This window comes from Talpa europaea (genome assembly GCF_964194135.1).
Source record: "Talpa europaea genome assembly, chromosome: 4".
NCBI classification, from domain to species: domain Eukaryota; kingdom Metazoa; phylum Chordata; class Mammalia; order Eulipotyphla; family Talpidae; genus Talpa; species Talpa europaea.
In genome coordinates, this window is record NC_140070.1 from 85,943,369 (window position 1) to 86,015,457 (window position 72,089).

Genomic DNA, 72,089 nt, shown 5'->3' on the forward strand with positions numbered 1-72,089 from the left:
AACTATTATGTCCATGTTTAGTAAATAAATTTATAAATAATACAGAAACCCAGATATGGGCCTCCCTCAGAATCATGGAGGTTTCCAAAAGATATCTTGAAAGATACTTGCCCTTAAAGGAAACAGATGGGATGCAGCCACCATGAGAGGTTATTCAGAAAGTCCAAAAATAAGTGATTCCAGTTCTTGAGTAGATTTTGGCATTAGGTAAAGCCTATTGTTCATTCATGTAGTCAGTTAGAATTCTCAGTGTGCAATACCAAGAGAGTGTTCTTGGGTCCTTTTTATTTCTAAGTCATTTTAAAACATATCTGCTCAAATACTCTTGAATCCCAACTGATTCACCAGGCAAGAAGACTCAATTTACATGCCAACATGCAGATGACTCTCTGATTCCCAACAAAAAAACATAAAGGAAATCATTGTATTTCCATTCCCTCTCCCTCACAACAACACAAAGAATGGTCAAGCATTCTTTTTTGTTTCTTTATGCCACACTCTGACCTCATATTCTGAGTGGCCATCTCCAGGCACCCCTTATTGAGTAAACCCATTCGAAGGCCACTTAAGTGTCCCATACTTACTTTTCCCACAGAATTTACCATGTTAAATGGAAATTATCAATCTATCTCTGTCTCCTCCGTAAGACTGTTTGAATCTTTCAAAAATAGAAACCAATTCATATTGGTTTTTTGGAAACCTAATTTCTATGATCCTACCAGAAACATATCAGACAACTTGAAATGATTTTTTGCATCAAATGGGGTAAAAGGAGATAGGATTGATGATTCATTTTCTAAATAGATCTCTGCAATCCACAAGTATAGATTAACCCCCTACTCTATCCTAGGTCTCACGTCAGGAAAAGGCTTAGGCCTTTTAAGAAGAGCGGTGAAGGGCCTCCTGGTGAGGTGGCACAAAGGTTGAGCACTGGGTTGCCAAGCCTCCCACAGCCTCTGCAGCACCGGTTGGATCCCTGACTGCCGGGCGAGGGTCCCACATGGAGCGCAGACCTCTCCTGCCGCCAGCTGCTCACCTCAGCAGTGTACTTCGTCAGTCTGCCTGTTCTGCTCCCCGCTCTAGCTCTGGTGAATTCTCTCACCCTCCTGTGCTTCTGACTCTACCCAGTGCTTGTATAAATAAATAAATCTTTAAAAAAAAAAAAGAGTGAATAGAAAATGAGGACAGAAAAATAAAAAAAAAAACATTTAAAATAAAAAAAAAGAAGAGCAGTGAAGTTGAGAAGAAAAGAGGTGAACAAAAAAAAGTATCAATTTTCTTGAATGTTCAGAGAAAAGGTCAGAAAACATTTCCTGAAGGTGGGATTGAATTAATAAAGGGTTTGAGGGCCTCCCCGGTGGCACAGCGGTTGAGCGCTGGGTTGCGAAGCTGCCCTCAGCCTCTACAGCGCCGGTTCGATCCCCGGCTGCTCCCCGGCCACCAGAGGAGGGTCCCACATGGCACGCAGACCTCTCCTGCCGCCCGATGCTCCCCTCAGCAGTGTACTTCGGTCCTTCTGCCTGCTCTGCTCCCCGCTCTGGCTCTGGTGAATTCTCTCATCCTCCCGCACTTCTCACTGTACCCAGTGCTTGTATAAATAAATAAATAAATAAATCTTTAAAAATAAATAAATAAATAAATAAAGGGTTTGAATACAAGTTAATGTGGACCTTGCAACAGGACCTCCGCCCACCACCACATGGAAGATGAAAGTTGAGGGACATTGTGAAAAGCAAAAGTTTTCCCCAAGGCTGAAGCACAAAGTCTTAAATAAGATTAATTCTTGGAAAGGGGCCTTGAATGCCCCAAATTGAATTATTTTATCAATAAAGTGGGGTCATTGAAAGTGTCTGAACAGGGCGAAGAGACGCTGCGAGTAAGATCTCCCATTAAAAAAAAGTTAATAGGGAGGAAAAGCGGCAGGTCCCAGTGAGAACTGGGACACGGAAGATAAACGGACGACTCCAGCAAACTGCCCAAAGAAGAAAGTTGCCATAAAAGAGGACCAGAAGGGAGGGAAGCGCAGAACCCTGCTCCCCTCCCCCGCCCACAAAGTCGGCACTCTCCGACCGGCAGAGAGGAGGGAAACAACAAACCAAAACGGCCAACAAGAAAAACGGACGCAGTAAGTGGGACTGTGAGTGGAAAGGAACTATTGCAGCCACCACACCCCGTGAACGGGAGCTGAGGCGAACCCTGCAGGATTCTCCGCGGCGGTGAGCGAATGGCTCCGGGCGCCATTAGAGAAGAACAAAGACCCCGGGAGACGCGCACACAGCCCGGGCTGCCGGTAAGCTTGCGCGGAAAGTGGCGCGCTCAGCACGCTTGAAAAGCAAGTGGAGACCAGGATCGCGGCTACCCAGGTCCCCGCGCCTGCGACCTAGGCTTGGGAGACGACCTAGGCTTGCGGGGAGACGCTCGGAGGTCCTCACTGAGGTGAAGGTCCCTCCCTGAGTAAGCAGGAACCAGGCGCCCAGGCACGGGAGCGGTGCAAAAGGCGCCATTCCCGCGCCACTGAACTGGGCTACAGCCCGCGTCCTGGAACTGAGGGCTTTGGAACTGAGACCCGAGGCACGAAATTAGGGGCGTGGGTTCCCCACAACGGTGGGGCACAAGGCAGACACAGCACCCCAAAGCCGTTGAGGTGTACCCTACCATCCCCGCTCTGCTCCCTGTCTCACGGGGTGGAAAATCAGCTCCCCAAGGGCTCTAGGAGAGATCTCTGGCGCCACCTAGCGACTTGAAGCCAGCACAGGCTCCTGAAGGAGCGAGTGGCCAGCTGGGGAGTTAGCCCACACCCGGCCCCTTCCGAACAAGTAGTCTGAGCCGACAGGGAGAGCGAGCACCCACAGCCAGGGCAGACCAGGCACGCAGAAGAGTGTGCCTGACACCATACGCGCAGGGAGTGTGTCCCACATCACCATTTTAGAACAGGGACATTTCTTCAGTAAAGACTACCTGCAGAAGGCTTCCTCAGGAGCCAGAGGTGAGCGGGGGAAGTTCGCCCACGCCAGACCCCCTCTGGCCTGCAGTCCAAGCCCAGAGGGGGAGCAGGAACCCACCGCCGGGGCAGACCAGGCGCACAGGGGAGTGTGTCCCCACATCGACATTTTAGGACAGGGACCTTTCTCCAATAAAGACTGCTTGAAACTGACAGATGACTCCTGGAGGAACCAGAGGGGAGCAGAGAAGCTCACCCAAGATGCCGGCCAGTCCCAACTACACAGTGTCCCAACGCATACGGCAAATTAGAAAACAGACAGTAGGGAGGAGAAGAACCACACGCAACCTAGCAACTCTCCAGAGAAAAATCACACCACAAAAAGAAAACCAGCCCTCAGATTGCAACGACAGTAACTAGGAAGAACTTCTGAGCCTTCCAGAAAGAGAATTTAAAATTGCCGTGATTAAAAAACTGACAGAAGTCATAAAGGAAAACAATGATAAGGGAAAAATAATCGCGATCAGAAGAATGAAATTGAGTCCCTAAAGAAGGAAGTAAAAGAAATGCAGGAGATCAAAGAATTAGTGGAAGAACTAAAGAATTCTGGGAAAAGCAATGAAAGCAGAATTGATGAAATGGAAGAACGAATAAGTGCTCTTGAAGACACAGAAATAAAAAGAACCAAAACAGAAAAGGAAAGAGAAGTACGAAGGAAAAAGAATGAAGAAAGACTTCGGGAACTATCTGACTCCATGAGGAAAGGAAATATAAGAGTTCTAGGAATACCAGAAGGAGAGGAGAGAGAAGTAGGAACAGAGAAAATATTCAAAGAGATAATTGAAGAGAACTTCCCAAATGTGAAGAAGGAGCTGAAAATTGATATACAAGAAGCAAGAAGAACACCAAACTTCCACGATGAAAGAAAAAATACAGCAAGACACATAATAGTAAAGCTCCCAAGAATCCAAGACAAGGAAAAAATAATGAAGCTGGCAAGAGGGAAGAAACAGATAACATTCAAAGGAAAGCCAATCAGGCTGACATCAGACTTCTCCGAAGAAACACTACGGGCAAGGAGAGAGTGGAGGGACATAGTCAACAGACTCCAAGAAAACATATGCCAACCAAGAATACTCTATCCCGCAAAGCTCTCCTTCCTCTTTGAAGAAAGAATATGGACCTTACCAGACAAAGAGAAACTCCGGAATTTCATTGCAACTAAACCCCCACTCCAAAAAATACTACAAGGAGTCCTAAAGCCAGAACCTCAGAGGGACGAATAACAATGAAAGAAGGCCAAAAAAAAAAAAGTTATTAAAAGAATAAATAAATAAAATCAAAGGAAAGACAAACACAATGGCAAATACAGATGTTAACATATCAATATTAACTCTAAATGTAAATGGACTAAACTCTTCAATAAAAAGACACAGAGTTGCATCCTGGATTAAGAAACAAAACCCAACCTTTTGCTGTCTCCAGGAAACACATTTAGCTACAAAAGATAAAAATAGGCTCAAAGTTAAAGGATGGAAAACAATCCTACAAGCAAATGGACCAAAAAAGAAAGCAGGAACAGCTATACTTATATCAGATAAAACAGATTTCAAACTCAAAAAGATAAAAAGAGACCCCAATGGTCACTACATTATGATCAAGGGGACAATACTTCAAGAAGAAATAACACTCATTAACATATACGCACCAAACGAAGGAGCACCAAAATATATCAGACAACTGTTGTCCTCTCTGAAAACAGACATCAGAGAAAACACATACGTAGTGGGAGACTTCAACACACCACTATCAACAATGGATAGATCAACAAGACAAAAAATAAGTAAAGAAACCAAAGCTCTAAATAAGGACCTAGAGCAATTGGGCTTAACAGACATCTATAGAACACTAAACCCCAAAAAAACGGAGTACACATTTTTCTCAAGCGCACATGGATCATTCTCCAGGATCGATCACATACTGGGGCACAAGACAAACATCAACAGATACACCAAGATTGAAATCATATCAACCATCTTTTCTGACCATGAAGGCATCAAACTAGAAATAAACCATAAAAAGAAGGCAAGGAACTTTCCTACCTCATGGAGATTAAAAACCACACTACTGGAAGACCACTGGACTAATGAGGAGATCAAAGAAGAAATTAAAAAATTTTTTGAATTGAACGACAAGGAGGACACCAATATCCTAAATGTATGGGATGCAGCAAAAGCAGTAATAAGAGGAAAATATATAGCAATAGAAGCTCACATCAAGAAACAAGAAAGAACTCAAAGAAACAACCTAATCTCGAAGCTCAAAGATCTAGAAAAAGAACAACAAAAAAACCCCAAAACCAGTAGAAGAAAAGAAATAATAAAAACCAAAGCAGAAATAAATGAAATTGAAACTAAAAAAACAATCCAAAAGATCAATGAAACCAAGAGCTGGTTCTTTGAAAAAATCAATAAAATAGACAAACCCCTAGCCAGGCTCACAAAGGAAAAAAGGGAGAAAGCACAAATAAACAGGATCATCAATGAAAGAGGAGAAATCACAACGGACACAGCAGAAATCAAAAGAATAATCAGTAACTACTATGAACAGTTATATGGAAACAAGTTTAACAATCTAGAGGAGATGGACAAATTCCTACAACTCTACAATCACCCAAAGCTAGATAAAGAAGAAATAGAACACCTAAACAGACCAATTACAATTAGCGAAATTGAAATGGTAATCCAAAACCTCCCCAAAAACAAAAGCCCAGGACCTGATGGATTTACAAATGAATTCTACCAAACATTCAGAGACGAATTAGTGCCTATCCTTCACAAACTCTTCCAAAAAATTGAGAAGGAAGGGACAATACCAAACACGTTCTATGAAGCCAACATTACACTAATACCAAAACCGAACAAGGACAACACAAAAAAGGAAAACTACAGGCCAATCTCCCTAATGAACACTGATGCAAAAATCCTCAATAAAATTTTAGCTATCAGAATCCAACAATGTATCCATAAGATAATTCACCACGACCAAGTTGGATTCATTCCAGGGGCACAAGGATGGTTTAACATCCGAAAATCAATCAACGTTATCCAACACATCAACAAAAAGAAATATAAAAACCATATGATAATATCAATAGATGCTGAGAAAGCTTTCGACAAAGTGCAACACCCATTCATGATAAAAGCCCTTGAAATTCTTGGGATACAAGGAACATACCTCAACATCATAAAGGCCATCTATGACAAGCCAACAGCCAGTATCATTCTCAATGGTGAAAAGCTGAAAGCAATCCCATTAAGATCTGGAACAAGACAAGGATGTCCACTCTCACCATTGCTTTTCAATATAATACTGGAAGTCCTAGCCAGGGCAATAAGACAAGAGAAAGACATCCAAGGAATCCAAATAGGAAAAGAAGAAGTCAAACTATCACTATTTGCAGACGATATGATATTATACATAGAGAACCCCAAAAACGCCACAGAAAAGCTAATTCAACTCATCAATCAGTTCAGTAAAGTGGCAGGATACAAAATCAACACGCAAAAGTCAGTAGCCTTCCTATACACAAACAATAAATCTGAAGAAGAAGAAATCAAAAAGACCATCCCTTTTGTTATTGAAACAAAAAAAGTCAAATATTTGGGAATAAACCTAACAAAAGAGGTAAAGGACCTATACAAAGAAAACTATAAAACACTGTTAAAAGAAATAGAAGAAGACACAAAGAAATGGAGAGACATCCCCTGCTCATGGATTGGAAGAATAAACATTATTAAAAGGGCCATCCTTCCAAAAGCAATATACAGATTCAATGCTATTCCAATCAAAATTTCAATGTCATTCTTCAAAGAAATAGAACAATTATTGATGAAATTCATATGGAATCACAAAAAACCCCGAATAGCCAAAGCTCTCCTGAAAAAAAAAGAAGGGAATGGAGGCATCAGACTCCCAGACTTCAAACTATACTACAAAGCCATAATCATCAAAACTGCATGGTATTGGAACAAGAACAGACATACAGACCAATGGAATCGAATAGAAAATCCAGAAATAAACCCACAGATTTATGGTCAACTAATCTTTGACAAAGGAGCAAAGAATATGCATTGGAGCAAAGAAAGTTTGTTCAATAAATGGTGCTGGGAAAACTGGGTCGCTACATGCAAAAGAATGAAGCTTGACCACCACCTCACACCATACACAAAAATCAACTCAAAATGGATTAAAGAACTAGACATAAGACCTGAAACCATAAAATATATAGAAGGAAATATAGGCGAAACACTACGTGATTTGCACATCAAAGACATCTTTACAGACACATCACCCAAAGCAGTGATAGTGAAGGCAAAGATAAACAGCTGGGACTACATCAAATTAAAGAGCTTTTGCACAGCAAAAGAGACAATAACAAAAACAAAGAGAAACCCCACCAACTGGGAGAACATTTTTGCACCCAACACTAATGATAAAGGACTGATCACAAAAATCTGCAAAGAGCTGATGAGTCTCAACAACAACAAAGAAAATAATCCAGTCAAAAAATGGGCAGAAGAGCTTAAAATAAACTTCTCTGAAGAGGAAATGCAAATGGCCAACAGGCATATGAAAAAATGTTCAACATCACTTGCCATCAGGGAAATGCAAATCAAAACTACCATGAGATACCATCTTACACCAGTGAGAATGGCACATATTAAAAAAACTAGCAACAACAAATGCTGGCGAGGGTGTGGAGAAAAAGGAACTCTTCTACACTGTTGGTGGGAGTGCAAACTGGTCCAACCACTGTGGAGAGCTGTGTGGAGATTTCTGGACCTACTAAACATAGAGCTTCCATATGATCCAGCAATTCCACTCCTAGGTATTTACCCAAAGGACACAGAAACATCAATTCCAAAGAACACCTGCACCCCTATGTTTATAGCAGCACTGCTTACAATAGCTAAGCTTTGGAAACAACCCAAATGCCCAAAAATAGATGACTGGATCAAGAAGATGTGGTACATATATACCATGGAATATTACTCAGCATTCAAAAAAGATAAACACATGCAATTTGCAGCAACATGGATGGCGCTGGAAGGGATCATGCTCAGCGAAATAAGCCAAAAAGAAAAAGAAAAATACCGGATGGTCTCACTCATAGCAGGAATCTAGAAAACTTAAATAAGGGACCAGGAAAATTAATAACTATAAGAAAGTGAAAATCAAAATCAACAAAAAACTATGAACCAGAGACACTTTTAGGGGGGCGGGGGCGGGAGGGGAGGGATTGGGGTCAGAATGGGGGGGCTGCAATTGTATGGGGAATATAACAATAAAATTAAAAAAAAAAAAAAAGAAAGTGTCTGAACAAAGGTATAACATAATTATTTTTTTATTTTAAATTTTTTTTAATAGAGGCATGTTTTTTTAAATTATTTTTATTTGTTTGTTTGTTTTTTTTGTTTATACATGCACTGGGTACAGTCAGAAGCGCGGGAGGGTGAGAGAATTCACCAGAGCCAGAGCAGGGAGCAGAGCAAGCAGAAGGACCGAAGTACTCTGCTGAGGGGAGCAGCGGGCGGCAGGAGAGGTCTGCTCGCCATGTGGGACCCTCCTCCGGTGGCCGGGGAGCAGTCGGGATCGAACCAGCGCCTCAGAGGCTGCGGGCAGCTTCGCAACCCAACGCTCAACCGCTGCGCCACCGGGAAGGCCCTAACATAATTATTGCTGGGTTCAAGGTGCTTGCTCCAAGGGCAGCATGCAGGGAGATTGGGGATAGGACAAGGCAGTCCAGGCCAGGACACTGGTGAGCTCTCTCATCTCAGATGGACACTATTGCCTGTCAAATTGGAGTTTTCATGAAAATCTTAAGTTGAGCAGAAAAAACGGGCTTTATCAATATTCAACATGAGATAAACATTAATAAGAACATAAGAGAGTAAACCACAACTGGAGAGAATAGAGCATAGAGGATAAAACAGGATTAAGAATTATTCAACAAGAGCTCCCTGATAGCTCAGGGGTTAAAGTCAGCACTGTCAAGCTATCACCAGTCACTGAGGCATGAGTTCAATCTCAGGCCAGGGAGATCAATCCCAGCCAGGGAGTTAACCCACATGTGGCACAGCATACCTCTCCTGTCTCACCTGCTGCTCCCCTCAGAAGTGTACTTCAGTAGATCTGCCTGTTCTGCTCCCCGCTCCATCTCTGGTGAATCCTCTCATCCCTCCGTACCTCTGGCCTGCACCCCAGCTCTTCTACACAAAATAAATAAAATAAATCTTTAAAAAACAAAAAATTATTCAGCAAGGGAAGTCTAGGATCAAGATAATCCCCACATTGTAGACAAAGTATAAAACAGCATTCAGTGAAGATGAACTATATTTCTCTAGTATCATGGAGGGTTTTTATTTTTTCACTGCTGTAAGAAAAAAAATCCCTAGACTATATTTCTTCCTTTTCATTGCACTGGCCCATAAGAGAACTCTTACAATTATTTTTTTATTTATATAAAAAATACATAGAAAAAGAATGGAGTGACTTGAGTGCCACTGGCTACGAAAAAGTTGAGAGTAAGAGAAAGTTTTAGCAACCCCAGTTTAGGTCTTACAGTTTGGGACACTAAAAAGACCAACAATCATTTAGTCAATATTGCAAGGCACAACCAAATGTTTCCTAATTATAGAAATAAAGAGGTGAAGCATTAGGAGAGGGAAGAATTTATAACTGTAGAATAGAAAGCTTCTTAGGAAATAAAATCAGTCTATTTGGACATCAAGTAAATCAATCACAGATTTATTCTCAGAAACCAAAGATCTGTATGGTGTGGTTACAATTCTGTCCATCAAAAGGAGAATTACTCCATGATTCAGAGGAAGAGAGCTTAGACTTCATGGTTTAGGTGTTGATAGCTAAACTTGGGAGATGTCTACAGAGTCCTGAAACTTAGAGAGAAATGTTTGCAGTTAGAGCTATTTAGGTGACAATGGTACACCCCACCTTTTTAGCACTCTGTATTGAGAAGACCAACAAGGTTTACTGTTAGGATGTAATTCCCTTGTAGTAGACACCGGACTAATACATTATGAGCTCAAACTCCCGTACCTAATATTAGACATGTGTGGACTTCACGGGGATGTTGAGTAAGAAGAGAATCCCTTGACTGGCACAGAATAGGCATCTGAAAGGTGGAAAGAACTTTAGAGAATGTCTGGTTAAGTACCTTATTTTATGCACAGGGCGCTGTATCCAATAACGATAAAACATCTGCCCCAAGTTTTCACGGGCAGTTAGTGGCCGAGCTGGGACTAAACCCAGATTTCCTAACTCTCCATCCAGTGCTCTTTATAAAGCCAGCAGGAGCTGAAAGGCAGTCATCTGTGGATCACCCGAGTCAGTCAGCTCTCTACATCTGGGCCAAAAGGAAAACAGTGACTCACAGAACCCAACGTTCCTCTGGAATGCAAAGAGGTGTGCCCTTCTTCTATGCTGTAAACCTTTTTCAATTTTTGTAAATAAAGCCCTATTTTAAATACCCTGGGAGAGCTGGCAATTGTATGTACCTTGCAGGCCAAGATCATATTTGGTGAAATTTATTTAGCACAAGCTTAGGCTGACTGACTGATAGGTCATTTGATAAATGGAGAGCAAATTTCTGTACATCATATTTCAAATTGTCAGTGATTTTTCGCCTAGGCCAAAAGTCATGTTTATTTGCATTTTGAAGCACTAGGGAATGGCAGGAAGAATTGGAGGTTGAAATTTGCCAAGGATAACACACAAAATGACTGAAAGTTAGCTGTTTGAAAACATAGGTGTGAAAATGGTTTTGGTTTTTGTTTTTTGGTGTTTTTTTTTTTTTTTGAGAGTAAGCTTTTATGCCAGGTTCCATAGTTTTCTAACCCAGGGACCCTTGAAAAGATCTCATACAGCACACCTATTAGCTGGAAATAGATACTTTCCAATGACCTCAAAGCTACAACAGGTAAAGAGACTTATTCCTCTGACCCACAGACCAGGTCACCCCTCATATTAATCCCATCTGTCATCCTGGCTGCACCCTGCAGATCTAGCCTTCCTATCTGGTTACAACCACTCAGGACATTATGGAGACACTCTAGAACCATCTGTTTCAGCTATCTTCTCAGGACTCTATGTCTGCAGGATACAGACACCCAGTTTTCTCTATTTCTAGGTATGTTAATGGCCCTGCATGTACCAGCAAGCATCTATCTGTGAAACTACTATACAGACCATATTCAAAGAAAAATGAATTCTCATTAATAAGTCATTTCTTCCCTTATCCCATTCTACTATGCAAAAGTTTTCAATGACCCCTCATTGCCTACAGGAAACAGTTCAGACTAGTGAGGTAACATTTAAGGCCTTCCACAGGCTGATCCCACGTCTCCTTTCCTGCTTCTAAACTTCATTGTTCTGCTACACAGACCCCTCCCTTCAGTCATGCTGAATCAATTCACCGTCCTCCAAATGTCCCTGTGATTTTCCCAGTTGCACACATTCCCTTCTTGCCCTACTGTTCACCCATCTACCAAACGCTGTATCCATGGGTCAGCTCAAATACCATCTCCCTGAAGTTCTTTGCTACCCAACTAAAAGGATGAGATGCTTTTATTTCTTCCATAGAACAGATCTGCATTCTTGTTTCCCTCTGCTTTGAATACCCCCAACTGTATCAATTTTTTTTTTGAAGATTTATTCATTTATTTATACAAGCACTGGGTACAGTCAGAAGCATGGGAGGGTGAGAGAATTCACCAGAGCCAGAGTGGGGAAGAGAACAGGCAGACTGACGAAATACACTGCTGAGGGGAGCAGTGTGCGGCAGGAGAGGTCTGCGCGCCATTTGTGACCCTCGCCCGGCTGCCGGGGATCGAACCTGTGCTGCAGAGGCTGCGGGCAGCTTCGCAGGCCAGCACTCAACCGCTGCGCCACTGGGGAGGCCCGTATTTATTCTTTTCTTTTTTTTTTTTTTCCGTATTTATTCTTAATAAATATTTGTTAATTGCTTAGCTCTAAATAAGCCAAAAAAAAAAGTTTACATTTTCAAAGCTCTTGAATATAGGCAATTATCTGTAGCTGTTATTATATTCACCCGATGGAAACTTCAGAGCATCTAGTATGTTGCCGTTGGATTCCTTTCTTTCCACAGAAGACCAAACTAGGTCATTTCAAACCTCAGTCACCTTCAGAGAGAGTCTCAAAGAGTACGCTGAGAGTCGCCAAAGAGACCGCATTCCTGGATTCATGACTTGTTGTCCAGATATGCTACTAAATCAGATTCAGACAAGTGTAAACTAGAGAAATGAACTAATCATTAGCACCATCCAAGAAAAAGAAACAAGCTTTCTTGTTACTATGTTCACTGGATAATCAAGTTTGAAAGAAGAAAGGAAGCAAGAAAAGGAAAAGAAAAATACAACTATCAATTGCCTTCCCTTCAAATGTGCTTTTCTTCCTTTATTGTTCTATTTTCCATAATGATGTGATGGAACTAGAGGCAGAATCAAAAAGATGATGTGATCCTATACCTCTCGATTATATTCAGTATTGTAAACCAATTTTACTTCAATTTAAAAATAAAGAGGATTTGCTGTAATATAAGAGGATACATACTACTGTGCTTATCACCCAGATGGCCCTTTAACAGGGTCCTATTTAGTTTGCCAACATGTTTATTGATTAAATTAAAAAGTACCAGAAGTGATACATCTGATTTCAGAACTCAGCACTTGAACAGTCAATGAAGTCCTACCTCTAGGTCCAGGAACAAGGGTTATTCATTTCATAGACTTTTAAAAATGGGTTTTGCCATATTTTCAAAAGACTAACATACTGTTTGGAAAGAGGGGAAACTGAGTTGTAGTGGGTGAGAGGAGAGTAAAACCAAATAGCAAATGGGCAGGAAAATTAATGTGAAAGATTTAGCTTTCTAAGTGTTCACTTTTATTCATTTTATCAGTTTGTGAACCTAATCAATAATCATCACTCACTATGTGTGAGTGTTCAACAGCTCCATTTATTCAATTAGTCACTTGCATCCTCTTAACTAATTAACTACTCAGTATCACTTCTTCGCAACCAAAAAGTTACTGAATATAATTTGAATAGGGGGCAAAGAGATGGAAAAAGGTTATGAGTAAGATCTGGATAACTGTTCTACTGTCAGATTTGTGCCTATGATAAAGATCTTAAATTTTTCATTTCATATATCATTAATCTCCCTTTTATTCTCCAGGCACTTGGGGCACTACTTTGTTGACTCCCAGGTGTATCCAATTGAGAATAAACTTAGTTACAAAGGAAGTAATTGAGGTTTGGGGCTTTAGAGGCAGACAGATGGGGATATGAATATGTAAAAGCTAATTCCAGTGTAAACTTAGCACATATGGCAGTATTATTATTACCCAAATGCCACTCACAAGCATTTCTTAATGGATTTCTTTAAAATTCTTTTTTACAGTTGTGGATCTTCTCCAGACCAATGACTCTTAAATAGAATCCATCTCCCCCACACGTTAAGTGTATAGACATGTTCAATTTTCACAACCGGGGAGCTGGGGCTGTTGCTAACTGGCATTTCATGGGTAGAGGTCAGAGATACTACCCAACAGTCTACAATGCACAGGAGAGGGCCCTACAATAAAGAATTATGTGACCCCTCTTGTTAGCTTGAGCTGGCTGGCTGCTTAACCCCTTAGAGATTCCTTTCTTTAAAAAAAAAAAATCTACACCATAAAAATCATACTTACCTCATATGGTTGTGGTGTACATTGAATAAATTATGCATGTATATTTGTGTAGTTATATATGGTTTTATATGTGTGTGTATATATATATGTGTGTATATATATGTGTGTATATATGTATATGGTAAGAGTTATATGTACTTCTATTCAGTAAAAGTCCCTTTATTCTTCCCAGCCCACCCACCCCTCTCTGGTTCTCTCTTTTCAAATGCTTTAATTCCTTTGCAAAAATCAAGCTTAGGCTGGGAAGTGAGTCACCATTCACAGCTAAAGGAGCTTGTTTTTCTTTCTCTGGATGTACTTCTTAAGAATTTCAGCCTGATCCTTAAGTCCCACGTTGGTTGAATCCACTGTGTTTAACACACACACAGAGCTAGGGCACCAAGATATTTTCCAATTGTAAGGAATGAGAGTTTTTTAAATACCGAAAATAACCAGAGGGCAGAGAGCCCTGAAATCCTGTTACATAAGCAGATGGTGGAGGACCGGGGCTTGGTTTTGAGGCTCCTTTCTCCCCAAGCCAATCTCCCCTGAACCTCCCCAACCTTTGCCTGGATTTACCTCAATGCTGCAGAATTCTCTAACTGCGGCCTTTGGATGCTGAACAATATAAGGCAGCACAAGGACAGTAACTAATGCAGGGAGTGAGGCGGGATGGGGCTGGGTTTCACCTACTGCCCGCGGGATGGACTGGGCTTGAGGGCGCAGGGGAGCACCCGAGCCCCGGCGGCTGAGGTCCCCTCAGCACTGAGCAGCGCGCGTCTGCCGGCAGCTGGTTTGGCTTCTCAGACGCCCAGATCCCCCTCCTTCGCTACTTTATGAATCCTGCAGTTTTCCTAAACCGCATTTAGCTTTTCAAATTCAAACAGAACACCTTTAGTAATAAATCATCCATAATTCCCCCGTGCAAAAAAAAAAAAAATGTAAAATACGACACGTAAATTAATGCAATTCCCCTGTCCTTTTAGCTCGTGCGTGTTTGCGTATCTTTCGCTGTCTCCTAGTCATTTTCTCCCCAATTCTTTCCCTATCTGTGGTCTACATCCCTTTCTCTATTGCTCTTCTCTTCGTTTTTTCTTTCTTTTCCTCCCTCCCTCTCTCGCTTCCACTACTTCCTCCGCTCCCGCACCCCCCCACCCCCCCATCTCTCCTCCCTCTGTCGGGCTCCCGGCTCGGCCCTCTCCACCCTTCCCCAGAGAAGAGTGTCCAGCTCCTCCCGGGGCTGCCCGCCCGCCGCCCCTTCCCTGCCCACCTACCATGAGGAGCAGCTCCTCCCACCTGCCCATAAAAGCCAAGTGCATGTTAGCGGCTGCGGATCAGAGCACTTTCCCGGTCCTCTCCTGTGGGAGCCCCTGAGCCTCTCTCCCTGGACCTTACACGCTGAAGGTAAGATAACACTTCTGCCGGCGTCTGACCTCCGAGGGGTTGCTGTAGGGGACTGAGTCTCCTGCGGTCACCATGCTTACTGTTTGGTTAGAGCTGATTCTTATGGATGCCAGATCAACTGCTCCTTTAACTAGCAACTGGTTTGAAAACAAACTTCTGTTTGAACGGTAAAATAAAAGTCATTTTGGCCAGAAACAGTGGCATAAATATTGCAAAAAAAAAGTTCTCTTTTTAACCTATCCCCCGTTGCTGACTGTTGCTGAGGTTAAAATGTATCTGTTTGGGGTGCTTTACTGACTTTTTCATTTCAGGTACAGAGAGGAGCAAGAAATACTTTGTCCCGTTGTCAAAAATGTACTTTAAAAGAGCACAATTAGTGCCCTAAAAATAGCACAGTCAAAAGGTCTGCTAACAATTTTGCCATGTTTTCCAAACCCCCAAGACAGCTTCTGTGAGTCCTTTAAAAAATATCTTTCCAGGTTTAAGCAGTTGGAAAAAATGATGTGAACGGGTGCCCTTTGCAGGGACAGTAACCAGGTGTCTGGTAGATAGAAAAGAACAAATCCAAATTTACAAGCTGGGCAGAAAGTGCTCACAAAGCTATCTTTTCAAGACGTCCTGAAATGAGAATTGTGTTGGAACTAAGAAAGTGTATAAAAGAACTTCATGAATTTCTATATACACACCTAAACATAAAGCGTTTCAATATGTTTCACAGCAAGAGAAAAATACAGGCCAGATTATACAATGCTTCTGTGTACACCAGACGGTTATAAAGAAAGAACAGCTAGAAGGCTTTGGAAATTTTAACCCTGCTTGTCACACTCTCTTTCTTCATCTAGTACACTAAAATCTACTTGTTTGGCACCCAGTTAGTATAGAGATACCCAGTGTTTAAGCTCCCCTCATTTTTAAAGAGTGGTATCTTATTTCTGAGAATGAGTGTTTGTGCACCTGTGCTCCACAGCCACTTCTGGAAAACCAGATACTTGGTGCAATGAAGTTTGTCATCAAAATCTGTTGGTTGTCTGGGATGAAATTCTCTCATGTGGGAGAAGAACACTCTTCAAATGTTTCTACTGGGGAACTGCACAAGACCACTTAGAAAAGACAAACCAAAGCTGGCAGTCAGGAAACCAAACCACTTTTCAGCCTTTAAAGTTCTTAAAGAGAGGGAAAGTTTCACTATGTTTTTGGTTTGATTATTCAAGTTTCACTTGAAATGGAAAAATTCACCAAAGCTGTAACAAAATTCTCCACTACCAAAGAAACTAAAATAATTTAGACATTTGTCGGTGGGTGTCTCCAAGCAAGCCTTCTCTTATCTTTTGCATATCAAAAGAAATAACAAAGATACTTTAAAATTGGATTGGCAGGAAGGGTATCCAATGCTTTGCTCCAATGAAAGAGTTTTATGTAAAGCTTTCTGTCATAGGAACTTTTGCTTCACGGGAAAAAATTATTGCAAGGAGGGCAGTTTATTTTAAGAAAATGCTGTAAAATTACTGTTGGCCAAGATAATATGTGACCTGAGCATATTGAAACACCTTTTACCTCCAGCAGACCCCTGATTCAGTCTGATGTAAATGGGTAACTAGCCATGACAAGAGCACAGTTATGGGACAAGACCAAACCAAGTGTATGTTATGCCCAAGGTAATTCTTCTTTTATGGAACCATTAGACTTATACCCATCAATTCACAAAGGTGAAAATACACTGATTCATTCACCAGATCCTCTTGAGGAAAGTTATCTTTTCTGGAAGGGGAAAAAAAAAGTGTTCCCATTTAAAAGAATCCCCTGTTGTTCCTAAGTTTGTGGATGAAAGTGTTCTCCCAAGGTTTGCTTTTCCTGGCAGTTAGTCCATCACCTGCTATGAACCATTTAACAGTAACTGCCTTTCCTATTTACCATCAAATTCAACACCCTAAAAACCTGAGTGAAATTGTCTCAGATTACCCCAGATCTAACTTTCCCAGACACTTAAAGCAATCTTTCTCCACAGGGTACATATCAGGTGAGATGATACTTCCTTTCTTAACTGTTCAGGAAAGTCAGTGGTAGTGTTGCAATATAGTATCCCAGTGACTCCCCTATTGCATAGGACATGGAGACATAGCATGACTATCCTTTTCATCTCTTTATGCCCCTGGGTTGGGATCCTGACCATACCTATGCAACATCATTCCAGTAGGCTTTGAACCTTCCTCTACTGCATCTCAAAAGAGAGAACATGAACTGTCACTTTCACAAGAGATACTGGGACTGGGAGGGACTTTGCTGATTTTGAGAGCCTCCTATGCCTTGAAAAACATGTTTTAGGTTTTCTACTAGTTTCAAAATTATAAAGCAATATTCTTTCCATGATTAGAAAATATACTCCATCTTATCTCCATGAGTGAAATAAAAATTGGGAGAAGGTTGGCGATGAATAGAGAATTGAAGCTGGGAGCTATTGTAGAAGTGCCCTAGGAAAAGAGAAAGAATCTCTATTACAGAATGCAATTTCTTTTTGCCTTTATTTGTGTGGGATATAAGGGGGCACAGAAAGAGCAAAAATTCAGTTCTGCTCATTCGTTTTTTCCTTAAGTTACTGAAAGTATTTTCATTAATAAATTAAGATCCAACTTTACTGCGTGTGCCCTCCTGTAACTGAAGAGAACAGCTCAATTCCAAAGACCAAAAGGATTTCAGGTCTATCCCACTTTGAAACCCATAGGACTTTGCCAGTTATAATTTTAAAAGCTATATTATAACCATGAAAGACCTCAGTATAGATTTTTAACTAATTAGTGGTTCACAAAACCAACCCTAACTCTTCCAAAGGACCCAAAGCTGGGTAATTATTTGTAAGTTAGAAGCAGCATTTTAGTTCTTCTTACCCCACTCATACTTGTGGGTTTTCTCATTACCAAAAGTCTCAAACGTCTTTTAAACAGGATGTAAATTTTCACTCCAACAAATAAAGTCTTTACATTTTCCTAAACCTTAATTCATATACCTAGAAGAAAGTGAATTGAAAATAACTCCTTGCTTCCACTTTGGTGTGGCAACTTGCAGAGTTAAGTACAGCCATAGGTAACAATCTCCCCCCTCCAAGTAACCCTCCTTCCAGCCTGGGTTCCCTTCTCTTCCACCAGCATCCCATACATATATATGCATAATTGAAAGAATATACACATCTTAAGACTAGAATGCATTCTTTGGAAAGGCGCATTGTTCTAACAATTGAGTGAAAAGGAAAACAAAAGAAGAGGACAGGAAGAATGCCCTTTGGAATTTAGAGAATTTTTCACTTTAATATTCTGTGAAAAGGAACACTTACTACTCAGAGCATCTAGAAATTTTTTAAGAAGGCCCAGCTCACAAGTTGTTACAAAAACCTAAGCATATAATAAAAAAGATTTTCCAGTGACCTGGCAATCATCAACAACAGTTTACACCCCACAAAATTAAATTAGAGTCCTGTTAAACTTCCCTTTCTAGAGAGACAAGGAATGAAGAGTGGGAGAGAGAACTGACCACATTTCAACACCAACCAAGAGAAGCCACTAAAAGTTTCCACTATCGCTTTGGTAACTATGTTTGCTCTTTGAAGAAGGATATACTTTATAGTCTTTCCTCAAGCAAATAAGTCTGCAGGAAGGGGGTTAAAGGGTGTCCACAAGATTGGAATGTCTGTAATCTGGGGGTCACGATGGAATCAAATTTATAAAACCACTGAAATTGCTTTGAATCAAACTGAAGTGACTGAAACAAAAGTATTTCCCAAAACTGATCATAGAGTAATTACTTAAGAATGAATTCTAACTTTTCAATGTAACCTAACAGAAAAAGCAACTCACAGCACCTGATTATAAAACGAGTATAAACTAGCTGATTGTATAAACTATGGTTTACCTTCAATCTCCTCTATTAAATTCGGGCTCATTTCCATTGTCGTTGTCGGAAAACCAAAAATGGGCTTCTGCCCTGTGCAAATCCAAATGTACACAGAATTTGCAGATATAGTCATAGCCCTCTGTGCTACTCCCTTTTTTTCTTCAGTGGAATAAATTTCCTTTCAATTCTTATAGATCAAGTTTCTGGAGTACCACTCATACTTGTGGCTTTTCTCATTACCAAAAGTCTCATACTTCTCTTAAACAGGATGTAAATTTTCACTCCAACAAATAAAAAGTCTTTACATTTTCCTAAACCTTAATTCATACACCTAGAAGAAAGTGAATTTAAAATTGCTCCTTGCTTCCAACAGACCCTCTGAAATTAAGTTTCAAAGCACTTTTTAATAACAACTAGTCCCTATTCTAACTTCTTGGGGATTAAAATATTTATTTAGAGAATCCCAGGATACAAAGGCTGGAGGGATACTTGGAGCTAGTTTTAGCTGAAGTAAATTTTACAGCTGAGAAAAATTCAGAAAGGTTGATGTCTTGCCCAAGGTCTCCCAGACATGTGTGGCAAACCAGGGCTAGCATTCATGGAACTGAACTCTCCAGTCAGCATTCATCTCAAATAGCTCTGATGTGCCTGCCCTATACAGTGTGGGTGTTAAATGCCTCTGCTGATACTAAGAATTCTGCTGCAACTTCACAGGCAGGACTCTCAGAAACCATAACCTGATAGAGGATTCAGGCTGCACAATGTCTAGTAAACATAATACAATCCCCTGTGATGAGTAGAGCCGCTAATGTGTTTTTCTCATTCAAGGACTTGGTATATAGAAGCTGCTTGGTGAATCTGTGTTGAGTGGGTAAGAGAACTGAAAAAAAAAAAAAAAACCTAAGTATAAAATATCCATTTTTCTTAACTCCTTCCATTAAAATCTTGCATCTATAGGGGCTTACAGGGACTCAAATTTAAATTCTCTTAGCTTTAGAAAGGAAAGATCATTTAGCATTATCATTGGCTAAGCCATTTCCCTACCTGCAACAATTTCACTAACCTTTCTCACATTTACCTGATTTCTAGAAATTATGTTTTTATAGCAGGCTTAAAATCTAGTTCCAATATTTGTGTAATGAAAGAAATGTATTAATATGTGATTATTGACAGCCAAACCTTCTTCTTTTACCACCCAGTAGACAATTTATTGCCTGTATATCCACCTGTACATTTCCGGGTCTCTCATGAGAAAAGGATGAAATATGCATAATAGACAATCAGAGAAAATGGGTGAGGGACATACTGGCTGAGGGAAGTAGGCAGACGTGTTGTGACAGAGGGGAGGGGTGTCAAGGGCCCAAGAGTGTAGGATGGCACAAAGTAGCACCAAAGTTCAACCTCTGAAACAGAAGAGGGAATCGCCCCAATGAACTTTCAGGTGTTGAGGAAGAGATTGTTAATATGATGGTCTGAACTAAGAATCTCACAAAAGTTTGGGACATGAAATTCTGTTCAGATCAGGCATCTTTCAGGACAATACTTTAAGGACTGGCTCATATGGGTGAAAGGTTTATAGGAAATTACATGTATTAAATCTCTTCTTAACCCCTGACTGGACTTCAACTAGGAAAAGAGCCCATTTGCCTTCATTTAGACTTGACTCTGCTATAGCATACTAACTCAGGAGAAGTGTTGTGACAGAGGGGAGGGGTCATCAAGGGTCCAAGAGTGTAGCGATGGCATGAAACAGCCATCGCTACACTCAAATCAAAATGTTCTCTGTTGATAAGGAAAATGATGAAGGTAGAGCAGAATATTCTTGTATCATTTCTGGAAACAATTTGCCCTTAATAAGTGGACAGATGTTCCCCCCAAAAGCTTCTTCACTTTCCTCTAAAGCCTGCCTGACAATTGTTTGCATATCTTTGAAATAGTAACTGTGTTTCTGAAATTGATTTATTGTATGTTAAAATTTACATAGTACTATGACTAAGCATCATTGTAAAAACATTCTTTTAAGTATTTTCTTGAACACTGCCTCTCTTAAACTCTCTATTGGTGTGTTTATATCACAGAATATTTAGGCATTGGCATCATTCAATGTGTTGAGATTAAAGACAATTAATCACTTCATGTGCTACTTTTCCAACTCTAACTGAATAGGCCTGGGTGTGGGTGTCAGTTGTTGGCTTCTTCAGGAAACAAAATGCATCCAGCCTGTTGGGGAGCTTCTCCAGTCCCCTTTGGTTAGCTAGATAAAACAGCTGTTTTTCTGAAAGTCTGGGTCAATGGCCTTCATAATTAAGGTTTCATGTACTAGGGCAACTATGACTGGTTTATGGAGAAATTTTGCTACCCAGCAGCAAAAATGGCTAAGTCACAGCTGCCTTCAGTTCAGCAGGAGGACAGCTGGTTAAAGAGCATTTTGTCCTGAGGCAGCTGGGAGACATTTTGCTACATATCACCCCATTTAATATATTCCTCCACGATCGTGCCACATGTACTCTAAAGATAACCCTAAACCTGGTTCATAACTTCATAGTGATGACTGTACATAACTAGATTTCTTTAAATATCTCTACTTAGTGATTGCCCAGTCTTAAAATCCAGAGGCCATGGTGTTCATCAGTGCCATATATACGCAATAAGCAGCCTCTAGTTCAAAGGCACAGAGGGTGTTCAGTGGAGTGTAGCGGAGGGCAATGGTGGCCTTGATGGTAGGCGGAGTGACATACATCTGAAGGAATGTGATCCTGTGCCTCTAAACCACATAAAGTGCTATAAACCAATGCTACCTCAATTTAAAAAAAGAAGGGGGGGGAGGCAGATCCAAGATAAGGCCAAGAAGTACATAAAGGAAGACGCTAGGTGGAGCTAAGAATATGTGGCTTAGATAGCCAGGACTGTTAAAGTTGGAAGAAAGAAGGAAGAAAAGGGACCTGTAAATAATATATATATATATATACACACACACACACACACACACACACACACAGTTGAATCCACAATTCCTGGTTCAAGGACATGTCTAATTCCCCTTCTATTTCCCAGTTTTTACCAAACCCCTGTTGCTCAAATGGGTGGGGAAGGAGGTCATTGACCAGTAGAGGGAGCCAGGGGGCTGAGTGTCAGAAAATAGAAAACTGACTTGTTCCCATTTATATTCCAATTTTATTTTATTTTTTTATAAAGGACAGAACAAGGTATCCTTTGCAACCACTGGCTAAATCTACCGTAAGAGTATATTACATTCTTGGTTTTCTTTCTCTTTTTTTAATCCCAATATAAGCCTCTAGGAATAAATCACCTGCACTTCAGCAATGCCAGAAATGCCCAGGCTTGTAGAAGATTATTTGAAAGAAAACCAAAGCAATCTTATAAAATATTCTTCCAAGGCCACCACCAGCTAAGACCAAATGCTTATTTCAGTATTAAACAGGCAGCTGGGTCAGCAAGAAGCAAACTCAGAGAGGGCTGAGGACCAAGAAAATCTCCTTTGTTTAAATGGGAAGTTCTGGTGCCCTTTTATAACTAGACACCACTGACAACAGGACAGGGGGAAAGGATCTGGGAGGAAGGAAGGTGCAGAAACAGACTAAACAGATTTCTCCAACCAATGTGGCCCAGAAGCTGCTCTCTTGGATCCCAGTTTCTACAAAGAGCAGCCAAGGCCTTGCCTAGACTGAAGTGAATACCTTCCCGTTGAACATTTCCATTGTACAGCTGTGTGGGGATGACTTGTTAAGACTTGAGACACTTGCATAAGTCAGAACCTTTGGGGGATAGAGACCAATTAGGACCATACCAAAAAAAAAAAAAAAAAATTCCTTGGCAACCCAGAGAAAGGCTGCTTGCTTAGTAAAAAAATTATGACATTCACTGGAAAACAGAGTGATCCTCTCTCTAAAGCTATTTCTGATATCAACAGAGATGAAGCTATGAATGTGGTATGCATGTGGCCTGAGAATCACTGTTCCAGAAAATCTTCAGTGTTTTAATCTCAAAAATACCTCGATTCTCCCTGGGGCTCAGGGTAAATCATTGACCATCTAAGCCTTAATTTATTTATCTTAAATAGAAGAACAATTCTCAAATAACCACTCTACCATTTAGAGAAACTAGAGGTCTTGTCAAATATTTTACAGAATGACCTTCTTACCATCATTTAACACAGTGGTTAGATAATACTTACAACACCTGGCATTGGTTCATAGTATTTAAACAGAACCAAGTCAAAATGAAATGAAATTCCAAATAAGATGTAACATGAGAAAAAAAAAAAGATGTAACAAGAGCATTTTTGTTTCTTAAAATATAGAGGACAATTCTTGTCTCAGTGGGTCAAACAAGGTTAAGAGAAAAAGGAAAAGAAAAAGAAGCAATAATTAAATACTATCTTAAGAATCTCAAGAAGCCTATATGCTTACTTGTTCACATGTTGACATCAGTCTAAAGATAATTGCTCACACACACACAAATAAAAGACTTTTTGATCTAAAATTTCTATTTTAATTGGAGAAACACACTTTTAATAATGACTGATATTTTGTGTAAAACCTCTGCCTACCCCATTATCAATATTTTCCAAAGCGTATTTCAAAAGTAGCAGTAATATGTGTCTATGCAGAATGAGATTCTGTGACATTTTAGAGACACTCAATGAAACAACAGTAATCAATTTTATTCACCACAAGAGTTCTCAAAGACCTTAATATGCTATGCATATTTAAATTCTTCATAAAAATTGTCCTCAGCTTATTTAATGATAGATTTCCCCAACCGAAGAACATTTCGTGGGACTGATGATCTATGAACCACTTGGGAACTAGCTTAGGAAGCACTGTCCTTCATCATTTCAACATCCACTGGGCCATAGTATTTCAATGATGCTAGTTATTATGTAATGCACACAATGATGCTAGTTATTATGTAATGCTAGTTATTATGTAATGCTAGTTATTATGTAATGTCAGTATAGATTATATGCTATGTCAAATCATAAAATAAGTAACCACTCCAATGTCATTTCCAAACCCAGATGAAAAAGGAAGAAAAGAAACAGATGAACATCTTGTGATTCTATGGCTCTGTTTTTTATAATAATAATAATCACAGAAATGCCAGAACAAGTTTAGTATTTATAAACTCTATAGATAGGTACAATCTATATATCTATCAATATATATACACACACATACACATATATATGCACATACACACATATATATGTGTATATATATATAATGTTATTAAAATCCATATATAATGGTCAACCCATTTCTACCAAAAAAAAAAAATCTTCATAAAATTCGACAAATTGAAATAATCTCTTTCTGCCCTCTTCTTTTGCACTATCTGAATATTGTATTATAAATACAGTGACCAATTAGTTCAGTAAATAAGGAACCTAGATAATTCCATAACTAGTATTTCAATCTCTGAGCTCATCATTGTTTTGCCTTTATCACTATTAATTAATAAAGATGATTAGCTAACAGTTTTCCTTAATCATTTACTTTCTCACCATCAATGGGGAGCTACTTCCTATAATAGGAACACACTCACTGATGTTCTAGTATGTCTTCTACATGAGGAATTATTTGGTTTACCTGACACTCAGGTCTCCTACCCCCATTAGATTCCCTATTTCTCTTAGGGTTCTATTCTGGGAATTCTCTTTACTCTTCACAAAGATAATGCATGAAAGTCAGTGGTAGAGTTCAGCACCCTCTAGCTTAAGAAAAATAAGTCAATCACATTCATCCAAGGGAGAAACTTAAAACTCATCATTAGTAGTTTAATAACAGATAGTATTTTCTTTCTTTCTTTTTTTTTTTTTTTTTTTTTTTTTTTTTTTTTGTGGGACCCTTGCCGGTGGCCAGGGATAGAACTGGCGCTGTAGAGGTTGCGGGCAGCCTCGCAATCCAGCTCAACCACTGTGCCACCAGGGGAGGCCCTACCAGATAGTATTTTTAAAGTACCTAAGAGGATCAGGGATTTTGCAGTCTCCTTATCTCTATTCCTTTCATCAACACTCCAGGAGCAGTATTATCATTCCCAATTTAAAGATGAGAAAAACTGAGCCTCTCTTCAGTCCAGCACCTTGTTCAAGATGATACAGTTAGGAAGCAGCAGAGCCACTGTTACCAACCAGGTCACATTTCAAATGACAGTCTTCCTGCCCCTCCACGCTGCCTCTTATGACGTCTTGTCCTGTCAGAAAAGGAAGAAAGAAAATTCAACTCCTGACAATGTCTCTGACTCATAAAGAAAGTGAGAGCATCCAGTGGCTCTGTTCCTAGATACTGTTGACTGGCTCTGTTTCTTGTTTAATACTGTGATTTTCATTTCTTTTTTCTTTTTTCGTATTTTTTCCTAAAAGCATGCTGTCATTTCAGAGCCAAAAAAGTAAGGTCTGTGTAACTAGAAAAGCAAGAAAAAAAGCTATCATTTCTCCCTAGGGTAATTTATAAGGGCTAAGGTTTCTCCATAAATTCTCCCCCAAGTAATCACAAGTTGCTTGGCATCAATCTAGTAAAAAGAGTGACAACCTAGCACATCATTCCTAAGGCAGCAGAAATTCCTGCAATTATATGAGAAATTTACCAGAACAGAGGCAATAAGGCACATGAACCAAATTTGAACCTGGCTCCCCAGATTATTCTCTTTGGCAATACATTGTCTATAATTCAAAGGGAGATAACGAGAGTCAAGACAACTTAAATGACTCCCTCAAGCCATGTGAGTTACCTAGACAGACAAATGTCTATGTTGTCTCTACCTTAACCTGCAGTGAGATTATACATAGAAATAAGCATACTTCAAGCCCTTCCTTTGTGCTGTGCCAAAAAGAGGAAACCAGGTCTGGCTCTTTCCATAAGGTCACGTTCGCTATACTCTTTTGCATTTTTGCTTGACCTTCCCACTCTGCATTTAGTATTTCCCACTTGATCTACAGAATTAATTTGTATTTCTCCAATAATTAGATGAAGTGCCTCTGCTTTGAGAAGACAGGCCTATAGCCAGCCTGCCCCAGGCTGCTTTCTACTTCTCAATCATGCTCCCTCGCAATCCACACTGCCCAGTCATGGTGATTTTCATTCTGTAATGGTTTGTTTTATGTATCTATTTCATGTATCTTTTTCCATATGAGACTGTGAGCTTCTTGCAGAACCCAGGTCTTATTAACCTTGCATCCTTGATGCTTATGTAATAGAAACTTAATAAATGTGAGAAGGAAAGAAAAAGAAGGTTTGGAGAATAAAATGCAGTTATGGTGAAGGAGAAGACACAGCAGTGTTGTGTTGTGCTCAATGTTGTGTTGCTATTGACACAATGTTAAAACAATGTTAGATTTTGTGTGCAATTTTAGTTAACAAATTTTTGCTTTCCTCGCCCCATGAAATTTCATCACTTTCTGAAGGAAGGTAATTCTTTATCATACATTTCCCCAGAACATTCTGTCTATATTTCTAGTGAACAACCCAAGACACTTGGAAGAGGCTGAACTCTACCAGCAGGTCAGGGGAGGTCACATGTCTTTGAAATATGACAATGTGCCCCATGGCACTTGCTGGCTTTCCTATAGCCCTTCAGGAATCATCATGCTAATAGTTCAACCATGCAACAAAATCATGGACCTGGCAAAGCCAGAGCACAGTAACCAACCAGTCTGGCTACAGATTGATTCTGAATTATTAATACGCCTTTAGAAAATAAACCAGAGTGAGTCTCTAACAGCCAGTTTACTGGAGATGTTTAATGATTTCAAAAGTCAGCCACACCACATGCCTTCCTTCTGACTCAGTTAAGAGTGGGACAAGGCAGAAGAGATGTTCGAGAAGCCAGGGCAATCAGCTGTATCTCTTCCATTTTCAGCTAAAGTTTATGTGGGATGACTGGAAAAACCTTCAATGAAAACTTTTTTAAAATAATGAAATAAAAGAATTTACCCCGCTAGACATCAAGAAATAATTATGGGTGTGTATTTTCCCTGCCTTGTAAATAATTTACAAATTGTACTATAAGCAAGCTCTAGAGTAAATGGTAAAGAGAGCAATAACATTTAACTTGTAAATTTTTATATTTAGCCATAAAAGAATCAGCATGTGTTTAAATCACATTTGAATACATATAAATAAAATTCTCATCTACAGACATGATTCTGTGGCTAAAGAAAGAATCCATGTCTCCTTTCAACAGAGCAAGAACGTTGAAGAAATATCTTGTTTTTACAAAATAGAATTCACTATCACCAGCAAAAGAATGTTAGTAAGTATCTTAATTTGGGAACCTTTAAACATAAAGATAATGATGATGATTAACCTTTGCAGAGAAGTTTACAACATATGACATATATGTGTGTGTATCTTATAGATATAGGTATGTATACCTATATATAATACAGATATAGATATATACCTTCATTTGAATTAGAGAAGAATGTTATATACATTCTACACAGGAGGCAGTGGAGACTTAGCAAGATTATGTAAATTTCACAGCCAATTAGATAGCAAATGTTGGCCTTAGAATATGAACCTGGATCATTCCATTCCTAAATTTCTGTTCTTCCTACTATTCGAGGCTGAACATTAATAGTATCATATTCAGGAATTGTCCAGCACATCCTGGCAGCATAAATGAGAACCTACACCAAAGCAAAGTAGAATGACCTGTAAGGGTTACTTAGCAACCCAGATTCAGTGATTGAAAATATGCTTTTCAAGAAGAGAGAACCCCAACTCCCATTGATAATAGGAGAGTAATATGTAGCAAAGGTTGAGTCTGTGCCAAGTAAAAGGCTAAATTTATTATTATTGCATTTTATTCTAATGATTTTCCCATGAGTCAGGAAACCCTCTAAGAGACTTCAGTAACTTCCTCAAAGCCAAATAACTATAAGGAAAGGAACTAGAATAGGAAGACAGTAGGTCATATTTTTGCGCTTTTCTTTTTAACTGCAACATCACTGACATTTTATGCACAAAGAGCATTCACAATATCCTGTTAAAAACCTGTGACAAATAAATTAGCAGATGTGGAAGAACTAGCAACACAATAAAATGCCACTGATGGCAAGAACAGTTTCATAGGCTGTCTTCTGTAGTTTATGGCTTTAAAGAACACACAATCCATTTTTTAATTTATTTATTTTCATTCTCATTTTTTAATGAAGTACAATTGTTTTACCATCCTTGTTAATTTTTTGGCAGTATAAGGTTTATTCCCTCAGTTGTGGTAACCTTAGCTCTCCCACCACCAAGTGATATGGGTCGACTATAGTTCCCAAAAGAAACCACTAAGATGTTTGAAAAATCCTCTAATAATACACCATCAGGAATAACAGGAAAAGTGGAATCTCTGTTCCATCCCCAGGCCACGCTGGGGCTCACAGCCCACCAGGCGCCATCCACCCAGGAGAACGAGGCTATGAGCTGCATGCCAGTGTGCCCTCCAGGTCCTGGGGGCACCCTGAGGTGTTTTTCCTCCTCCCCTTCTTACCTCTCCTCTCTGGGTGCCCTAGATCTATGGCCAGTTTTCAAGAGTTGTTTTTTTTTTTTTTTTTAAAGATTTATTTTTATTTATTTATGTATACAAGCACTGGGTACAGTCAGAAGCGCGGGAGGGTGAGAGAATTCACCAGAGCCAGAGCAGGGAGCAGAGCAGGCAGAAGGACCGAAGTACACTGCTGAGGGGAGCAGCGGGCGGCAGGAGAGGTCTGTGCGCCATGTGGGACCCTCCTCCGGTGGCTGGGGAGTGGCCAGGGAGCAGCCGGGGATCGAACCAGCGCTGCAGAGGCTGCGGGCAGCCTCGCAACCCAGCACTCAACCGCTGCGCCACCGGGGAGACCCTCAAGGGTTGGTTTTAATGTTTGTCTTTGTCTGATCCTTTGTTTGATTTCTCTCGTTAGTTTCACCTGTATCCAGAGATTGTAGCTGAAAGGCATACAAATAGGTAAAAAGCCACTTGAAGCAAAAATGTACAGGGATATCACACCTCATCTCCCTCACCCCCTTTTTTTCCTTGTTCTTCAAAGAGGGAAAAACTTTTTGAACATTTTTTCATAGTATTCAAAGTGTTCTAAGCCTTCCCCGAGGCCAGTATCCTCTTACGGCAAGCCCGGCAAGCCCGTCCGCACTCAGCAAGACTCTTAGCCCACACGTATCAAGGATAATAAATTCAAGCCTCATCCCACTCTCTAGGTGCCAAAAACGAATCGAGTCGGTACCTTAAAGACATATTTGAGACATTTGACACTCATAAAATTAAAACATGCAAAATGGTGAACGATCTTAATTTTGTTGCCAACAAGCTACAATGAATATTGATGGCCCCAGGAATGACTGAGATCCTGAGATCCTGAGGTCCTGGAATCAAGTCATGCACTTAGAATTTAGTAAATGCTTGTTGGATGAATATCTGTAGCACAGAACAATTAAATTATTCCCAGTCAAATTTTAGAATTAAGATATATCAATATTTAAGGCAATTTTTCACCAAGAATTCAAATTTCTGAAAACCTCAGTTCTCCAGAACACATCTGAGAAGAAAAAGTAATTCAAAAGTGCTTAGACAATAAAAGACAGTGGTCATTAAGGTCCATATTTATAAGCAATCATTCCTGTTCTACAAAGACTTCTAACAAATTTAGTTCTCTTAGTCCTAAGAACACAGCAGACTTTACATACCTAATTGAAGGAGGAAGGGGGAGTTGCAACATGTAACTGCACCAACAGCAGGAAGAAACAGATTTATAGAAGCCTAGCACTAAAAGCAGAGAAAAAAGAAGCTATGAAAAGAATTTTTTAAAAGCACAATGGCATTCATTGAGGTGAAAAAAGTCATATGGCCCTAGGAAGGTCCTGAGGGAATCACTGTATATAAATATTGACACATTTAGTAGCTTCTTGTAAGAATGAAGGAAATTACATCTTTACATATTATATCATATTATTTACATCATTAAATATTATGATATCTATCAAAACAAATATATTGTTGGTCTTTATGGGTGTAAAGTAATAGCTATTGTGAAAATTTCAATTGTCCAAAATGTCTCATTCCCTTAAGATTCTGGAAGTTGAGGTTATTTTAACATGTGTATGTGTGTGTGCACACACATATGCTTATAACTTATATGAAGAATTTCTGTTATGCTAGGAAAGTTCATCTCCTCAACATGCAGTATAATGAATTATTAATTTTTTGATTGTCAGTTTTCAATAAAAATATGATCAAAGCGGTTACCTGGTATCAAAAGCTCCAAGTTCATAGGCTTTCTTTTTATCTAATGCAACCAAGACCAGGAAAATTGCCCCATTGCTCAGTGACTCAACTTACCTATTTGTATAATGAGAAAAATTAAAGCTTATCTTACACAAGGTCTGGTGGAATTTTTTCCAGTTTCAAAATGTGGACATGTAGAATATTAATCCTAACAATAACTTAGTTTGGGGTTATTATATTTTAAGTAAACACCCCTCAAGGACAAGATGCAAGGAAGTCAGTCTTTCTTTCACTGTATTTCTTTCCTTTCCAAAGAATACAACAAAGAAACAAAGAGCCAAACACACTGACTCACGTCTTTTTCTAATAGTGTTGTGGTCAATTTGCTCCCGCATAAAAAAAGTAGTAGTGAAGCTTTGAACTCTGGGTTTTGGAAGGCCAAGAGTGGAAAAATGTCTCTAGCAGACAGAACGGCACATTCCAAATCTGTCCAAATCTGTCCCGTGTGATACATTTGTGAGAAAAGTCCGCTTGGGCATGCAGCTCCCTTTAAAGCCCTTTTCTGTGGTCAGAAATTTCTGACAGAAGAAGGGGTTGAACTTTGCCTTTCAATAAATCTTGAGTTGATCTCTCTCTTTTTTTTTTTTCTTCAGACCCTACTCATTCAAGAGTTTTATGATAGTTTCCCAGTTTTTAATTTACTTTTAAGACAAATAGAAGTTGGTATAACTTTGTGCCTGGGAGAGTTGTTCTATCCTCCTTTCGGAGGAAGGGACCTGTGATTTGGGAACTCAAGGTGGGCTGAGTGTCTGCACTGAGAGATTTCTGACACTGAAATTGTTTACTGCATCCCAAGACTGAGTCATGTCATGGTTTTCCTTCCATAAATGTTGCTATCTTAAAGTCCGTCACCATCTAATACAGTTATACAACTTTATAGTATATAAAGGACTTTCATGTATATTAAGTCATTTGTGAGATCAAGGATATCCTTCATTTCTTAATGTCTTATAGCTGTTTTTGTTTTAAATCTTAAAGCCATTCACAACCTAAAAAAAAAAATTAATACTTTGGTGCATTTTAAATGGCTAATTCTATTCTTTGACTGATATGACTGAGCCGTTGATATGTCTATGTAGCACCCAATTAAAAAATTTATCTCAGTACTGACGTCCCATTACCTGAAGTATCCTGAGGACATTTCCAGTGTCTTCATACTTTGCTACCTGCCAGGGAATTTCTATAATAACATCCTCAACATATTATTACCAAACACGTATCTTAAGTACAGGTCATTCTGTTCTTTGCTCCTTCCCCCCATTGCAGCAGAAGAGTATTTTTCTTGCTAACTCTCTTCCCTCACATATTCTGTGGACATTTCTCATCCACCCCCCCCCAACCCCTCACCCCCCACCTTTTGGGGACTTCATCCTGAATCATTTGCATAAACCCACTGCAGCTTTCTTTCTTCATGCAGATTGTGAATCACTCCTTTATAAAACCTTTCAGTGATAATACATGGTCCTCAAATTAGAATCCACTCTATCACAGGATTTGCAAGACCTTTAGGGTCTGGCCTGCCCATCTTTCCAGCTCCATTCCTTGCCATACTCCCTGCTGTCACCAACGCTACTGCATACTACAGATATAGTTTTCTTTGAAAGTGCCTTATCTTTCATCTTTTAGGGTTTTCAGTCATACTCTCTGTCATTCTGAATGGAACACACTGTCTTTTCATCACCTCCTAACTGCCTGAGCACTCCCAGAGCCTTCCTTCACGTGTGGCCCAGCTGTGTGTTCTCACTTTGCCACATCATCCCTGTATAGTATCTAATGCTCTCACTGAAACTATTTCCTTAACTGTCCCACTGGTTTGTAAACCTCAGGATAGCTGAATTTAGTCTGATTTACTAGGTGTGTCCTCAGCACAGATCCTGAAGCCAAGTGCAGGTACTCAATATTAGCTGAATGAAAGGATGAATGAAGGATAAACAAATATAATCAGAGAGGCACAAATATCAGAGACAAAACAGCAGATTCAAGGTTTGGCCAGGTTTCTAGAAAAAATGAGTGGTCAACAGTTTGGTTCAAGAAGTCTTGAGCAATCATCAACCTAAGGCAGCAAGAAAGCTCTAAACAGACTCTTAGTAATTGTGAAAAGTAAAAACTGATAACCACACCACCAAACAGTCCTTTTTATCCTCATCTTGGCCAAAGTTTCCCAGAGTTTATCTTAATGTGGTCCCAGGACAATATGCATAGGGATTCTCCATTCCCAACTAGCTCTGCCTAATGAGTCAGAATCACATGGATAGGGCCAGAAATCAGAATTTTTAACTAGCATCCTAGGAGATACTTATACACCTTAAGGTCGTAGGCTGGAAGTAGGGACAACTACAATAGCTGATTGGGTAGGAAGAACAAGAGCAGAGAGCAAATACCCGCCCTGGTGGTGACTAGCTCAACTGTGAGGCCCCAGTTGTGCTACATGTGGTACATGACTCACAAATAAGGACACCTTGCCCTCTTTATCCACAATGAGCTCATGCATAGCTGACTCATGTGGCCCTGAGAGTTTCCAACAAGTGTCATGTTATGGGGCTTGCTCTCTAGGCACTTGAGTCATAACCTCCACTTAATTTCTCACTGTGGCCTCCTTCCACCTGTATGAGGCATAGCCTAGTGTAATCCATTTGTGGATTCCATCTGCACAGATGAATATTTAAGCAACATTCATTAAAACAACATTCCCTTATGCAGAACCTGGACAAAGACCTAATAATAATAATAATAATAATAACCAGGAATTTATCATAAGCTTTTACTCCTCTGAGGAAAACAAAATGTCCTCTTTAGCCCCACTGAACCTGTGGTTTTAAAGCTCTTTCCAATTTTGCATTGTTGTCCAAAAAAAATTAGATATGGCTGGCTGAAAAAAATCGAGAAATTTCTATCTAAGGAAAAGAAGTTCTCTTCAAACCAACATTTCCTGTTTTGATCTTGTGCTCAAAGCAATCTCATTTTTCTCCTTTGGGTTGGACATATGGTTTTGTCATTTATGGTTATGCCCATAATCTTTCATGCTCACAATGAGTCCAGAATATATACTGATTTTTGTTACTCTTCTGTTATTTGTAGCTTAAGATTACTCTTCACCTTCCTCCCAAGATTGTTCTATCATTGGTCATTTGACGTGAGTGCATTGCACCTAAGTCCCCAAGGAACAGAATGTATGTAATGTGGGTAGGAAAAACAATACTTCTTGATTTTCCCAAGTCACTTGAATCATATGTTTTAAGCGTAATTAAAAACATATTTTTAAAAGCAAATGGAGTCAATAAACTAGAAAAGCTGCATGGTTGTACCTAGAAGGCTCTATGTCTCTAGATTTTAATGAACTACAATAGAGGACCCAGGAACCGTGGGCACTTCAGTTCCAACCCAGGCGCACAAGAGGACACATACCTGACACAATGTGGCTGGTCTGTCACAACTGCTTTGCACAGAAAGTCTCAGGAGAGAAAGGAGAGGAAATATGTGAGGACACCCTGAGGATTATACAAGGATTTTATAAATAACCTCCCTAAGGTGAGTGTGGGGACCTCGTAGGCCTTTCCACAGGTGGTATGATTAAAGGAAGAGCAATGTACTGTCTTTGGACCCCTCGTTTCCAAGATCTGAAAACTTGATTATTTTCCTGTAATTAATATCTTTTTTTTTAAAAGATTTATTTATTTATACAAGCACTGGGTACAGTCAAAGGTGCGGGAGGGTGAGAGAATTCACCAGAGCCAGAGCGGAGAGCAGAACAGGCAGATTGACGAGGTACACTGCTGAGGGGAGCAGCGGGCGGCAGGAGAGGTCTGCGTGCCATGTTCGGACCCTCGCTCGGCAGCCGGGGATAGAACTGGCGCTGCAGAGGCTGCGGGCAGCTTCGCAGCCCAGTGCTCAACCGCTGCGCCACCAGGGAGGCCCTCCTGTAATTAATATCTTTAAGAACTGTAACTATGAGGGAAATATCTTCCTGAGCCAGTTCCCTTTATCAACTGCAGTGACACAACTCCCACCAAGTCTATGGGACATCGTCACCCTTCATCCCACTGTCAGAAATTCATTTGGTTTGACATTTCCAATCCTGGAAACTGGGAGCCTCTGGTGGCGACATGAGACAAGGTGGCAGTGGGGGGGATTATACACTAGCGATTTAATCCTTGGCACATACTAAATTATTTTGTATACTAGTTTCTCCTGTAATTTCTCTAGCTGTGAATTATAGTGAATTTATTTACACAATTGATAAAATGTCATCATTTGTTAAAGTCAATTACTTGAGGTAAAATAACTAATTACTAAGATTTTAGCAAAAATAAAGTAAAAGCTTTTTATCCTAATGGTGGGGACAGCATAATCTCTAAGTTACAGACTTTGACTAGATGTTTGTGCTAAAGTTCCAAAATTAAAAATTTGTTTAATAACTAGCCATGATTCATTAGACTTTTATTGTTTGAAGAAGGAGAAAATCATGTGTAGAAATATCTTCTCAATGTCTGGGGTACAGGCCAGAGGTGCAAGGGGTGAAAGGATTTACCACAGACAGAGTGGGGAGTAGAACAGGCAGATATATTGAAATACACTGCTGAGGGGAGCAGTAGGTGAGACAGGAGAGGTCTACTGCGCCATGTGGGTCAGCTCCCTGGCTGGGGGTATAGAACTCCTTCTGCAGTAGCTGCTGATAGCTTCACAGTGCTGAGACATAACCCCTTGCATAACAAGGGAGGCCCGTCTATGTCAATTTTTAAGATATACCTTTTATGTCATGTTGATTAGGGGATGAAGATGGGGAATGGTCATATACCATTGGTAAGATTCCAAATTGGTACCAGTTTTAGAAGCTAAACTAGCAATTCCATCCCAAGAATCTATCCTACAGAAATGTTTGTTTCATGTGTAAGAATAATGATACTCATTAAGTATACAAACAGTAAAGTGAAAAGGCAACCAACGGAATGAGAGAAAATACTTGCAAATCAGATATCTGAAAAAGGTTACTATCTAGAGAATGTCTACAATCCCCAAAAATTAAAACAACGCAAATTAAAAATGGTTAAAGAACTTGAGTAAACATTTCTCAAAAGAGATATACAAATGTCCAAGTAGGGCCTCCCCGGTGGCGCAGCGGTTGAACACTGGGTTGCAAAGCTGCCCGCAGCCTCTGCAGCGCCAGTTCGATCCCTGGCTGCCAGGTGAGGGTCCCACATGGCGCACAGACTTCTCCTGCCGCCCGCTGCTCCCCTCAGCAGTGTACTTCATCAGTCTGCCTGATCTGCTCCCTGCTCTGGCTCTGGTGAATTCTCTCACCCTCTCGTGCTTCTGACTGTACCCAGTGCTTATATAAATGGATAAATAAATCTTTTTTTAAAAAAAAAAAGTCCAAGTACATGAAAATATGCTCAACTATGCTCAACATTATTAATCATTAAGCAAATCAAAACCACAACGAAACACTATTTCACATCTACTAAGATGACTACAGAGGCTGCGGGCAGCTTCGCAGTTTCTTTGTGAAAAAGAAACAAATATTGACAAGGACAGGGAAAAATTGGAACCCTGTGCACTGCTAACAGGAATGTAAATTGGTGCAGCCATTATGCAAACAGTATGGCGGTTGCTAAAAAAATTTTAATAGAATTACCATATGACCCAGCAATTTCACTTCTGAGTATATATCTAGAAGAACTGAAAGCAAGGTAGCAAAAGATATATTCATACATTCACATTCATAGCAGTACCATTCACAATAGCCAAAAGGCAGAAATTATGCAAGTGTCCATGGATTTGTGAGTTTGACAGAGTGAAAATAAATACTGCACTTGACTCCAAAGAGCCAGATGGAATTCCATCTTGGCACTAGCTGGTCATGTGACCTTAGGTTCATAAACACACTGGCATTTGCATTTTTATCTTTAAGTAATGCTATAAATTTCAGATATTCAATCTCCTGTCTTTCCAAGAAATCTTTCAGTTGCATCTTTGGTTGCAGGGGAGAGGTAGGGTTGGGGCACAAAGTAATCAAATCCCATCATAGCCAAATCCCATAGTAACCAAATCCCATAGTAATTACTATGTATAGCAGCAACCTCAGAATTGAATCTATCCTTGGGATATAAGCATAATTGGTCTGCTGCTCAAAAAGAATCTTTGAAAGAAAAGAATTCTCTCAACTTCTTGAAGGGGGCCAAATGTTCATTTCTATAGGAGAACCCATTCTGCTGGGTCCAGGTGTGAAAGGTTTTCAGATACTTCATCATAAGTCCCGTGCATACTTATTTGTTCTTCATCAGAGGAAACATCTACCTTAACCCACCCATCACTTTCTAACCATTCATTACACTAAACACAGTGTCTCTCTGAAAGTCTTCATAGTGTTGTTTTTTTAGTTTCCTCAGGCACAGGATACAGCTCATGTCCCTTTTCTGTTGTCTCTAAGTCCTCTCAGAATTCTTGTTCCCTTCTCCCATAATGTTTCTTTTTTCTTTTTCTTTTTTTTTTTAATTTATACAAGCACTGGGTACAGTCAGAAGCGCGGGAGGGTGAGAGAATTCACCAGAGCCACAGCGGGGAGCAGAACAGGCAGACAGAAGAAATACACCGCTGAGGGGAGCGGCAGGAGAGGTCTGCACACCATGTGAGACACTCACCCAGTGGCTGGGGATCGAACCGGCGCTGCAGAGGCTGCGGGCAGCTTCGCAACCCAGCACTCAACCACTGCACCACCAGGGGAGGCCCTCCCATAATGTTTCTTAACACTGGGCTGCAGAGCTCAAGCAAATACACAATTGTGGGGGTTTTATTTCTTCAAAGGAATTCTGATTAAAGTGGTAGTAGTGGTGTATTTTTGTCTTTTCATTGCAACGAGCTCTATAAATTTACCAAATCCTAATCTAAGCTGATGTCTGACTCTTTGACCTTTAAATCTTACTTTCCAGCAATGCTCTTTGACATTTTTTCCCTTCAGTTGACTCCTGAAATCATGAAAAATCTACACAAGGGCAAATACCTAGATCAAAAAGTGATTGAAGATGATGAGATTCTCTCCCCCACATCCAGAGATATACCTCAGTCCCTTAATGAAGCCAGGTTTCCTCAGAATTTTTTAAAATTTAGAATATTTCTAAGAATTACTATAAGAAAGAAAAAATCAAAATCAACAAACAACTATGAACCAGAGACACACTGTGGGGGAGGGGCGGGGAAAGAGGGGTTGGGGTCAAAATAAGGGGGTTGCAATTGTATGGGGAATATAAAAATAAAATTTAAAAAATAGAATATTTCTTAACTTCCCCATGCATCTAAGAAAAATAAAATTCAAGTTATTTTTCTTCTTATTCTTACCCCAATTCTATAAACTCCCCTACCAGAAACTTCTGCATATAATGGACATTCCATCACAATTCATTGATTTGTGGGTTCAAAAAACCCCCTGCCTCTAGTTATCAAGTAATTACTATGTATAGCAGCAACCTCAGAATTGAATCTATCCTTGGGATATAAGTATAATTGTATTATATTAATTGAATGTTATATGTTCATTCTCCAGAGAAAGGATATGGTTATTCTTTCCAGTGTATAACTATACTGGGTTGGTTTGCTGTTTATTATTTTTCTTTCCCCACCTGAACATAAGGTCTAAAGAGCATAGGCCTTGTTTTGTTCCCTGCTTGCCGTATCTCCAAGGCATGGATCAGGGCCAGCCACACTACTACTATTGAATGTAACAGGATTATTATTCTCTAGAGGCAGCTTTCAGGCTGATTCCATTGCATGGTCTTTGGCTGTCCTTTAGTGACCTCTTGGGTAGATTCTGTATCTCCCTCATCACTTACAGCATTAAAAGTTCAGTCCAGGGCCTCCCCGGTGGCGCAGCGGTTGAGCGCTGGGTTGCGAAGCTGCCCGCGGCCTCTGCGGCGCCGGTTTGATCCCCGGCTGCTCCCCGGCCGTCGGAGGAGGGTCCCACATGGCGCGCAGACCTCTCCTGCCGCCCGCTGCTCCCCTCAGCAGTGTACTTCGGTCCTTCTGCCTGCTCTGCTCCCCGCTCTGGCTCTGGTGAATTCTCTCACCCTCCCGCGCTTCTGACTGTACCCAGTGCATGTATAAACAAAACAAACAAACAAAATAAATAAAACATGCCTCTATAAAAAAAAAAAAGATTAAAAAAAAAAGTTCAGTCCAGTTTAAAACTTCAACCTCAACCCCATGCAAATTTTATTCCTCTCCCACCAATAACTACATTGGTACTCCCTCTTTCACTGTTCTCCTTGTTGTGGAGGACGGAGGTACCCCTGGTTTTAACAACCCTTTTCCTATTCCCCTCTGCAGAATGCTAGCTCCTCAAATGTTTGGAGTAACAGAAGAAGAAAAAGAATAGTTTTTTCTTGTTTAACCTACTATAGTTGAAATGCTTTTTCCACTGCCTGAAGCATTGTGGCTGGGGAACAGTGACCTTCCATGACATCTACCTTGCTTCCAAGAAACTGACACATTCTCACATCCAGAAGCAGAAATGGGAGCTGCTCCATGATCCCTCATCCTCCTAAGTCCTGCCACTTCTCAGACTGGAACACCAGGAAGCAGGTGGCAGGCTCCCCTTTTTGCAAGAGCTCACTCTTCTTTGGCCAGTAGGAAGTACCCCCCATCTTTCGCCCTTGCACAGAAAAGCTGTTTTTCTCAGAAACCCAACCACTTTTTTCCCGTTTTCATAATTTATTTATTTTTAAACATCCTTTTTTATTTTTTCACAATATAGGATTTCTCCCCTTAGGTGCAGTTAACATAGTTTCCCCACCACCAAAATGCCCCAGGAAAGCTTCTTAACTTGAACAGCAACCCCACAGCCTGATGATCTCAGTTCCGCTTTCCCCATCTTCTTGCACTTTCTCAAATAGAGAAGAGGTGGGGGTAGGGTAGAGAAGAAGAAACATTATGTTTGCATTCCACAAAGTTGGTACTTTCCTTCTGAAGGGCAATTCGTGAATCCTTATAGATTTACCAGCTTTCTCACTTCAACTGGGATCCGACCTGTCAATTTCAGTCCCATGTACCCTGTTACTTGTGCTACAAAAGCTTGTCTTTTATATTGCATGTCTCTCAGGGCCTACCATCATGCCTTCTTCTGAAGCAGTGAGACACTCAATAAATGCTTATTAAATTCTTTATTTAGCATTTGTGATAATTCTAGACTACAAATTCTAGACTTCAAAATGAAACCTGTTGACAGAGCGTGTAGGTATCGTGTCATGAATCCTGATGAAACTATGGAGACTTTAGACCCCTGTGGGGATTTCTAAATGTCACTCTGACCCTTCACAGAGCCCAGGGTTGGGATTCTCCAAATGCTCCAATCCACCAGAAAATCTCCCATATGGGGAAAGAACAGGGACAATATTTTTTAAATTAGATGCATGCTTAGGGTGGAATTAAAAACAGAAATATTTGATAATGAGAGTCTTTTATCTGTTTGCTGCAAGTTCCTTGGGCTTCAAAATGTCTCATTAGCTCCTGGAATGTGGTGTCACCAGTGTCACAAAGCAGCAACATTTTGCCACAATTCACAGATATTTATAAATTCTCCCCCTTGGGATTTGATTCATATTATGAGCCTTGTCACTGGGTTTTCTCTCTGTCACAGTTCAGATAAATGAAGTAGGGCAGTCTGTGGAGTTTTGCTTTCACATTCAGAGTTTCATCAACTTTTTTTGAACTTCAGTGAACATTAGATACATTTCTCTGTAGAATACATATCCAGGGACTAAAACTCAATTGTGGCAAGTTATTGGAGAGGTGGGTACATTATTCTAAGGCAGTGTTTGCAACTTGCCACTGAAACTCGTTTCACATCTTATATAAACCAGTCTCCCTCTCTGTACTCTTCCAGTAATTAGAGAAAATATACTTTTCTCAAACAAATGCTATGGTCATCAAATAGAAAAATATTTGTTAAACAAAAGTTTAATTTGATTTTTTTTAAAAATCCCCTTTCCTTCATCAAAAGTTGTGTAATTAGACATCTCTTAGCAAGTCTTAAATTTTAATCTTTATCTTCCTCATCTGTCATTTAAGATCAGGCTAACTTGTCCATTAATTATTTATTTTGTACTCAGTTGTCTAGACAGCATTTTCATGTTACTATTTTATTTTATATTCACAATAACCACATATTAAGGAAATCATAACCTACATTTTGTAGATGAAGAAACAGGTTCAGAAAGGTTAAGTAATTTGCAGAGCATATGACTCGGCTATTCATTTAGTTCTAAAACCCTAACTCTAATTGCTGCAGTAGGCTGTCACCTAACTAAGTGCTGAGCTCCCTAAACTATTTCTTTCAGTTCTATGTTCTAAGTCATGGAACAATTTTGTTTCATCTCAAGAGGAATCACTGGGAAACTATTCTTCTGGCTTTCTACACAAAAATTATTATACCTACATATTTTATAACTACTTCAGTGTTATGAATGTTAGAGAAAAAGGGATACTTCAACATCTTTTACTTTTTCATCCAAAAATATTCTACTCAAAAATATTGCGGGTTTTTTTTTTTTATTATTTTAACAATTCCCCCCAAAAGAGATGATACAACCTCCCTCAGAAGACATTATTGCTTACTGTTGAAGGAAGAGATTTTTTTTCCTGTCTGATGTGTCTCCCTTCTATTCTAATTTATTGTCAGTACTTTAGAATGAATTTGATCATTGTTTCCTATCCCTTTCACATGATGAGAAGTAACAGGACATGATGTGCTTAAGGGGAGATACAAAATTATATTGAGATAACACAAGGAATGTTAATTCCTTTTGCAATCTGTGTTTCAGTGGTTGTCTGTACAGACTAAAAATAGTAAGAAAAAAAAGTCCATAGATGGACAGATGAAGATCCCAAGTCCTATTTAAAAGAATTCTTCATCATTACTCTTCTTTTACATAACAAAAGTTCAATATCATGTATGCCTGGGAATTTTTTTTTCCCCTTGAAAACAATAACACTTACGGAAGAGGGTGGAGAGGAAGGAAAGGTAGCTCCGACTAATAGATAACTGATCTCATCAAGAATTATCTAAATGTATTTAGTAAGAATTATCTTATCCAGATGTGCTGCCCAGAAAATGAAAAATATCATGCCCATAAGTCCTTGAGGAGTGGAACATAATTTTCCTATCAGCTAAACACTCAATGGAAGAGAAGAAACATTTGAGAAAATAATACAGCTTTAAAAAAATTAGAAATGAATGAGAATTTGTAGACCTCTTTTTTTCACTTTGGCAAAGCTATTATAAATAGCATTTTTTTTTAGACTGTCTCGCTAAAACAAAACAAATGTTTCCTGTCAGCATGGAAAAAGAAATTCCTGTCTAAAATTGTGTTATCTGGTTTTTAGTCCACTTAATTAAGAAAGCTGTTAAATGTCATGCTATATGTCATCAAATGCCCTTTTTAAAACTTATTTCAATTTTTCATAAATTCATTCCAGTTTTTGTGTTCCCACTATTTAATCCTTTAGGAGTTTTTAAAGTAGTCATCATATCTAAAAGCCAAATATACACTCTTCTTGACATAACTCCTTTTTTACATCAGAGTACAAGAATACCAGGAATATAGATGTATACAGAAGATCAATTCATCTATTAAAATATAAGAGTTTCACATATGTCATTAATACTTTTAAAAAGAAAATCTACAATGTGGAACTGGATGAGCTAAATTGAGCTATATTAGCTCTAACATTCTAATTTTTCATGTTCAGAAAAATCCCTGAGACTCAGAACTTGAATGAAATGGAGATCATAAAATTGGTGGCAAAAAGTTGAGTTCCTTTCTACAAAGCCAGCAAACTTTCTTCACTACCACACTGTTCAAAAATATTTATTTCACAGCTACTATGTGCCAGGCACTATGATAGGCTCTGATGATACAAAAATGAGTAAAACAGCATGTTGAATCTGAAGAAGTATCTCTGTCGAAGAGCAAAATAAATAAATTGATGAGCAAGTTTTGGTGTAACATATCACTTACTGTCCTAGCAGCTTCAAAAATATACACTTTTATTTCACAGCTTTGCTAGATTAGAGTTGGGCATGATTTAACTGGGTCCTTTGTATCAGGGACTCTCACAGGACTGCAATCAAGGTCTCTCACAGGACTGCAATCAAGATGCCAGCCAGAGCTGAAGTCTCATCTGAAAGTCCAGCTAGAAAAGTTGAGTTTCTGTGATTGCGGGCAGAATTTAGTTCCTCCTAGCATGTTATGCTGAGGTCCTCGTTCTCTCGCTGGCTATTTACCACAGGCCTTCTTCAGTCATGCTTTGTCACATGGGCCTCCAAACAGGCTTTTTTTTTTTTTTTTTTTAATCAAAGTGTATAAGTTAAAAAGGCAACAGAATCTTTGAGCTAGATAGATAAAGGTAGAGATCATTGGGGCCATCTTAGATTTTATCCATCACGGAATATTAGAGTTAAAACAAACAAATAAATGTTGAAAGATAAGTGCATGGGGGCAGTAGGACCACAGGGATAGGTTCTAAACCAGACAAAACCAACTAAAGATGTCAAGCTATCATTTGAGTTGAATTTTAAAGGATAACCAATCATAGCTCAATGAAGATGGAAAGATCAGTTGAAGCAGGAGCAGGTCTATAAATGCATAGAGGCACTAAAAAAATCAAAACTATGTTCACATATTTACAGTTATATTGGAATAACACAATATCGGATAGTTGGGAAAAACGTTGCTTGCTTAGGATCAGCAAATTTTAGAGTTGAATACCCTAGGGGGAAAATAAAAGGCACAGAAACACTAAGTCTAGAACATGGTAGATATCTCTATTTTATTGTTAAAGGGATGGACTGACTTTTATGATCATATTTTGGGATATGAGAGTGGAATCTCATTTCTAGTGCTACAAAGTGATTTTTTAAAAATTCATTCATATGCACATTCATATCCCAATATGTGATCATAAAAGTGAGTCCATCCCTTTAAAAATATAATAGAGATAAAATTACAACTGTTAGGAGAAAGAGAAAGGGAAATTATGTTTATACTTAAAATTCTGGAGACAACCATAAACTGATGGAGAGGAAGGTTTAAAAGAAAGTTTAAAGTTTCTACTCATAGAAATGAAAATAAAGAGGAAATTGATATGGTGTGATACCAGCTCTTTGGAGAAAAAAATAAAATATTTTATACACATACAAGGCAATAATGAAATTTTACAACTAGTTCTGTCTTAACATTCCAGAGAAATAAACGTTTTCCAAAGCCTTCTGCTCAAACTCACCAAAATCTGTATAATTTCTGGCGCCAAAACATATGCAATGCATCCTCTGTAGGATCCAAGACATAAGATGGCTTATATTTCACATATTTATTACTCAGCATGTGTGTGTTAGTATGAAATAGATACATATTTGCATTTTTGCTGAATAACTTATTTTTCAAATCAGGTTAATCATGAAAACAAAATGAGGTACTATCACTTTGTCATTAACACTAAGATAACATTAACACCTAAGATAAATATTTTTGTCACAACAAGTATAGGAAATTTTTGAACCAAACAGTGAATTTGAATGGTAATAGTCATATCTTTTCCTGTAAGTTAGCTATGATTGCATGAAATATATAAAATGGAATTGCATATTTGTTATTCTTCATTCACATGGAGTTAGACGTAATGTCACTCAAATTTAGTCATTCTGCTGTCATGGGGTGATGGTTAAATCCAGTGGGAAGCAGCTTTTGGAGAAAAAGTAGGTTACTGTTAAGTCTACTACTACACACACCCTCTTTTCACTGCCTCTTAGGATTCTGGGTCACTTGCTACTTTCCCCAATTATGGCACACTCAATCTCTTTTGCACACTCAATCTCTTTTGGTCCTCGGTGTGGGAGTGTGTGTGTGTGTGTGTGTGTGTGTGTATATGGGTATGGGAAGGTATCATAAAAATATAATTCCAGGGCCTCTCCGGTGGCACAGTGGGTTTAGTGCCGCACTGGGAAGCTGTCCACAGCCTCTGCAGCGCGGGTTCGCTTCCCAGCTGGCCAGGGAGAAACCCACATGGCCCAGCAGACCTTGCCCGCTGCTCCCCTCAGCAGTGTCCTCAGTCTGTCTGCCTGTTCTGCAACCCAGTCTCTCTCTGGTGAATTCTGTCACCCTCCCGTGCCTCTGATCTGTACCCCAGTTCTTGTATAAATAAATAAAATCTTTTTTAAAAAAAGTATAATTCCATTCCTTTCCTATAAATATGTGATAGAACTAAACTCTTTGAGGAAAAAATATTGTAAAAATATAGAGCATGAGTCAGTGGGAAGGTAGATGATTTCAAGGGAATAAATAAAATTATAAAAAAAAAACTATGAAGGATAATGGCAGTAATTAGATACATGTGATTTCAAAGCATTCTTTGAAAATACTGTAGAGAAGACAATTCTTCAGATGCTTTAAGAATCAGAAACATTTTCAAATTTGTGTTGAGAAGATGTTCTACTAGAAAACCTAAAGATCTTGACTATGTATACAAAATCTTGAGAGAAGTATTCAATTATACAGACTATCTCTCCCAAATCTGCTACAAAAGAAAAAAGCAGGACTTTCGAAACTTTATTCAGTTGATTATCCTCTATAGAACACACTAATTGAATTATATGGAATATAATTTAGAGCCTGAAAGCTCACAGTAATCTTTAAGTCCGCAGGGAAACTAAAAGGCTCCAGAGAGGCAAACACAGCTCAGAACAGGGAAAATTAATTAATATACTTTCACCTTTTCTGAAAGGAGAGATATAAGAAAAGTATTCTTTTTTAAGGTCTAAATGTCTTATATGTAGATCACATCACTTCCTATTTATGTAATAAGTAACTATGACTTTGATTTGTTTTTAAATTTATTTATGTATGCATGCAAGAACTGAGGTACTGGCCAGAGGTGTGCGGGGTGAGAGGATTCACCAGAGACAGAGTGGAGAACAGAACAGCAGATGGACTGAAATACACTGCTGAGGGGAACAGGAGGCGAGTTAGGAGAAGTCTGCTGCACCATGTGGGTTAGCTCCCTGGCCGGGGATCGAACTAGTGCTGCAGAAGCTGCAGATAGCTTCATAGGTTGCATCTTAACCCCTGCGCCACCAGGGAGGCCCACTATGACTTTGATTAATAAGGAAGATGTGGGCACTTCCATTAGGTGTATATTGGAACAACTCGTTCCTATCTTCCATGTGTTATTCTCTTATATCTCTTATATATGTGTTATATATGTCTCATCTATGTGTTAGTCTCTTATATTCTCTTATACCTACCATCTCTCTCTTTGCATTACAATCTGAATGTTTTCCTTATGCCTTCAGTTTATCAAGCCTTTTATTTAACTGATGTCTGTAAGTTTTTATTTTAATAACATACTTTTGTTATAATAATAAACATTTTCATTTTTATTATTTATATTTGTTTTTTGCCTACTCTTTTTTTCAGTATATCTTCCTTTTTTCTTATAAATGTATTCATTCTCTTATTGTTGATCATTCTAAATATACTTTTAAATCTCTTTTGGATAATTATACTATCAATAGTTCAATTTATCTAATAGATTTTTTCCATTGGTTGCACCAGCTAACACTCTCTTATGCAGTGTGAACCTGGGTATGTTTTATAAAATCAGTGTGTAAGTTCATCTTCAGAGAGAGATGTCTCCCACCTCTATAGATGATTATAACCTGAGATGTGGAGATTGCTTCTGCAGTAGTTTTATATTTTCCTCTGCTAGAATCCCACAAATCTTAAGTGTTCTAAGCCAACTTCACCTTAGATTCTGAGGTTCTGTTCCTGTACTACTTTGGTTATTCAAATTTCAGTCCCACAAGAAGTCTAGATTTAGATTTTCATTTTGTACAAGACTTTTCACCCATCAACATGGCAGATGATCTGTTCCCATGTCAGATCCTCAGGCGATATGCCAGGTCTGTCTCTGGAACAGTTTGTTAGCTCCCTTCGTGAATTGGACAGACTATTTACATATTTCCCCATTGTACAAGAGCTTTCCACGTTAGCTTCTAAAGCATATACTGTGTGAATACCGTTGGCCTGCTTGGCATCAAGCACCAGTCACTACAATGACTTATGTTCCCTCTATTTCCTGCTATTAAAGATTTCCCTTTCTGACTTTGAACTAAGCTTTGTAGTTAATATTTTAAAATTTATATTATAGTTGACATTTCTATGTATTTTAAGTTAGAAGATATACTTCCTACATGTGCTTAGTCAGCCAACCTTCCCAAAAATCAAATTTGTGGCTTAAAAAAAAATGGGGGATTTTTGTAGCTACATGCCTCATTGAAATAGTAAAGAAATAGACTTTCTTCTTGAACTATCAAACTTTCAGTTCTGTTGACTCTTCCATTTCTGCGGACATTTTTTAACATTTAAGAAGCCCTTTGCAGCAGAAAATGATAAAAGGTCTTAAGTGTATTTATGCCTTGCAGCATATAGAAAGAAGACAATCTTATGCTGTCATTTTTTTATATTTTGCTTCTTCATGAATGATGCCTTAAAGGTAAAGAATCCAAATTGCTTTTCCTTTATTTCTGTCAAAACCCTTTATAGAGACTGCTTATATGAAGTCTCTTAGGAATGGAGGGAATTGAGGCAAAAGAAGAACTCTTCAACTTTCTGGCCAAAGAGGGCTCTCAAACCCCCTGTTGTTCCCGTGAGCCAAGACAAACATGCCTGGCAAAGAGTTCTCACTCCACCCTGTCAACTCTGAGAAGGTTATGGACTCCACCCAACCTCTGTTCCATTTTTAATATACCTTTGTGATAAAATGTATTGTATCCATTTAAAAAAAAAGTCTTGAAGGTGTGGCTGACAAGAAGGAAAGTAATATCCTGCCACTGCCTCCATGTGAAGGTCACTCAGCCCCAGTTCGTGGCCTCCCCTCTCTACTCTGACTGCACAGCTCAGTCTCCACGTTTTGTTCAGTGAAAGCGACAACATTCATACTTCACCACCTGGGAAAATGCCATAAATTGTCAGTCACGTGTGCCCTGGCAAACACCCAGGTGCATGACTGAGCTCACACTGGTCAGTCACAGGAAGAATACCAGCATACCTTACTTTCCTCAGCAAATTGAGGAAATGCTGCATGAAAACCAAATGTTTGCAAATTGAATCACTCTTTGAATGCATTGGAAATTTGCTGTTTAATGGAAGTTGCAGAGGATTATTTATTGAATGGTAAAATTCCTTTGTAAAGTAGTAATGGTCTTTTAGATTCTCTGTTTTCACTTTGAGAATTTTGTGATCCAGTTTTTCTTAAAGAAAGACATGCCTGTAACAATAATTTATCCACTCTAAGTGCCACTTAATCTTTGGGTGTTCAGTTTTCTTTAGGGGAATATTAGTACACCAGGCCCAATGACCTCAGCAGTCTCTTCCAACTTGAAATTCACTGTCTTCCAGGCAGTCTAGGAAAGAATTAGAGAGATGACCACCTTGGTGTTATTCTTTCTGATTGCATCATTCCATCCATAGTCTGAAGGAATGTGAGCTACCACTATCAGTTTTGGGTTTGTCTTTTTAGTTAAAGCAACATTGTTTTATCTATTTTTGAACAGTTCCATTTGAGGGTTCATCATAGAAGTGAACTTGTGACATGGCATAGAAAGCTAGAACCATGGAAAATGGACATTCAACATATGAGACTTCTTTCTATGGCTATCTTCCCTGTTTTATTTTTGGCCCAGAGAAAAATCATTATAAAGGTCAGGCCTGCCTCTAACAGCTTCATAGGTTAGGACCTTCTTTTTGAATGTTCCCTGGAGCATAAGGCACTACATACAACATTTTATTATTTGTTTTGAGCACTACTGATGCCCAAAGGGTAAATCATGTCGACTCTACTTCCTATACTGGAAAAAGAGTACTACCAGTTAGTTAGGTTGCTTGGGAAGTCATCTAGTCAGTTACTAATGAAGCTAACAACAATTTTGTGACAGAAATTAAATTGTCTGATATCAACAGTATTTTATTTAGTAACTTTACTTATTATCCCCACTGAGGATAACAAAGAAGTTCGTGCATTCAGGGAGCTCATACATTCACCAACTCACCCTCAGCATAATCTCAGTAACAGAAGGCAGCTAAATTGTGTATGTCAAACATTAATGAAATACTGGTGGTGTAGTTCATTTCATCCACAGCACAAACCTTGAAACACAATTGTAGCTAATATTTTGACTCCCTTTGTGGCTAAAAATGTTCTTCCATATTAGTGTAAACATGAAGTCACTGAAGTTAAAAAAAGTGTCTAATTCATACCAATCTTATTTCATCTAATTTAATAGCATCAGTTAATGTTAAACAACATGAGACAATTTAGCAAAAGTCAGAGAACTGATAATCACATTTGGCTTCATTACTGGTTATAGAAATAGTAACACTGTAAACTCATCTCATCAGCTGACATTTAACAGGTTATTAGAAGACACCATGAAACATCCTATACTGGCATATAAGATAATTTACATAGAATTATTACCAAACTGACACAGAAAAAACAGGAAAGAAATTGAACCTATTTTTACAAACCTTCCCAAAAAGACAATCTCACATCTAGATAGTTCACCAAATTCAATGAACTATGCAGTCCCATCCAACTTGAAATTCACTGTCGTACTAAGGAAGTCTAGGAAGAATCAGAAAAATGCCCCCTTTTGCCTATACTTTCTGACTGCATCATTCTGTCCATAGTCTGAGGACACGTGTCTTCCTGTATTACTGGCATAATTCATCAGTGAATTACCCCAGGATTTAAATATTAAATAACATCCATCGAACATGAAACTTACAGGGGATAGAAAAAGGTTTTTAAGAGACACCTCCCTATGATTCATCAGCCTAGCATAATCTAAATTGGACTTCACAAGAAAGAAAAACAACAAACTGGCGCAGTGGTTGAGCGCAGGGTTGTGAAGCTGCCTGCAGCCTCTGCGGCGCCGGTTCGATCCCCGGCTGCTCCCCGGCCACCTGAGGAGGATCCCACATGGCACGCAGACCTCTCCTGCTGCCCGCTGCTCCCCTCAGCAGTGTACTTCGGTCCTTCTGCCTGCTCTGCTCCCCGCTCTGGCTCTGGTGAATTCTCTCACCCTCCCGCACTTCTGACTGTACCCAGTGCATGTATAAACAAAACTAACAAACAAACAAACAAATAAACAAATAAATAAATTAAAAAAAAGAAAAACAACAAACACATGAATGAAAAAATCATAAATAATATTACCATGACTAAGTGGGCTACATATCATAAATACAAGGGTGATTTATTTATAATTTTGAAAAAGCAATGTAATTTACATTTTAATTACTTACATTATGTTAATTATATTAACATTAAAAAGGAAGACAATAGAATTAATTCAATAGATTTATTTTTTTTGATTCATAGTTTCTTTTTTTTTTTTTTAAAGATTGATTTATGCATACAAGAGCTGAGGTACAGGCCAAGAGCGGGGAGTGAGAGGACTCACCAGAGACAGAGCAGGCAGGCAGACCAACGGAAGCACACTGCTGAGGGGTGCAGTGGGTGAGACAGGAGAGGTCTGCTTCACCATGTGGGCTGCTCCCTGGCAAGGCCTTGAACTGGCTAACAGTGTGGTGCTTAACCCCTTGCACCACCTAGGAGGCCCAATTTAATAGATTTAGAAAATTTATTTCATAAAATTCAACACCTATGAATTGAGTCTAGAAGGGCCTGGCAAACCAAGGGGACTTCTTAAACTGAGAGCATACTTACAAAAGCTCCACTACAAATATTATCCTTATTTGCGATTTTTTTTAACAAGACAAGGATGACTACTATACCCTTTTGTTCAGATTATACTGGAAAACCTAGAGAATGTAATAAAGCAACAAACAGAAATGAAAGGCATAAGAATTAGAAAAAATAGTTTTCATTTATCATTATTAAAATTGGTAAGTATAGTCATGACAATTGAATACAAACCCAAAATACAAAAAGTGACTAACTTCTACATACCAACATTACAGAAATTAGAATGAAACTTTTTAAACTCCATGCATTAAAAGCATCAGCTTCCCAGGTACCTGCATAGGAATTTAAAGAATAAACATCAAGAAATGACTGCTGTAAGAGTAGCAATCTGATGACGTAAGTGCTTAAAAAAATGATCCAAAATCATGTATCATGTAAATGTAACTAATTCTTAAGAATTATTTCTTAAAACCAAAGTCTTTCTTCTTCTTCCTCTCTTTTGGGCTACTACATCTTTTAAAAGCAAAATATCACAGCTATTTGAAAATTTGCCAGTAATTCCCTAATAATGTCAGAAAATAGGAATGAAGTTCAGGAAACTTTCAATGGAAACCACTGGTTTGAAACTGATGGAGCTGGAAGGGCTCATGCTCAGTGAAATAAGCCAGAAAGAAAAAGAAAAATACCGGATGGTCTCACTCACAGCAGGAATTTAGAAAACCTAAATAAAGGATCAGGAAAAAGACTAATTATAATAAAGTAAAAATCAAAATGAACAAGCAACTATAAACCAGAGACACACTACAGGCAGGGAGAAGGGAGTAGAATCAAAACAAGGGTGGTGGGAATTGTACGGGGACTATAACCACGATGAAAATACATATATTATACAAAAATGAAAAATGATGTAAAAAATATATGAAATTAAAAAGAAAGAAACTGATTTCATGTCTTTGAGGGAGAGTACCAAAAGAGAATAATTTAATACATAGTATTTTCTGGATCTCTTAAAGACATAATCCTTCAGGTAATCAAACAGCTTCATATACAAAGTCTTATCACAAGGTGTCTAGAGAGGTAATTATGAACTAATAGAGAACTTCTGAATGTCACCTCATGGAATGTTTACAGTACTCAATTAAGTGAGTTTTGATGAATTTCCTAGATGGCTCGGACCAGGGGCCAGGTACCAACTTCAAGTCTTCTTTTATAATTTTACATATAGTTCCTCACTCACAGTAACTCTAGCTATCTATGAGATGATTCTGCAGGACCAAGAGCTAAGATTTGGCCATTTACACACAGACCACAAATGAATTACCCAGTGTTCTGGCAAAAGGATTTGAACTTAAGGATATGGGGCAATCTGCACAGGTTGCCAATGGTTTGTGAAAATAGTGAGGGGGGGAAAAAGGAAATTAAAAAATAAAACTTACTGGTATAATTACATTGGACAATATAAGCACATTCCAGTCAATCCACTTCATAGACATGATCTCACTGGTCTCCCCAACATCCTTACAAGGAAATGAGGGGGACGAGTGTGACTCCACCCTTTAAGTCAAGAGTCCGATCCTTCATTCCCACTTGTGGCTAGGAGTGGGTGGAACAAATTTAAACAGAGGAGCAAATTCCATCATCCTTATTTTTCACCCCTCAACATGTGGGTGAACAAGTTCGCCTTTCCCTGCTTGCAGCCTTGCAATTCCCAAAACAAATAGTCTCTAATGCTGGGGACTGACTCACTGACCAGTGATAATTCTCAAACAACTGCTGGTTTGTTTCTCAACCACTGTTTGGCCATGCTTACTTGGACTCAATACCTTGTAATGTAACTGCTTAGGATAAAATGTTGCTCATTGGCCAGGAAGAGATATTTTTAAAAGGAAGACAATGGTAAATATGAAAAAGGAGACATTTTATACTCTTGCACTAGAAGAATATGTTGCTAGCACTGTGCTCCCCCAGAAGCCAAGATTTGAAACCAGAAAAAGCAAGCATATTGGCCATTTGGAAGTTCACCCAAATAAAAAATTCGATCTCTTGCTGTTTTGTTTTGTTTTTTTCCTGAAACAAATTGCTTAAGATTTGTGTCCTTATGTATGACTTTTCTCCCCTTAATTGGTGGCAACCTTCTTCAAATTAGTCAACAAAACATTTAAAGTAATTTGTAATGTTGAGGAGAGGTCATTGGACAAGAGAACAACATAATAAAAATTTATTGAATAGAAATTTTCACTTTAGGAAGTACAGATAATTTATCTAAAAACCAACTCCTTAGGACTCATGTTTGTTTATCCCTTAAAAATGTTTCAACTTTTCTTTCTCCCACTACAAATAAAAATGTCCCAAATATTAAAGGTTGAAAAGCACAGATCATTCTCCATCTAAATGTTGACATAGATACCCTACTCACAAATGGATATCCCTTATGGATACAGCACTCAGCAGTGTTGAACAGTCATCTGTGATGAGCACCATATGTGACATAATGATGCATTATTTCACTAAAGCTTTCAGGGCTTAAGAAAAATAGCCTAAGGAATCAGAATGCTCCTTTCTTAGTCAAGGCTGCAATCTTTGAAGTCCAAGACATGCTTGAAAACACTCATTACGTAATTGTAAAAGCCAAGGGAGGTCAAGTTTAAGAGTATGGAATAATATTACTATCAGTTCCCCTTTTCTGTGTTCAATCCAGATGGAAGCTGGACACAAGTGATAATAGCAAAGAAAAGGAGAATAAGTGGGCAGTACTCCCATCAATGGTCTCCTCTCATATTTCATTACTCTCTGCTCTCTATAAGCCCCAGAAAACAGGAAAATTACATCTGTTCAATACATGGTGGAAAGTCTCTGTCATCTTTCTATGATATCCTTTCAGCTTGCTGTTCGGCTGTTTCACTTCATATATCAATAGGAGCCCACTAGATTATTGAAACCAATAACATGAAATGAAGTTCTTGGTATCAAATAAAGAAGTTTAGAGTGAAAGTTGCATTACTTCACTCTTTCTAACTTGTTATATGATCTACAGCAAGTCACTTAATTTCTCTAAGTCTTTCTTACCTGTCTATTAACTGAGAAAGGTAAGATTAATTACCTCCACAGATATTTCCAGATTATCCTATTCTTTTTATAAATCAGTATGTTTGTAGAAAAGGTTCAATCTCTTTCTATATGTCAATGGCTAAGTCAGAATCTCTATTTGGGATAGTGAGTAAAGTAAGCCAACACATTTACAAGATGAATTATTTTAAAAGATACATGAATATGGATTGGGGTATAATTTTAATGTCCAGAGAAATTTCCATCACTGAGTTACTTCATTAACAACTATTACTTCACCTATCCCTGCCTGAGATTTTTCCAGTAACACTAGGTCTGCAATCGTAGATTCTATTTTTCTATGAAAAAATCTCTTGTGTTTTCCATCTGCAAAATTTTCATACCAATGGCCTGTTCCTTAGGGATTTAAAGGAGACTGAAAGATTAAAGAAGAAAATAAGATTTATGTAGAAAGAGTTTCAGCCTGGGGAGTGTATTTAGTCTAGAAACAAAAACTCTGACGTGTGGCTGACTTAGTAAAAGTCATCAAGAATATGAAAGACCAGCTGCTCTATTATTCCTAGGAGACTAGAACTCAGGGAAACTGCCTTCAGTCACTGAAGGTGGTATGGTGGGTTAGACTCAAAGAAGAATTTCCTGTTTGGGTCTCTGAAACAAATAACTAAAGGACAGATTCACTACCTCTCAAGGATGTCTTGAGACTTGGGGTAGACATGACAATAAAATTAGCTCATGTGTATTAATTACCACTATATTTAGTCTTATGAGAGAAATGTTATTTTTATTCTCACTTTATAGATGTGAAGACTAAGATTTGTTAGTAGCTAGGAAATAGAGGAACTGGAATTTGAACCCAGAAATTTGGACTGCAGAGTCAGCTCTTTTCACCATTAGGATATCCTGCCTCTCCGCAATGGATTGATTCTTGTTTAGTTAATATCAGATATATTTGGAATAAGGGAAGCTATTGGATTTGATGTTCAAACATAGTGAGACCTTTTATACAGAGAAATAATTGACATTCTCCATATTCACTAACCCTGTAATAATTGGAAATGGCTAAAGTGACTTGCAACTATATAAAGACCACAGCAGATAAGAACTTACTAGCTTTGTGACCTAAGGCATGGCACTCAACCTCTCTGATTCTCAGTTTCCTCTTTCACATATTCAACAGTGTCCATTGAGCACATAATCCTATCAGAAATTCAATAGTGAATAAAACTGGAAAAGGAAATGTCTACCTCACAGTATTGCACTTACCACTCAGCTTGCTCCTAGTCAGCTTTCTCTTCTGCACAAGGGGGCTTACATTACAGAGAAAGAACTTTTTGACATTAAGGGTTGGGAATATGCTTCTAAGTGCAGAAAGGAAGACTAATGAATTATTATCTTCTGAGTAAAAGATACTTTTTGCAGAAAAAGTCAAGAGAGTAAAAACACCAAGAGGGGGCCTCCCTGGTGGTGCAAGGGGTTAAGATGCAACCTATGAAGCTATCTGCAGCCACTGCAGCATGAGTTTGATCCCAGGCCAGGGAGCTACCCACATGTTGCAGCAGATCTCTTCTGACTTGCCCGCTGCTCCCTTCAGCAGTGTATTTTGGTTGATATGTCTGTTCTATTCCCCACTCTGTCTCTGGTGAATCCTCTCACCCCCACACTTCTGGCCTGTACCCCAGTTCTTACATGCATAAATAAGTAAGTCTCCAAAAAAAACCCAAGAGGGCTATTGCTTTCTCCCTTGTACCCTCATCAAATATTTTCATACCTATATTACAGTGTTTAACACATTTTAATTATTCTTTTACAAGTCTTTCTCTCCCATGAGACTCTGGATACTGGAAAAAAATCTATCCTTTGCTCTATTCTGTATTTACCAAAACACTATCAACCCCAGGACTTGGTATATCCTAGGCACTCATAAAATATTTGTTGAATGAATATTCTATTATTTGCCATGAAAATATTTATTTGTGGATAATCATAAGTTGATAGACCCATGCAAAACAGACACAGCCTCTGTAATGCTGACAAGGACCTCTGACTTATAAACACACCCACACACGCATAGTGTACAAGGACTGTCTATTGCTATAAATAATATATGAACAAAGGCTCTGGTTGGAAAAAGGAGAATAAAGTCACAGGAGAGAAAACATAAATTGAACTTACTTCACATACTAAGACAAATAGACCATTCATTGAAAACGGAAATCGTGTTTTGCTTTATTTAGATGTGGGAAGAGCTACAAGTAGTCACAATATGTAAGCATCTTTCATGACTATTCAAACTTCCAGAACTCTCTTTTCAGCAGCTCTTGAGAGACACAATAAATTCTAGTTTGTTAAAAGGAGTGGGTGGTCCTGCTGGAAAGCAGGTGGATGGGACCACATGATTTCTTACAGCCTGAACTTCAGTGACTCAATGATTCCAAAAGAACCTTTGGGAAGCCTTCCAGTCAAATGATTCTTTCCAGTTGCCCTGACTTTACTGTGAACAAGCTCACATTAAAAGAAAAGCCCAAATATTTAACCCAATACAGTCATGTTTCAAGTATTTCATTTTGATATCAGTGGAATTTTTCAGCATAGCAAAGTGCTGTAAATGTAGTAATGATTGTGACTTTGCCTCTTACAACACCAAAACAATGGGTTTAAAAATCAAACACTTCATAAAACTAGGTTTGGAGGTCAAGATGTAAAGTAAGCTAAATTTTTTAAGGTGAATTGACTAAGTGAATCTGTCAAATCGGCTCAGGCCCTGGGGCCTTCCCTTGGTATCATTAGCTCTGAAAATCTATGGTGTCCTACATTCCCCCAGGCCTTTCAGTAGCAGGTGATATAAACCAAACATGCCACAGGGACCACATTTAGAGTATATTTCTAAGAAGTGCTCTCCTCTCAAGTTTAATAACTGTATATCAAGCATCCCCCAGGTACATGACATTTATAGACAATTTCTATAATCCTAGAAACATCCTTGAAGTCAGGGACCATTATTCTCATGTATATCTGTAGAAATGGAGCTCCAGAGATGTTGGAGAAATTGTCCAACACTATCCAAATAGAGTCAGAATTCAAACCCAAATGTATCTCTCTACTTGCCTTCCTAAAGTAGGTTGTATGCTTGGGTCACTTACATTTTAACAACCTCAAACTGAAAAGATAGATCAGTAGACTTAAATCATTATTGAGTGAATAACAGTCATTCTTTCATAAGAATTTGTCACTTTGGTTCAAATCAATTCCACACCATTCTCCTACTAAACCAGAGAGTTTTCTAACTCAATAACCCATTTACAATTGCTATTTGTGAACTGTCAGTATTATTCTTATGTTGAATCATTTCTTACAGTAGAGTTTCACATTTTCTTTATAATGTCTGAATTTGGCACTTTGTAGAATAAGTTTCTAAATAGGAATTGTGCTTCCATTACCTAATTGCAAAAAGTTGCCAGAATTCTAAAGGCTCTGGGAAGGGGAAGCAGTACAAGTGGACCTCGAGGTCGTGCTCTTAAAAGAAATGGAAATACTTTTGAACTGGATTGCCATCTTATTAATTGTAGCTGGAAGGGGAGAATAAAAGGCAATACTTGTATCCCAGTATCTCCGGTGATGCTTATAGCTGAATAATGTTATTCACAAAGAAAATATTTCTGAGTATTTTGCAAATTTTACCATCTTCCAGTTAATGCAATAATGCAATGCCTCACTCTAAGGAATAATTTTTTCTCAATGTAGTAAAGTCTTGAAGAAAAAGTGTCTGTAAACTAAGATGAAAATTGAGACATAAGAAATCAAAAGCAAATGCAAAACTATTAAAAGCTTATGAAACTGTTAAACACTGTCTCGCCATCATCAAAAGTAGCAAGAAGAAATAAGAATTGATATACCTTTGCAATGCCAAAATATGAATTTGTATCAAATGCCACACTTTGCAACTTGTACTTCGAATTTTATTTACATAAACATGAAATAATAATCATTTAGTTGTATTCTACTGGATAATAAAATTAGGATACTACTTCTACCCTTAAAAATATGCCTTCATCAGTTTCCTCATGAACTTAAAAATTCATCAAATAAAACTGTCAGTGTGAAGGAAAATATGAGACATCCTTCCCTGCATGGGGCATGCCACCCATTCTGTTTATTTTTCTTCCTTTGCTTCATATCATAGAATTTTAGAATTTTTAAAGAAAATTTTACTATATTGGTTTTCCATTTATAATTCTCCTGATGGCTTCCCATATAGAATAAAAGATTTTGTTTTCATTCCAAACATAGTATCCAGGTTTAGTATCCGGATACTAAAAGCCTGTGGCCAAATCCTACTGATTTGCTTACTTAAGTGTGTTATATGGTAATAAGCAGAACAACTTCCTAAGAAGAACACTAACTTACCAACCGTGAAAGTATTCTGTGATTTAAAAGATATTCAGGGCCTCCCCGGTGGCACAGTGTTTGAGCGCTGGGTTGCGAAGCTGCCCGCAGCCTCTGCAGTGCTGGTTCGATCCCGGCCGCCGGGCAAGGATCCCACAAGACGCGCAGACCTCTCCGCCTGCTGCTCCCCTCAGCAGTGTACTTCGTCAGTCTGCCTGCTCTGCTCTCCCCTCTGGTTCTGGTGAATTCTCTTACTCTCCCGCGCTTCTGACTTGTATAAATAAATAAATAAACCTTAATAAATAAATAAATGAAAGATATTCAGCTGAGGATCTGGCAACCTTTCCAACCGTGCAAGGGTTTTTCTCTTGTCTCATTTTGTTCAATGTTGCATAAAATAATTTTGCCTCTAATAAATGTCTTCATATTTCCCCTCTTCACCAAATTCTAGAAAAACTCCCCCCAAATTTTATGAAAACTTTACCTCATTTCATCACAACTAACCATGTAGCACTAAATTGATCCTAAAATTTCCCAGACAATACAACTAAATTTAAAGGTTATGTTGTCTCCTCAAAACAACAGACAATTCACTGTCTATACATTTGTCTTTTGACCAAAAAAAGATCTGTATTCAACTTTTTTTTTAAAGATTTATTTTTATTTATTTATTTATACAAGCATTGGGTACAGTCAGAAGTGCAGGAGGGCGAGAGAATTCACCAGAACCAGAGCGGGGAGCAGAGCAGGCAGAAGGACAGAAGCACACTGCTGAGGGGAGCAGCGGGCAGCAGGAGAGGTCTGCGCGCTATGTGGGACCCTCCTCCGGTGGCCGGGGAGCAGCTGGGGATCAAACCGGCGCAGCAGAGGCTGCGGGGCAGCTTTGCACCGAAATTAACACAATAACATCTAACATTAGTGATATACTTTATTTCAACTTAGAATAAACTTTTTATAACATATGAAAATGAAGAAAAGAGAACAACGAAGTAACTAATCATTTATATCACTTCAGGTTGGTGGTTTAATAGATTTCAGATATTGTAAATCTAGAAAAGGGGGCACAAAGTAAGAACCAGTGGACTCTGAAGAGAGGGCTACACTAACGTCAGAAACCAGAGAACTACCTTCCTTCCCCTACCCTAAGGGGAACATGAAGCTTCAAGAGGAAGCCTTCCAAAGCCCAGAGGCAGAAAAATAAAATCTTAAAAGCAGGAAAATATTAGAGACCAGCTAATGGGTCATATAGTGGGACATTCATGCAATTTATGCTCAAAGTGGACATTTTTTTCAAGTGCCTATTGGCTATTTGTATGTCTTCCTTATGGGCTGGGAACACAGGGGTTAGGGGCCCAATGGTCTATGGTAAAGGGACAAGGGTTCTGTGGCGGTGGGTGTGGTGTGGTGACTGCCTTCACCACCTTTTTGACATTAGACAAATCACTGAAAATCTTTCAGTCCCATCTCCTAATCTGTAGAGTATCAATAACGATGATTATGCAAGCATTGTAAGACAATGGAGATAAAAAAGCACTTTGTGCAGTAAGCACTATGCAGGAATTCTCTCCATTGTTCACATGGTGTCTGTGTCTGTGTGTACTATTATTGTGGACCAAATAAATCTAAATTTTTTTCACAAATGCAGAAGGGTAGATGGGAGAATTGCAGCCTGTGTGATAAGGCTGGGTATGGAGAGCAGTGCCTGGGCAGGAGGCTGCAGCTGTGCACACAGGCACACCTGTGACTGCACACAATAGGTGATGATAGCTTTAAGACTCTATACTGCATGCAGCATGCCTTTTAATTGCTTACTGACGAACCTGATGTGGACCAGATGAACCCACACTTGTTCAGCGCTCAAACTGAGACACTGCATTTCAGTGAGGCTTTGGTGAAAAACTCACAAAAACCTTATGATAACAACTTAGTATGTTGCTGTAAAAATTAATGAAGCCATTTGGAGATTTAAGGAATAATTGTACAGCTGCTGTTGTATATTAACAGTCATATACTCTGTATCTTCCAAAGCACTTGATGAATTATTTTTCCCATAAACTGCCTGTAAAAGAAAGCAGCCCAGCAAAAGCTATCTTATTTAAGATTCCATCAACCAGCTGTTGCAAACCCACCATCACTTCTTCACCAACAGGATCATTAGTGCTCACATAAAACTCTAGACTTAAGAGAGAAAATGTTCCAAATGGCTAAAGGTTTGACTGCATTTTGTGTTCTTATAGAATGAAAGTCTGAAATAATTGGTATATGTGGAAATGTCTATTCTCAAGAATACCTGATATAGTCTACTCGTTTCCTACAGTACTGTAACAAATTACCACAAGCTCAGTGGCATAAAAAAACACAATATTAGTATCTTGGAGTTTTAGAAGTCAGACATCAAAAAGGTCTTAAAGGGTTAAAATCAAGATGTCAGTAGGACTACAGTCCTTCAGAAGCTCCTTGACTCATGGCCTCTTCCTTCATCTTCAGAGCACCCCACACCTCTCCTTTTTTCATCATATTTCTTTTTCTGACTTTGATCCTCTTGCCTTCTCCTCTAGGGACCTTTGTGACTAGATTGGGCCACCCAGACTATCCAAGACAATCTCCCCATTTCAAGATGCTTAACTTAATCACACCTGCCAAATCCCTTTTGCCATGTAAAATAATTTATTTACAGGTTCTAGATTTAGGACTTGGATATTTCAGAGGGTCATTATTCAGCTTACCACAGGTAGTTTTTTTGTGTCATTGTTGCTTTTTCTCTGAAGGAAAATAATGTGTTGTGAGCATAAAAAAAAAGTTCAGATATTCCCAAAGACCTCTATAATTGATCCCATTCTTCTTGCCTAAGTCAGTATCCTCATCAGTATTTATATTTTAGGCCAGATATTTATTTGTTGTGAAGGGCTGGCCTGTGTATTGTGGGAATTTTAGAAACGTACTTGGCCTTTACCCACTAGATGTCAGTAACCGTGCATCCACAGTTGTGACAACCAAAAAGTGCAAAACCAAATGTCCCTTGTGTAGAAGAAATTACCCTCAGTGGAAAACCACTGGACTAATAAAAAGAAGCCATATTATTGCAATTACCTCTTTAAAAGCATTAACTCATGGAAGCAAAAGATCTTGACATTAGTTGATGGCTAATCTTAGGGGACTGAACAGGAAACATGCGTCTCAGCATTGTAGACTAAATATACTAATTTATTCAAAACACTAGAAACTCAATTTGGGTCTCATTCAATGGCACCAAATCATCTGTGCGACATATATAAGTGTGGGTTACTTATGAGGCTTTTACTCTTTGGGTGTCAAGCTGAACCAGAGCCTCAGAATGCAATGTCTTATAAAACCTGAGAGCCCTTCAATGGCAGGAATTGCTATTATCTCTGCTTCCACAGACCCTAATCTCCTCAATTTACAGCCAATGACCTTTTCCTTATACTATGATGGGTTTCAAACACAGGGTGACAGTGTTTCTGAAAGGATTCCAGCCAGACCCTGCAACTCACTTCTTGTCTATCCATTGGCAATGATTCCTAAGCTTTAGTGATTTATACATCTTTCCAAATTTCTCTCTGCCATTATTGTAGAGGCAGGAATGGGCACAGAGCAGGTTTTCTGTGATTCCAGCAGATGGGTAAAGGAGGGAGTCCTGGAACCCTCAGTGGCTTTTCAGGCTTTTATTGGGATTCACCAGGTACACAGCAGGCAGGGGTGCTGGGGGCAAGAGTGCTGGGGGCAGGTGCTGGGGGGCTGGGAGGCTGGCAGGCCTCCAAACCTTCACTCTATCTGGGCTCTCCGGCCTTCTCTCGCATTCTCTCTGCTTCTCTGCTCTCTGCTGGCATCCCCATGACGCCACCCTTATAAGACCCGTCTCTCAGCCCAGGTGTACCCACTTATGCATGCCCACACCCCTTTCCAGGTGCCCGCCATCAGGCATGCATTCAGGACCACAAGGATCCATCATCAATCCTAATAGTGGGAGGGCAGAAAACCCTGACATTATTTACTTAGTATTTGTCTCTAAATACATATTTATCTCTAGCTACTTTTTTCCAAACATGAATACTACTTTAGCAATAATGTATGTGAAATTGTATGCCTTAGAAAGCTATTATAATTTTTCTAAAATGCATTTAACTAAATAACTAAAAAGGTTTCATATTTGTCCATATACCATTTAAAAGTAATTCACCATTAAGACGCACATACAGGGTCTCCCTGGTGGCGCAGCGGTTGAGCGCTGGGTTGCGAAGCTGCCTGCAGCCTCTGCAGCGCCAGTTCGATCCCCAGCTGCCCCCCGGCCACCGGGCGAGGGTCCCACATGGCCCACAGACCTCTCCTGCCGCCCGCTACTCCCCTCAGCAGTGTACTTCAGTCCTTCTGCCTGCTCTGCTCCCCGCTTTGGCTCTGGTGAATTCTCTCACCCTCCCACGCTTCTGACTGTACCCAGTGCTTGTATAAATAAATCTTTAAAAAAACAAAAAGTTTTTTTTAAAAAAGGCTATTAAAAAATTTAAAAAAAAAGAAAAAAAGATGCACATACACTACTTTAAGAAACATGGCCCTGGAAGCAACCAACATCAGCAAAAGACTGACATTTCTTTTTAATTATAAAATGCTTTCCCATCACGTCAAGTTGCTCACAGATTAAGGAAATCAAGCAACAACTAACCCAACTGCTCAGAGAGGCAGAAGTCTCACAACCATAGAGAAAACTTCAGGGTACTGTTTATACTCTCCTTCCTAAATATTTTTGTTTAAAATATGTAATAGTTTAAATATATGGCCTTAAAAAAAACAGGATTATGGGATACTTTGTATAATACGTTTCACATAAGATATTAACCAGATAACCACAGAAAAAGCAAACCAAAGAACTGGGGAAACTAAAAGATCAGCATTTCCCAAAATATATCCCACAGAATATTAAGAACTTAATATTCATTACATGAAAGAAAGAAATACATGGTCAAATAATTTTGGGAAATGCCACTAAAATTAAAAGAATTTTTTATGTAAGATTTCTCAGAGACTGTGCTTTGGATTTATATTAAGCAATCCTAAATTTATTTACTGACAAAAATCTTTTTATTTTTTTCTGAGAGCATCTCATAAAACCAGTGATATGAGGAACATATTTTGGAAAACACTGATCTATTTAGATTAGAAGAAATTTACTTTCCTCAGACTAAGGAGAACAAACTCTTGGGTAATTATACTTTAAAATACATGTTATCATATTAAGTACCTAGATGCAGACTGTCTTTTCTTGATTAACTTTGTTATTCACTGACTTGCACCCCAGGCACTTAAAAAATATTATTGGATTCAAATGGTAAATGAACATAAAAGACATTGTGGAAACTCCTTTACTAACTATAGCATGGTTTATATTGGCCACTTCTTTGCTTTGAGAAGTAATTAACTTCTTTTTACTTTAACTCATAAAACTCCACAGAAACGTTGGCCATTATAATATAAAAACAATCTTTGCCAAAGCTGGTATCACCTCAAAAGCACTAAGGATAGCTGTTGGAATTCATGAAATCAGCAAATAGGATATTTTCCTTAGTGAATTCTTACTTCCTCTCCATGAGCAGTACATAAATATACAAGGTGCTTCTAAATGGAGATGAAGGTTATGAACTGAAAATTGGTTCTTTTGTCAAATTTCATCTCTCTAGTAGCTACTGCATATGGTTTCACATGAATTTGTGAAAATGAATGAAACAGTGTGACCAAAACTGACTGAATCAGAGTGACTAAGAAATATGAAACCAACAAAATATTATCAGTTTTGGCTTTGGGAGGGATATGGGATGTAGGAAACATAACATGAGGAATGCTTGTGTATGGTGCATGGTTCAATTGTGTGGACTTGGGCAAATTACTTTGCTGTTAAGAACCCACTTTCATCTATTAGATGAGGTGAGAGGGGAAACTCATCTAGCATCTTACTACTCAAAGTGTGGTACATGAGGTCACCTGTGATCTCATTAGAAATATAGAAAGATTAAGCTCTCACCCAGACTTAGAGCATTAGAACCAGCATTTTAAACAAGATCCCCAGATAAAATGCTGATTTTCTAACTCTGTTCCTAACACTTTGGACCACACCCCATCTTTTCTCACCAGCACTCTATCACCCAAGTAGAAGAGGAATCTAAAGGCAAAATTAGCAGAAAGGATTAGTTTTTGAAAAAATTTGGTAATCCAAGTTCTCCCTTTTGACAAATAAAGGAAACTGAGTCCCAGAGAGGTAAAACAGATTTCCTGAAAGTACACAGCTAATTTGTAGCAGAACCCAGATTTCACTATTAGTTTTTCCAGTGCAGTACATTATATTATTTCAACAAAAAAATGTTACCGAAGTGGTGGGATTAAATTGCCAAGTGTTAATGTTACAACAAATGAACAGCAATGCTTTTATTCACATGGAAAAGCCCTTTTTTAAGCTTAAAAATGACTGCTTTTTAATGAAATTATATTTTTCCTGGAGGGACTTAGAAAAGAATCGAGTTACAGGGTGTCTCCTTCTTCCAGGCGGTAGCAAAGCCTCTATACTCTGGCCAGATGCTTACTCCCCTCTCCCTCCCTCTCAACACTAACCCTCTGCACACACTCACCATGACGTGAAATTCAATTATGAATAACAGCAGAAACCACATGATCTAGGATGCTCACAAGTCCACTTTTAATCAATAACCCCTTCAACAACGGTATTTACCTTGTCTGAAACAACTGGAACCTTCTGTAGCTTGAACACTGAAAGCCAAATACATCTCAAATGTAAACTATTGTTACTTAAAAATTTTTTAAACAAATATCTCAAATATCCACAAAGAAATGCACAGAGATATATATATACACATATATAGTTATATATAAAGTTATATATAGCTATATATATGCATGGTATAAGAGCAGGAATGGCACAGGGCAGGTTTTCTGATCCAGCAGACCGGGTAAAGGAGGAGTGAGAGTCCTCAGTGGCTTTTGCAGGTCTTTTATTTAGATTTACCAAGCATATGGCAGGCAGGGGTGGTGGGGAGCCGGGAGGCTGGCGGGGTGCTGGGGGGCCGGGAGGCTGGCAGGCCTCCCAGCCCCCAGCAAGTCTTCACTCTTTCTTGGCTCTCTGGCGTTCTCTCTGCTTCTCTGCTCTCCTGCTTCTCTGCTTCTGCTGGCATCCCCGTGACGCCGCCCTTAAAAGCCCAGTCTTAGCCCAGGTGAATCCCATCTACCTATGCCCACACCCTACTCCAGGTGCCCGCCATCAGACATGCATTCAGGACCACAGGGTTCCGTCAGGTATCCTAATGGGGGAAGGGCAGAAAAGCCTGATACTTTTTTTTTTTATAGAGGCATGTTTTTATTTATTTATTTATTATATTTGTTTGTTTGTTTTGTTTATACATGCACTGGGTACAGTCAGAAGCGCGGGAGGGTGAGAGAATTCACCAGAGCCAGAGTGGGGAGCAGAGCAGGCAGAAGGACCGAAGTACACTGCTGAGGGGAGCAGCGGGCGGCAGGAGAGGTCTGCGCACCATGTGGGATCCTCCTCCAGTGGCCGGGGAGCAGCCGGGGATCGAACCGGCACCGCAGAGGCCGCGGGCAGCTTCGCAACCCAGCGCTCAACTGCTGCGCCACCGGGGAGGCCCAAGCCTGATACTTTTTTTAACCTTTCCCTGCACATGGAGAGATATATATATAGTTTGAGATATATATATATAGTTTGATATATATCAAACTATATATATATATATATAGAGAGAGAGAGAGAGATAGTTTATATATATATATATAGAGAGAGAGAGAGAGATAGTTTGATATATATATAGAGAGAGAGATATAGTTTGTGATATATATAGTTTGAATATTATGATCACATTCAAACAAAATTCACTAATTCATTTCTGTTTGGTTTTTTTAATAAATTTTATTTTTATATTCCCCATACAATTGCAACCTCCTTATTTTGACCCCATTGATTTTTGGGGTCAAAATTCACTCATTCAATATTGAGTATCATGAGCATTTGTATATTTCTCAGTAATAAGTTTCTCTTTTCAGCTTGAGGCATATTTTCTTTTCCATTTTGTTCCCACTTTTCTTTTCAATATTCTCACTGGTGACTTAGAAACAAGGGGGATGGGTACACAAAAGTCAGGGAGAGGAACAAAAGCATTTGAATAGGAGAATGAGCATGTGTCTTTGGCTTAGTTTGTCAGTTACTTTCTTCCATTTACCTCAAAACTATTTTGGGTTTTGCCTAGAACAAAAGTCACACATACTAAATTTTAAACAAAGGAAACAATAATTTCATAGTATCATGTTTACCTTTTGAACTGATATTTTCTTTTCCTTCTCCTTCATAACATTATCATCTGAAAATTGTCAACTCAACTGTGTCAAACCAAAAGTTAATTTCAGTATTTCTTTTATGTTTGATAAATCAAAATATTTTCCTCACTTCAAATTATTTGCTCCCTGTAAATCTTTGTAAATTTGTAGTATTCTTTTTCTTAACTTATTGTTTTTATACAATATTACATAATTTCTTTTGACAGGCCAGCAACCCTCAGTGTGATAAGATTAGGTGAAATACATTAACCATGATGTGGGTAAGAAGCAAAGAATAGGTGAAAATGCATATTCCTTCTCAAAGCAATTTTGATGATTGGCAGAAGTAAAAACTGATCCTTATGAAAAATGGATGTTATGAGGATGTAACCTCTACAATTTATAGCTCTCTTTTAAGTAATAATTGTTGAGGATACATATTTTAATCCATAACCCATCCAAAATAATAAATACAATTTCATACCAACATGCTCTAGCAATCTATTCAATAGAAATACAAGAAACACATATGGAATTCTAAATTTTTGAAACAGGTAAAATTACCTTTAGTACTACATTTTATTTAACCCAAATATGTCTGAAATATTATCAATTCAACAAGTAATTAAAATTTAAAATGATTAATGTAGTATTCAACTTAGAGTGGTCACACAGGATGTTAATCTTAAAAGATTAAGTGGAGAAAGTTATTAGAATTTAGAGACTATCAAGAATATTTTTAATTGAAAAAATCATTCTCAGTAATAAACCAACACAAGCCCTAAAATAATTGGACTGTAATGGCCTCATACTTTTTGTGTCAATAAATCTCAATATTATGGTATCAATAAAATAAAAACTGGAGGTTTTTATCATTACTAATTTTTCCATGAGTGAGATTTGCAGTTAGTGTTCAAATTTCTCCATTTAAGAAATTTTAAATTAAAATACTTTAAAATCATAACACCCAATGATGGATGTGTTCATATTACCTCTCTCTTCCCTTCCCTTCCCCCTTCCCATCCCTCTCCCTGTTTTGTCCCTAACTTGGCAGATCCTAACTCCAAAACTTTCTAATGACTTTCCTTGATTGTTTCCTTCTTTTTCACATGTGTCCCACAGAATATAAGCTCTTACGCTGGGTTGCGAAGCTGCCCGCAGCCTCTGCGGCGCTGGTTCGATCCCCGGCTGCTCCCCGGCCACCGCTGGAGGGTCCCGCATGGCGCGCAGACCTCTCCTGCTGCCCGCTGCTCCCCTCAGCAGTGTACTTCGGTCCTTCTGCCTGCTCTGCTCCCCGCTCTGGCTCTGGTGAATTCTCTCACCCTCCCGCGCTTCTGACTGTACCCAGTGCTTGTATAAACAAAAAAACAAACAAAAAAACCAGCAAACAAATAAATAAAGCATGCCTCTATTAAAAAAAAAAAAAAAAAGAATATAAGCTCTTAGGGTAGGAACCACAGATCATGTTCACTGTCATATCCAGAGTACCTACCCTCCTGCCTGGTACATGAGAATCATTCAATATTTGTTAAAATTAAAGGAACATCAGCTAGGTCAGTATTAAGTCAGTGTTTTTCACTAATAATGTGTGCTAGGATCTAAATATTGCTTATTCTAAAATCTGAATTGAACAAAGCAGAGAGAGTAAATGTATCAAAAGTTTCAACTTCTGTATCACATTCCTAGTTGCGTAATAATAAAATTTTCCTCCAAATGTCAAGGTTAACAAGATTTAAAAGCTTGTCTGTGCCCCATCCGCGGGGCTAAGCAGGTTCTGCAAGGTTCAGCTACCACATGAAGCCAGGTCCAAAGAGTAAGATTCTGAGAATTGACTTATTTTCATCCATAGTTAACCAACAGCCACTCAGTCAGGAAGAGATCTTGGAATAAGGTCAAAGAGAAACGAACAGTGGGAAAAGCATGACTGAATGAATATCCATACATTTGTCTATTCAGAGAGCACAGTGCCCTGACGGGTTGGAGGCCTATTTGCATGTGGCCAGAAGCTCACCAGACACTAGACCTGGCAGGGGCCTCAACAGAGACACTGAGAGATCATTCTGCTGGCCTTGGGGTCACATGATTACTGCATCATCACAGGGGAAACTAAAACCAGCTATGTTCACACCAGTTTATGACTACCTGACCTTATGGTTTCAACCAGGATGGAACAGGGGCCTTTATTTTGCAACTCATGTAACTTATTTAGGCATAACTGATTCATATCTACTTTGTCATGCTTTCACCATCCCACTCTCAAATCCACGTTTTCTTAAGTTTAAAATTTTAATATGCAGAAATTTAGCCAGTTTGCATTCATCCCCACTTGAAATAAACAAAACTTTTGAAACCTGAGTGCTTATTTGAGGTATGAAATGTTCCCTGCTAACTATATGAGATATTTCAGAAGTAGGTGTTATAAAGAAACCTTTTATATGATTAGATCTGCTAATAAACTTTATAGGTTTTTTATCAGAATTAAATTAGTCAGATGAGGAAGTAACAAGCAAAGCAACCAAACTGTTTTAAATGTTAGCATTCCCTACATAGACAGGGGAAGCTGAGATTAAAAACCTGTTTTATGGAGTTAACTGAATTTTTTTTGACCCATGAGAGGTGGTTTGAGACTCTTTCAATATGTATGAGTAACTTTACCTTGAAAAATAAACAATTCTAACAATGAAGGTTCTAAATTCTCACTGACAGCACATACTCAGAAAAGACACGAAGTTCTCAAGAGTTGTGCAGCTGCTTACATCTGGAAGGCAATTTCTTTGGGAAGTTATGGATACATATCCCTAAGTTTCTTCCTCACGTCCTTACACATGACCTTCTTCAAACCAAATTGTATTTTCCTTCCATATTAATAGCACTACTTCTACCTGGCCAGCTCAGAACACAAATATGAATGTAAGGGAAATACAAGAATTGATGACCAAGGAGGACCTATGTTAAAGCTTTCAACAGTCATTTATTTGAAAGGAAATGTGATAAATCTGTCATTAATAGGTCACTCTGTGTAGTGAACAGTGCCAAAATAGCATAAGATTGGTTATGCACATCCAAAGAGGTGTGAGCCTATACCTGTGAATCATGTACAGTCTTGAAAACCAATATTACCTCAATTAAAAAAAAAGAACATAAGTAAGATATTTCTTTCCGAGGCTTTATCTTACTTTTTCAGGTGCATTTTTGCTCTGAGCACAGAGCTTTCTCCATTCCAAGCATAGAGGAACATTTACCTCTAGCAATGTGTGCACTTAGCCGCTGGACCACATTATGTTTACCTGGTGAAGTTCTATGTCCATAGACATCTGGGCTATCTGACTGACCCTTAAAAAGTTCTAGTAGCTTCCCATATCTAGATCTCCCCAGCAGTCTCCCCATAGTTTCATGATTTTGAGATAGTTTCCTAAATTCAGGAGGAATTTGTTTATAAGAAGAAAAGCAAAATAAGAGGAATATGTAGACAATAGTACATGTTTCCTTTCCTCTGCACCAGTGGAAAGCATCTAAACCATAACAAGACCTGGCTGAGGGAACTGGGAAACAGAAAACTCACTCATTTTTAGTTTAGTCTATTAACAGCACAATATCAGCCTTCAATTCATTTGGTTTCAATTTGTCTTTCAGAAAACACACATATAGTGAAATATCTAATGTTTGTGTTTTCATTTCTATCTGCAAATTTCACCCCATTTAAAACATAAAAGAAAAAAAATAATGGTGCTCACCAGGACGAGTTATATAGCTTATACAATTCTTCGTTGGCTTACAATGGCGTGACATCCCTATTACTCCATCATAAATTGAGAATATTTTAAGTCAAAAATGCATTTCATATACCGAAGCCATTAACTGTCATAGATTAGCCTAACCTACCTAAAACATGTTCAGAATGCTTAACTTTATCCTACAGTTGGGCCAAATCATCTAACACAAAGTCTAGTTTATAAATAAAATGCTGAATATCTCATGTGACTCATTGATGACTACACTGAAACTGAAGAGCAAGTGGCTGTGTATCCTCATGATGAGTGAATGACTGGACCCTGCCCTGCTACCTGCACACTGCCGCCACTGTCCATCATCCTCAGAGTGTGTCTTAAGGCATGTCACTAGCCTGGAAAATATCAAAATTCAAAATTCAAAGCCAATTCTACTGAATGTGTATTGTGTTCATGCTATCATAAAGTCAAAAAATCCTAAGTCAAATCATCAGAAGGCAGGACCAAATGCATTCAAAAAGAAAAAAAGGGCCTCCCTAGTGGTGCAGGAGGTTGAGCACAGTGCTGTGAAGCTGTCCACAACCTCTGCAGTGTGGGTTCGATTCCTGGCCTGCCAGGGAGATACCCACATGGCGTGGCAGACCTCTCCTGTCTTGCCTGCTGCTCCCCTCAGTAGTGGATTTTGGTGAGTCTGCCTGTTCTGTTCCCTGCTCTGTCTCTGGTGAATCCTCTCACCCTCCCGCACATCTGGCCTGTACCCCAGTTCTTGTGTGCATGAATAAATAAATCTTTAAAAGAAAAAAAAAGAAAAAGAAACCCACAAAGATGGTAGTTACTAGCCATGCAGGCTGAGGCCACAGGGCAGTGGCCCTGCTCCGCAGAGCAGTCTTCGGTCAGCTTCCTGCTGAGCTTCCACCTCTTCACATGCTCCCTTCTACCAGTCAGATATCTTCTATTCCATTCTCCTTGAACCTTGCAGGCTGTTAACAAACTGGATTCTTTTACTTCACATTACTTCCAAACTACCATGTGAATCTTTTTTTTTTTAAAGATTGATTGTTTATGTATACAAGAACTGGGGTACAGGCCAGAGGTGTGGGGGGTGAGAGGATTCACCAGAGACAGAGTTGGGGACAGAGCATGCTGAAATACACTGCAGAGGGGAGCAGCGGGTGAGACAGGAGAGGTCTGCTGCGCCAAGTGGGTCAGCTCCCTGGCCAGGGATTGAACTCGTGCTGCAGTCTTGTAAATTATGTACAAACACCTTTCGGAGTGTGAAGGGGCTCTTCTCCCCTCACCCAGTTGAAGGGTCCATATATTAATAGAGCAGGAATTTCAATTATTTGAGAGAAGAAAGGTTGAACCATGCAATTTTGAGCATGGATTCCATAAATCCAGTGATAATCCAAGGTAAGGCACCCACGAGGCAGCTCCACCGGGAATTCCTCCTGATGGTACATAAAGGTTCCATGTGTTCTTTCTCTACTAGAATTTGCATACGGCCTTCTTCATAACCTAAGGACACCATGGAAGTCCAGAAGAAAGAACTGAAAAGTCTGCTGGATTTTACTTCTTTCTCTCCCTTTCTCTGTACTTGAATTATTTTCATGCCTGCCTAAGCTCATGTGACAGCATTTTTTTTTAACTTTTTTTTAATAGAGGCATGTTTTATTTATTTGTTTGTTTGTTTGTTTTTGTTTATACATGCACTGGGTACAGTCAGAGCGCGGGAGGGTGAGAGAATTCACCAGAGCCAGAGCTGGGAGCAGAGCAGGCAGAAGGACCGCGAAGTACACTGCTGAGGGGAGCAGCGGGCGGCAGGAGAGGTATGCGCGCCATGTGGGACCCTCCTCCGGTGGCTGGGGAGCAGCCGGGGATCGAAACGGTGCCGCAGAAGCTGTGGGCAGCTTCGCAACCCAGCGCTCAACCGCTGCGCCACCGGGGAGGCCCCATGTGACAGCATTTTTATAAATATCCCAAGAGAGATATCTTATCACAGTAGTGGTTGAGAAAACTATAATACAAGGCAGATCACTTGATTTACATAACAGTAGGCACATAAAGAACTGGTTTATATTTCAAAAATTGGAAGAAGTCAACAGCTTAGTTTGTTTTATAAGGCTCAGGGGGATGAATAAACACTTGCCCCCAAGTTTGAGCCTCTTGGGGTACATAATGAACAAAGTACAAGATGTATATAATGCTATTTATTCAACTCACCCACTTTTAGCATCTTCCCTGCATAAGACAAATGTTATGATACCTAATAATATCATTTTCTAAATGTCAATATATTTTTCTCAGCACATTTTGTATTTTGCATCTCTTTCTAGGCAAATTTCCTCAATAACTTACACATTTTAGGGAAAAGTTTAAACTTGTGGTCCTTAAGCACAATTACAATGAACTGAGTGACAGGTAAATAAATTACTGTTAGGTGAAGAAAAATATGTAGCCTGTGCACACACTTCAGAAAAGCAAAGGGCAACATAGTCTTGTCCTCCCCACAACCCTACTTCCCCACCCAAA